At 50.2% G+C, this 60,948-nt stretch overlaps 1 protein-coding gene across 5 annotated transcripts; it reads right to left on the bottom strand.

Moving 5' to 3' along the window:
- Window positions 1-25,785: 25,785 nt before the first annotated feature.
- On the bottom strand, window positions 25,786-39,491 carry ITM2C (integral membrane protein 2C). Of its 5 annotated transcripts, none has more exons than XM_032638079.1 (6): window positions 39,163-39,491; window positions 31,376-31,516; window positions 29,260-29,448; window positions 28,463-28,573; window positions 27,750-27,900; window positions 25,786-27,012 (listed from the first exon to the last, which is right to left on the bottom strand). In XM_032638079.1, exons 1-6 carry the CDS (start codon window positions 39,292-39,294, stop codon window positions 26,921-26,923), a joined length of 816 nt encoding a protein of 271 aa, XP_032493970.1. In that variant the 5' UTR covers window positions 39,295-39,491; the 3' UTR covers window positions 25,786-26,920. The 5 variants fall into 5 exon arrangements, with proteins under 5 accessions (XP_032493970.1, XP_032493969.1, XP_032493968.1 ...); XM_032638078.1 differs by having other exon boundaries at window positions 25,786-26,118; window positions 27,746-27,900; window positions 39,163-39,396; XM_032638077.1 differs by having other exon boundaries at window positions 28,463-28,630; window positions 39,163-39,396.
- Window positions 39,492-60,948: the final 21,457 nt, after the last annotated feature.

The following is a 60,948-nucleotide window of genomic DNA, read 5'->3' on the forward strand; positions in this document are numbered from 1 at the left end:
CAAGAAGAACGCATGTCACAAAAGCCCAGGCAAAAATGGTATTTGGTAACAGAGGGCGGTCCTTCTTTTGCACTAAAGGAGTCACAGCTCGCCCCCCCGAGCTGCTGACTTTTTCTCCCCTGACCTTCCTGTTGCCAAGGGACTGTCTCAGTAGAGCTCTGTTATTTCAGGGGGCAGAGTAAGTAATACTGGGTTTAGGCTTTCACTCTATTCTGTTCTTTGAAAACCAGATTTTTCCAAAGCCAGTACTTCATAACTCTATTAATTAAGCAGCCAACAGTTCCTCTTTCACTCTTCATTCCTGAATACTAGCATATAGCACAAGCAAAATCCTCTTTGCCTTCAAGGGTGAGTGTCACTGCAAGACTGTCTTGTCAGTCTGCTGCAGACAGCCTCAGGGCCCACCATGGCTGCCAGTGAGAGGGAAGGTTTGCTTCCCCTCACCGGTGTGATATCGCTTCTTACGTTTTTGCAGGGTCTCCAGGCTGAAAGATGTCATGTGTGAGAATTTTAAGAAATGCACATCCACCTCTTGCTGGCCAGAAATGGACTCCTTCAAAATTTTTATCCAAACTACCTCTCCCAACTCTGCATCTTAAATAACTTCATGCCCTTGTATGTAAAACAAAACCAAGCAAAACAATACCCCAGAAGCCCCCTTTCCCCTTCTAAATTAGGGACCTCCTGGATTTTGATTTATTACAGTTTGTGGAAGAAGTAGTGGTGATCCTTCTGGCAAACAGGAAGTTGGCAACAAACAGAAACACCTCTTCTCACACCCCACCAGGTCATAGGTGGGTCAGATGAACCTGCCAGCCTGTTGGTATCTCTGTACTAAGAGAAGCTGGTACTTTGGAGGGCTCTGGTTTGGTACAAGGGAGATTGCCTATTGTCAGGAGAAGCCCTGGCCACATGAAATTCAGGCTCACAAAAACTCTCCTGTACTATCTCTGACCCAAATTTTAGCACCAATGTTTTCCATTTCACTTTCTAGGAATGAAACACAGAGGAACCAGTGTCCAGAGGCAAGTGACTGAAACTTGCTGGCATCCTTAATTTCCTCATTCATAAACTTTCCTTAAAGACCCAAATCCCCATTCCTCTTTTTTTGTTTGTTTGTTTGTTTATTTATTTTTGGCTGTGTTGGGTCTTCGTTTCTGTGCGAGGGCTTTCTCCAGTTGTGGCAAGCGGGGGCCGCTCTTCATCGCAGCGCGTGGGCCTCTCACTATCGCGGCCTCTCTTGTTGAGGAGCACAGGCTCCAGACGCGCAGGCTCAGTAGTTGTGGCTCACGGGCCTAGTTGCTCCGCGGCATACGGGATCCTCCCAGACCAGGGCTCGAACCCGTGTCCCCTGCATTAGCAGGCAGATTCTCAACCACTGCGCCACCAGGGAAGCCCCCCATTCCTCTTTTTAAATAGACTCCTGCCCTCAGGCCCGATGGCCAATAGCAGACATCTATTTCCCAGTGGACAAGAGACTCCTTCATCTTCTTGGTCATGGCTGGGGTGAGGTCCATGCGGTCATCCACACACTTGGATGATGCAACTCTCCAGCTGCCGCTTCACCTGAAGCTCTTTACTCCTCGCATCCATTGAGTCTTTGGCCTTGTTGTTGCAATGCATAGTGCACTGGGCCAGGCGGTCCTGGAACTTCTCCAACTCGCTGGTCCCCAGGGCCTGGGCTTGAGCCAGAGGTGCATGGCAGTGCTCAACGCACTGGTGCACTTGCTGCACGGACGCCTGGCTGTCCTCACAGCAGCCAGTGCTGCGCCGGAACCTGCGATCCTGCATCTTCCGGATGTTCTCTCTCTCCAGACTCTTCACCAGGGGTCCACCGCCTCCTGCACCCAGAGCTGCTGCAGCTCCACCACGGTGACCCCCTGCTGCTCCCTGCCGCGCGGGCGCCCACATGGATTCCTGCCAGAAGAGGCTTCTTACCAGCTCTTCCTGGCCCTTGTGGTCCTGATGGGCAAGTGCCCTCTGTGATCTGTGGATGGAACCACTTTCAGCTTCAATTCAGTTCAACTGGCATCATATTTCCTGAGCAGCCACTGTGTGTCCACTCCTGTGTGGGAAAAGAAGGGCAGAACAGTGGGCTCCGAGCCCCTCTGAGAGGCCAGTGAGCCCGGGCTCAGAGAACAGGGCCATTTCCGAACCTAAACCGGCTGTAGGCCTTGGGTGTGGCATGTGTTTTCTAAACTTCACAAAACATCTCAATGGCGCCTTGAACAGCAGGACGCGGTGGTCTGATGTGTAAAACGATAAAAGAGGAGGAACCCTGGTGGGCAGGTCCCCCGAGCGACTCTACAGAAGCACCCCAACACCAGCTGCCCTAACCTGTGGGCACATGTGGGCCATCCTGAGGCCTGTGGTCTGAGTGGTCAAGACCGTGGGGCTCCAGTGGTACCCAAAGGCCCCCCCATCACCTACACCTCCTCCCAACCCCACTCTCTCCTCTCGAAGGCCTGGCTTCCACCCCAGGCTGGAGCCACAGAACGCCTGCCCTGCTGGTTGGGTGTCCTGAAAAGCTGTCTCCGAGTTGGAGCTCAGCGTGTGGGCGGTTTGTTAAGGAGTGTTCTCAGCACCAACGCCTGTGAAGGGAGATGACGGAAGCAGTGGGAGTGATGGAGAAGCTGAGCCGGGATGCAGGCCCAACTGCGCCTCAGCCAATGCCCGTGAGACCCCTGCAGCTGTGAGGTCCGTTCAGAGTCATCCCAAGTTGGAATGGGACTCCAGGCCTGTAGACCCCACGTGACCCAGTCTCAGATGTGGGCCTGGGAATGTGTGACCTTGGATAGGAGGTCCCCTGCGCCGAGAACCTGAGAGCAGCTGGGCAGTAGGTCCTCACCGGAGGGGGGCGCCCGGGCTGCTCACCTCCACCGAGAGGCAGGCGGGCACAACGCTTGGTGGGCAGCTCAAGCCACTTGGCTGGATCTCCCAGCTGCGCTCTGGGAAGGCATAGCCAGCCCCAGGAAGTGAGTGGCTGGGTCTGAGACAGGGTGGGAAACAACAGAGGGCAGAGTCGGTCACCTTGTCTCAGAAAGGAGTGCAAAATGGACAGCTAGACAGAGAAAGTCTCCGGGAGCTGAGGCAGCTGGAGACCCAGGCACACAGGTACGGGGTCTTTAGAGAAACCAGACCCGGGGTCTTTGCCTTGAAGTACCTTTGGGACTCTGTGAGGGCGCGGAGTGTGTTCAGGACAGAGCCCCATCCTGAGTGGGCAGACCGATGGGGTTGGGGCTACAGGGTGGGCTTTCTCAGCGCCCAGCTGATGCCTCCGTGGCTCCTGGTAGCTGGATGGCACAGAGGATCAGCTGAAAAAGCCACGGTATCAATGATGTGAATGAGTGATGTTCAATTCCAAGGACCAAGTTCAAACATGTCACCTACTCAGGGCTCCCTCCTCCCTCGGTTGGGACACTTGGGGTCTGTTATGGACTGAATGTTTGTGCCCCCCCCCCACCAGTTCATATGTTGAAATCCCACCCTCTCCCCCCAATGTGATGGTATTAGGAGGCGGGGCCTTTGGGCTGTGATAAGGTCATGAGGGTGGAGCCCTCATGAATGGGATTAGTGCCTGTATTAGTGCCCCTACTAGTGCCCCAGAGAGCTCCCTTGCTCCTTCTACCATGTGAGGACACAGTGAGAAGTCAGCAGTCCGGGACAAGGAAGACGGCTCTCGCTGGACCCCAACCATCCTGGCGCCCTGATCTCAGACTTCCAGCCTCCAGAACTGTGAGAACTAACTGTCTGTCAGTTGTTTAAGCTGCCCAGCCCATGGTATTATGTTACAGCAGCCTGAACTAAGACAGGACTCAGTTTAGTAATTAGTTAGATTGAGAAAATGTTATTTACCGAAGTTCCCCTTCGGAAAAGAAAGTATTGGGGAAAGTCCTTGGAGGTGAAAATGGGAGGAACTGTCCCAAGAGAGAAAGGGGCCAGGATCTATTGCCTCAGCAAAGAAGGAAGGAAGAAGGGAGACGGGAGAGTGTTAGGAAGCAGGAAAGAACCAGAAGGATGGCAGAGGGCATGTGTGACCTGGCCGATCTCTAGTAAATGGTGAAAATCTTGCAGTGCCTGGCATGAGCAAACGCTGTGGAACCAGGGAAGGAAGTCGTGGTGGCTGATGGCCTGAAGCAGCACGGAAAAGAAAGATGAGGAAGGATGTGAGCCCTGGAGTGCGTGGCTGTCCTGGGGAGGGCCCTGTCCCCCTCAGCCCGTGACACTGGGGTTCTGGTCAGGTTTATCCAGGCCTGCAAGGGGCAGGGAGCCGGGGTGACCCTGGGGGACTGAAGGTTGCCTGGTGCCTATAAGATGAGAGCAGGCCATGGTCACCCCAGGTGGGCTGAACACTGGACCCCCTGAGACCACCTCCCTCCCCTGGCCTGAGCTGGCTATGGCCCGGCCCTCAGCCCTCGAGGGTGAGCTACACTCAGATCGAGCTCCCTGGGACCTTGGAGGCAGCCTGATTGAAAATGGTGAAATCTCAGCGCTGGGTTAAAAGGTCAAGGCTGACTCCTGGCTCCTACCCTGACCGCTGTGTTCTCATGGCCAAGTTACGTCATTCAGTGCACCAGTGCCTCAGCTTTAAATGGAAATAACAGCTCTACCTATGATGCAACAATGCATAGAAAATGTCTGGCATGTGGTAAGGACTCCATAAATATTAGCGCTTAGAACTGTGGTGAGGTTCTTTTTCTTTTTTTTAAACAAAACAGTGGCCAGTTGCTCTCTGGATGGCCATGGATCTTAATGAGTTTTGTGTCATGGATTCCTCCTGCAGTCTGGGGAAGCCTATGGACTTTCCCCAGGATCATAGTTTTGTTTTGTTTTTTTATGGTACCCAGGCCTCTCACTGTTGTGGCCTCTCCCGTCGCGGAGCTCAGGCTCCGGACGCGCAGGTTCAGCGGCCACGGCTCACGGGCCCAGCCGCTCCGCGGCTTGTAGGATCTTCCCAGACCGGGGCACGAACCCGCGTCCCCTGCGTCGGCAGGCGGACTCTCAACCACTGCGCCACCAGGGAAGCCCAGGATCATAGTTTTAAATGCATGAAGTAAAATACATAGGATGGTAAAGGAAACCAAATATACTGATATACAATGAACAGAATTTAAGAATTGTGATAGAGCAATATATGTGCTTTATTGAGGCCTTGGATAAAGGAGGTCTAGTGACAGGTTCAATAACTTATCATGATCTTGAATTAGTGATGCGCTGAGCTGAAATAACATTTTAAAATATCTACAGCAATTGTGGTGCTGTATGAAAATAGTTGTGATTTCTACTGATGACAAAGTCCAGGCACCATACGTACTACTGTGGTGTGATGCCTATAAGCACAAAGGAAGGAAATGCTAGTTTCAATCAGTGATTAGTGAAAACAAATACATAATGCTTTTCCCCAACCAGGTCATGACGCCGCCCCTGGATTTCACTCCTGATTCCCAGGTTAAGAGCTCCTGGTTTAGGCAGAGACATGGCGATACCTGGAACAGACGTTCTTCCTCTGGAGAAGGATCATTTGTGTGCCCTCTTTATTTTCGTTTTAGATTTATTTTTTTATTGAAGTAACATTGTTTTATATCATCATATGTTTCACGTGTACATTATATTTCTACTTCTATATACCTTACAGCATGCTCACCACAAAATATGGAGTTTTCATCCATCACCATACAGCTGATCCCCTTTACACAATTCTCACCCTCTTTCACCTCTGGTAACCACTACCCTGTTCTGTGTACCCCCTTGGTTATGCAAAGGTGAGCCACCAGGGTGCCAGCCTCTTTCTCCTGGGGTGTGAGCTGTGTCGCTTAGCAGAAGCTGGCCCGCCCCTGCTGGTATGGGTGAGACTCCCTGGGGCTCTCTGAAAACAGAAGCACCCACATCCCAGCCCTGATCTCTGAGATGCAAAGTCAGGCACACCTGTTCAGGTGAGCTAGGGTGATCAAGGAGCAGTGGCAGGGAGGAGCAGAGAAGCCCTCCAATTAAATCACCTTGATTGAAGGGGGATTTGGGCTGATGTGCTGCTCTCATTTCACAGGAGGAGGGCTGAGGCCGGTGTGGAAGGTGGCGGATGCTAATTACCCTTCCCACCCAGCCTCCACGCCCCAGGGGCCGTGCTTTGGGCAGTGATGGCTGAGTGCGGGGAAAGTAGACTAAGAAGAGCTGTAATCCTGCACCTAGTCCGTGAAGGGCATCCCACCCTCCAGGGTAGCAGCATCGTCTGTGAGAGCGAGCTTCAATAGCGACACCTTGTGACAGCAAGGAGCAATCGTAGCAGTGGGCTCTTGGGACCCTGATTCTTCTGGTGTGAAGAAACAAAGCCGACCTCCCCTTGGACGCTGAGATTTTTGAATAATATGGGGCAACTCTCTTCGTGCCCCAAAGACACACGGGGACTAAAACAATGAATTGGGGCAATAAAAGAAATGTGAACATATTTGTAATCTAAGTTGGTGAAGCAGGTCATACCTGCTACATTATCATCGTATTATTATATATGATATTTTAATTATTACTGCTCCTCCCATGTGCTGCTGTAGTAAGTTCCATTCTCAGAGGATGACCTTACCTAACCTTACATGAAAGTTCTCGGGGGCACCTTAATGTCACCCCATAAAGCATCTCCAATCACACCAGCAGATACAGCCTCTGGTGAGCTTGAGAATTCAGGTTCCCAACTCCTCCAGCGCCCCCTCCCTGCTACTGCTCTCCCCACCCTACCAGGCCAGCTGCTTCTCATCATCAGTTGTTACTCCTTACGTTTAACTGCTTGGCCACGTGATTTCTTCTTTGTTGGGATATTTACAATGAAACTGGGACAAAGCTATAACTCAAAGAAGAAATCAAGAGAGCAAAGGGGAAACACTTTTAGAAATACTTCCTATGCTTCTGAAATTACACAAACAGCCTGCATGGGTGAGGTACTGCCAAGACTTCCCAAGGCTGTGGAACATCTGGCATCAGCGCACCTGGGGAGGGGGCGGCACAGGCCAATGGGAAATCCTCGGGCAGAGAAAGGGGCTTGGGTACGTTTCAAGTTTCTGTACGTTATAATCCACTAGCCCTGGGCTTCCACAGAGCATCCCGCACTCCAATAGCCTATGTCAGTCGTCCTTTATGGGAGAAGGGAATTGGAGAGGTGTTCCATGTGGGTCAGATATACAGACTTGTAGGACCCAGGACCGTTTCCCCTGGGACTCCTAAGACTATTGTGGGGACGCCAGGGTTCCCACTGAATATGGGATGAAATCACAAGTCTTTCTGTTTGGAGATTAAACTAAGGGGGATCCCTGGACTTCCCTGGCGGTCCAGTGATTAAGACTTTGCCTTCCAATGCAGGGAGTGTGGGTTCGATCCCTGGTCAGGGAGCTAAGATCCCACATGCCTCACAGCCAAAAAACCAAAACATAAAATAGAAGTAATATTGTAACAAATTCAATAAAGAATTAAAAAATGGTCCACATCAAAACAAAAATCTTAAAAAAAAAAAAAAAGTAAGGGTGACCCCATAAAACAGAGGACTTGTCACTAGAAATAGATATGAACAGGACCTTGCCTTGGAAGGGAACTGTTTTACAGATGTGGAAACAGATGTGAATGGAGGTATGAGTGGCGGCAGCTCTCCGATTCCCAGGTGCGGGCTCTTTCCACGACAGCACTCTGGGTCTCTGTGCCTGGCCCTCCCTCCCCTCTCTGAGATCCTCTCGGGGCTCTTCAAACACCCTGAGCTGTCACAGAGTGACCAGTCTGCTCCCGAGGTGGGCGCAGCCCGCCCTCCAGCCTCCCCCAGTCAGCAAATGGTGGAGAGCAGACTTCTTCTCTCCTGGTCTGTTCTGCCTGATTTGGCCCTCCACTACGCAGTGCACTGGGCACGGAGCTCTAAATAGAAACGGTCCTTCTTAATTGTCTCTCCCAGCTGGGGCTCTCATTCCCTCTCTGCCTTGCGGGCCTGGCACAGGCTGGGCGCACGGCGGAGCCGATAAATACCTGCTAGTTGACAGCTGCAGCCATCACCATTGTCCCAGCCCTCACTTCAAACCAGGAGGCCACTGGAGGCTCGGCTCCACCTGAATCCTAGGCCCCATAGCACCTGCTGGAGGTAACAGAGAGCCAGGGTTCCCCCCCAAAGCCCTCATCTCCAACCGGGCACAAAGAGCCTCACCACCCTCGTAGAAGTGATGATAATGCCCGGGTGCCTGGGATGTCCCACATCACCAGTTATGAATGAGGTCACATTTATCTTAAGGTTAAATAAAAACTCTAAGCCTCCAACATTACAGGAAGGGGCACTTATGGCTTGGGATAAAATGGCCAGTGATTGTGTCACACAGGGATTTAAAAAGTGCTGAATCTGAGTAACTGAGCCTCGAGCGGAGGTCATGCGCTTCGGAAGCCCCTGGTGGCTTAACTTGGCGCAAGGGATGGTGAGGACACAGACACCCAAGAGGCTAGTGAAAAGCTGAGATAAGAATGTTCCATAAAATGTGAAAGCGGAAAGGAGCAACATTTTCAAATTAATGTACTAGTTACCTTTTATGAAATTAAAATATGGCTTTAAAAACGCACCCATGAGCTACTCCCTGAGACATTTGAACAATGGCACACACACCCCTAATAGTCTGTATATTCAAATTGGATCTTCTCATTTGAGAAAACTATTTCTTTTGCATACACATCTTCTTAATGGCCAAGTGGGAGATGCTTCATACCCAGGCTTGCCCTAGGTTTGGGCAAATATGGCATGTGCCCCCGGTTCCTGGAGAAGCCCAGGCCTGGGTAGGTGGAGCAAATTCAGACTCTTCTAATGGGACATGGAAGCAAATAGGGGTGGCATATCCCCGGAGGCAACGTCAGGCCTAACGTCCCCCATCCTTGCCACAGTGGAGTGACCCCAGGGCCCAAGGCTGGGGACCCCTGCAGCAAGCTGCCATCAGTCCTCTCTCGGGGGAGGGAGGCCGCGGGAGGCCCAGGGGGATGGAGGCACCTGCGGAGAGGGCCTGAGTTCCCGTCTGCTGGGCGTCTCATGTGCGACTTCCAGCTGCTCCTATTTACTTGGGGAGCTGGATCTGGTGTCTCTCGCAAGCAGCAAAGAAGCCTCCTGGCAGGAAATGATTCCTGCTCCAGGATGAGGAGGGCTGGCTGTGGGGAGAGGGGAGAGCAGGGGCTCTGGCGTGCAGGTGGGACTTGGGGATCCTCTCTAATGGGACTGGGAAGGGAGTCATGTATGGTCAGACACTCCCACCAGTCTCAGAGCCGCAGGGGTATAATCTCACCTAATTCCTTGGGAAACACTGGGTTAGGGTGTTTTGGACGAAAGCTCTCTGGGGCGGTGCAGGCAGCACAGCGCCCGTCGACTGCACCCGGGGACGGTGCAGATTCTTCCCTTCCATGAAGATGAGGAGGTCGAGGCCCCCAGGGGGCACTGGGGAGGCCCCGTCCACTGAAACCAGGGTGGTCTCCACAGCAGAGGTGGGGGAGGCAGGAGAGCTGCTCCGACTTCGCTGGGTGCAGGTTAGCAGAGGCTGATGGAGGGTTCTGTCTACCCCGTGCCTGCGGTAGGGGGCACTTGGTCCAGATGTTGCCACCTGGTCCAGATGTTGCCACCTGAAGGTCAAAGAAGTGGATGACACTCTCCTCCTCCCCCACATCTCTGGGGTACTCGTACCGCCCTCTGGTCCTGGCTTTGGACGCGCATCTCTCTGGGAAGACTTCCCTGACCCCCAAGCCTAGATTAGGCCCTTCCTCTGTGTCCCCACGGTGCTCTGTCTTCACATGGATCTGGGGTGCATGAGGGTTGTTGGTTGTAGGGAACTCGCTCAGATCTCTTCAAGAAAAACAGATTTAGGGCTTCCCTGGTGGTGCAGTGGTTGAGAGTCCACCTGCCGGTGCAGGGGACACGGGTTCGTGCCCTGGTCCGGGAGGATCCCACATGCCGCGGAGCGGCTGGGCCCGTGAGCCACGGCCGCTGAGCCTGCGCATCCGGAGACTGTGCTCTGCAACGGGAGAGGCCACAAAAGTGAGAGGCCCGCGTACCGCAAAAAAAGAAAAAAAAAAAAGAAAAACAGATTTATTATAGAGACTGGATGAGGATGATAGTCACACGCTTTATAATTTTACTACAAATCACTGAGTCGTTAAACAAGAAAGAAAGGAAAGGAGGAGGAAGCCGTTTCACTGTAAGGATGCCCACGGAAATAAAGGCAACAGGACTCAGCTCCACTGCGGGCCCAAAGCAAGCCCCCCCTGGGCTGGGCGCCCTGGGGCCGTGCCTCAGTGCTTGGAGGGCTGGAGGCCCCAGAAGGTCTCCTGACTCTGCTATCCCCTCCAGCCTTTCAGCTCTGTCTCCTGCCACCACTGTTCCAGCCAGCGGCCATGGTCTCGGCTGGCCAGTCCCCCTATGTCAACCACTGGCGGCCTCAGGACGGTCAGGTGTTCACCAACAGGTCCAGCTGACCATGGCGGCGACCGTGGGACCACACAATGCACGACGTGGCGGCCTACGGTGCCGGCTCAAGCCAGCAGCAGGGCCCCGACAGGCGTCCTGAGGCTCTGTGTGTCTGTCTCTACCTCTATGCCTGGGGCTGCCGCCTGCGAAGTCTCACTGGAACACAGTCACGCCCAATTTAACTGTTTGTAGCTATAATGGCAGAGTTGGGTAGATATGACGGAGACTATGGCGTGTGCAAAGCCAAAAATATTTCTGATCTGGCCCTTTGCGGAAAAGATTTCCTGACCTCTGCCCTGAGCTACAAGCTCTTGAGGGCAGGGACCAGGTCTTGTTCACCCCCAGTAAACACACTTAGAAGAATGACTGACACATAATCGGAGCCCAACACATTGTGTTAAATGAATACGTGAATGGTGTCTGGGCTGAATCTGTTCAGGCTTCACCCCTCGCTTTGGAACGAGGCACCCTCCTGCCCGTTGGACAGGGTGACCAACGGTGCCAGTTTGCCCAGCACTGCAGGTTTCCCAGGACATGGGACAGTCAGTGGGAAAGCTGGCAAAATCTTGGGCAAACCTGGACAATTTGCTCACCTTATGTTCAACAGCCTGGCCTCTTTCTGTGCAGAATGCCCACCTGCTGCATTTTGGCCAATGAATCAACACGGGCTGCTGGCAGAACTCCATGCCGAGCAGAGACAGGTACACGAGTAAGTGCCTACATAACAGCAACAGCTTCAAACAACTGGCTAGAAGAGCAAGGCCTGAGGATGGTAGCAAGGGGGCTGGAGAGGCAACTGTGATGGGGATCCCGGGAGTTAATGAGTGAAGCAGCTGAGATCTCTCTGGGCCAGGATGTTGAAGAAAGTCTCCCGGGAGCAGGAGTCCAGCTGGGTCTTGAGTGGATGAGACGGAATCCATCACTGGTGGAGAAGAAGGAAGGCAATGATCTTATGGGTGTATGAGGCCCCCAGTGTCCACGTTAATTCCCAGGGAAAACTCAGGTGGGTCCCATGGCTGTTCCTGAGCCAGTTTCTGTGGCCAGAAGGTGAGGTACTGACCAGCTAGATGGTCACATGCCCGTCTCCGAGGGGACAGTGGGGTTGCTGATTGTGGCACCAGGAGCATCCCGCAGAGTGGAAGAGGTGCTCCAGAAAGGAAATTGAGGCGGCCTGGTTTGGGTTCCTTGGAAAGCACAGCAAGAAGCAAAACCACGGTGCCACTCCTTTGTTAGGGAGGGTGACCTCAGAGAGCAGGAGAGGGAAAGGGAGTGCGTCTGGGACGGAGAGGGAGCCAGTTATGCAGCTGAGTACAGACTGGTAACAAATGTAACTGGTTGCTCAGTGCCCCAGGACCATCTTCTGAGAATCTGTCTAAATAACTGTTTCTCAGCACAGTCCTGCAGAAGAGAAGGGAGAGAATTTGTCCACAGTCTCCCCTTTCTCGTTGGTTCACATGTAGGTTGTGACTTGGTGGGCTTTCCAGTTGCTCATGGGTGGATGCAGCGTCTCACACACTCATGCCCAGGGCAGCCCGAGAGGCAGGAAATGTACAGCGTGCACCCGAGGCCAGAGGCTGCTCGGTTGAGGGGGTCTGAGTCCACACAGAGGTGGTGATCTCAGCAAAGGCTGGGGCTGGTGGCCAGTGACCCACAGATAAGCGAGAGGGTCCAAAGTGGCCTGAGAGGTGTCGGATCCAGAGGGGACTTGAGAGTGTGCAGTGAGATAAGACTCGAGTGACCACTGTCCTCCTCCACACAGTCTGGTCTCCTGCCTCTACTGAAGCTGAGACCAGGGCCAACCGGCATTTGCACAGAGAGACAACCAGGGCTGGAACGGTCACTGGGTCATGGGAAGGTCAGCTGTTTCTCGCAAGAACCAAGGGACAGGCCTTAGCAGCCCCCAGAAGAAAAGGCAGGATGAACTCCTCTCGGGGGAATCCAGAGAAGTCTGGAAAGGTTGCTCAGCAGATATTTAATTATTAAGCTTGAAGGAGTCATCAGCCCCAGGACCCTCGTCATCTCACGTGTAATGGAGAGGTTTGAGCAGAGCATTTGGGTTGGTGATGTGGGAATTCAGAGTTAAGTAGTGAGGTTTGAAATTTTGCCAAAGGACCTGGAGGGGCGGCAAGCCGATGGGAGGCTGAACATCCTGGAAGAACCAGGCTCTGCCCAGCCCTGGCTGCGGGTTGAAGGAGGGGGAAGGATGTGATCTCAAGTCCCCACCGTGCAGGACTCTGCTCATCTCACTGTGTCCCCGTCAGACTCTGGCCCTCCTTTCTCAGTAGGGGCCAGAGGTCATGGAATCCAAGGAGCGGCGTCCCATCCCTCAGCCTTGAATGAGCGTGTGAGGGTGGCCTTTGGTGGCTGTCTGTGGGGTCTGATCACCATCTCCTTGTGCAGGAATGGCTGAGGCTTCTGTCTGATGGGAACTCGGCCAAGGTCAAAAAGGAAAGTGAAACAAGTAATATCACAAAACTGTGAAAACATCTGGTCTTGAGGACAGAGGATAACATTTAAAATGAATCCAACACACAGGTCCCCTGCTTTGCTTTTTTGGGCCACACCCCCATCCCTCATGATACCCTGCACTTCCCCATCATAACAGCACAATGCCCAATAACTTCCGGTTTGTTCTCTCCTACCAGACCTTGGGCTCTAAGAGGGCAGGGCCTGTTTCTTGTTCACAATCCCATGCCCAGCCCCTGCCACACTGTAGGCTCTCAACCATGCTCCGAAAGCCCGTGTTTCGTATCTTGGTCTAGAGAGCAGGTCTACCCAGGTCGAGAGGCTGGCTATGAGGTCTGTGAGCTCCCAGAGGGCAAGGCTGTGTCCTGCTTATCTCTGTTCCCATTCCCTGGACAGGACCCAGCACACAGGATGGCTCAGAGCCGTTTACTGAGTGAATGACTGACATCATCTCCTCACTCAGCGCCTTTTTGGTTCCATCCCAGCCTGCAGCCCGGGTGAGCCGAAGGACGTGCAGAAGGCCTTCTCTTAACGGCTTGGAAAACTGGGACGACACCCTCTCTGTGCAGAGGCAGGATTGGATGCGGTGAGGGTTTCCTCTCGACCCCCCACGGGCAGTGGTGTGGGGTGTTCTCACTTGCTGGATGCCCACTTGCCCCGAGGAGGGGCGGCCACGTGGCTGCCTCACAAAACTCGTGGAAGATGGCCCTCCTGAGCCAGGGCATAGAAGGCCCCAGGCTCAGGACTGCCCGAGGGGGCCCTTGGAGCCCGAGACTTGGTGCAAGTCACTGAAATACTGTTTTTTCCACCCAGAGCTTGTCCCAGTTCTGGTCAATGCGAGTTGCATTACCAGCAATGACAGACAAGAGCACAAAGCCAGCTGGAGGAGAGCCAACTGGAAACGTTCCTGGTCTCAGAGGCACAATCTCTGCTCAGCAAAGCCTGGCCCTGGAGCCTTGGTGACAGAGGTCTCCTGGGTAACGGTGGCCAGAATGAGGAGCTCAGGCCCTACGGGGGTCTCTGGAGCCAACCGGGCAGGCTGTGTGGGGCAGCTCTGTGGTGACAGTTTCCCCGAGGGGAGAAACCACGTGGGTGGGTGCTGGGGCTCCATCTGCACTGCAGGCCAAGGAGATGGGTGCAGCCTGGGTGGTTAGGGGCTGAGATGTCCTCCGTGACACCTGGGGGATGGGGCCTCTCCTGAAACAGAATGCATCTCACCCCTCCAACCCCACGTTGTAAGGTCTCCAGTCACCACAGCCCAGGCCTGCCCTGCCTCCCAGGAACAGGGCATTTCTGAACACCTAGAGAATCAGGTTTTCCCATTTCTTTTGAAATGGGACAAAAGGAATTTTGCTTCCCAGACTGATTAGAGCTGTCCCATTTCTCAAACCATTTGGTGTCCCATCAGATTGCTGCCAACTGCTTCTAACCGCCTGGATCCAGAGAGGCCTGATGATGACCCAGGATGGGTCAGCTGTGCCCCCTCCTTCCTACAGAAATGACACCGCCTCGGCCCTGCAGAACAGAGCCTCGCTGCACTGATGAAGTGCCAGGGCTGCCCAGGCAGAGGCTGGGGTAGGGGGTGGTCTGTCCTCTTCCAAGCCTGGACTCACCACTTCTTTCTCTTCTCTGGCTTCATTCTCTCCCTACCCAGCTAACTCTACCACGAAGAGAAGACCCGCGGAGGCCCCCAGGAGGTCGGTTATAGTTTTACAACAATAAATCCCTCTCAATTAGTGGGAGCCCATGGGGAGGGGTTTTGGGCTGGGAGGGGTGGGCAATGTTAGCATCGTTCCACAGGAGGTGTCCCAACCTAGGGAAACTGAGGGCCCAAACGCGCCCCCCCACCACCAAGTGGCGCCAGGAAAAGACCTTCCAGGAGTGAAGCCCAGACCCCCAGGCACTTTGCTGCATGTCCAGGAGAAGGGGAGGAAGGCTTGGGGGCATCTCCGGTGAGGACCCTAGAGGCCAGAGAGCAGAGGCAGATGCCAAAAGGACTAATGGTGGGGAAAGTTTTCCACCGTCTTCTGGCGTAACGTGTGCACACGATTGTCTAATATTAACACTGAATTCTTTGGGGCCATGGGCTACTTATACATTCTTCCAACTACTGTGAGCTCAAATGAGAGCTTATTTAATCCTATCAGTAACCAAACGAGATAGATAATATTATCTCCAGTTTACAGAGGGGGAAAATGAGACTTGGGGAGATTAAATAACTTGCTCAAGTTATTTGCTCAAGTGGTAGCTTGTATCCAAAGATGGCCCCAAACAACTTCACCCCTTCATGTACACGGGTGCTACTTCTCCCCTTTAGAGACGGAGCTTATATCTCCTCTTGAATCTGGGTCAGGCTCAGAACTGCTTGACTAACAGAATGAAAGGAGATGATGTGCTGGGACCTCGAAGCCCAGGCATTAAGAAGGCTTAGGAGCTTTGGCTTCCTCCCTTTTGGAACCCAGCCTCCATGATGTGGGGAAGCCCAAGCAGTCAGGTGGAGAGGCCCATTTGGAAGAGAGTCAAGGCTCTTGGCTGACTGCCCCAGCTGGGCTCTGAACTGATGTGAAACTATCTTAGAAGAGGATCTTCTTTCCCCCATTAAGACAACCCAACTCATGACACATAGGGCAAAATCAAGCCATCTCCACTGAGCCCTGCACCCATTGTAAAATCCTGAGTAAATACCTGTTATCCTGAGCCACAGGTTTTGCAGTGTTTATTACTCAGCAATAGATAACCAAAACAACCACACAGCCAGTAAGTGGCAGAAATGGGATTCAAACCCAGCTCTGGTAGTCCAGAGTTCACTCTCTAACCACTGTCTTCCATGGCTGACCTGCCACCACTGACGTGCAGGGCATCATCTGACCCACCTCCCCGAGATGAGGCTGGCAAACTTCCTTTCACATCCAAGATGCAGGCTGGGCACCCTCAGTTTCCAGGAGCCCTGGAATGTCAGAACCTTCTCCCTCGCACAGCTTCTGGAACTCCCAGCCCAGCCTGGGCTGGGTGCAAAGAGATGGCCTCAGGTCAGACTCACTGCTCCAGCCCCTTCGCAGTCACAGAACCAGCTGCCCGGGATGCCCACGGGGGCCCTTCCCCCTTCTCCCCGCATCCCCCCTCTGAGTGTAGATGAAGAGCCCACAAGCTGAGAGAAAAAGAAGTCAGAGGCAAGTGAGGTTGCCCTGGTCCCCCTGACCCTCATCACCTGAGGTCAGCGCCAAGGACGAGACTTGTTACACCCCTTTGGGATCTGAGAAAAGAGGGGGATAGTGCCCCCTAGACAGACATTCCAAAATAAAGGGCTTTGAAAGGAGGTGGCCCCAAACCAATCCTGCAACCCCGGGATGCTACCTGGACAGAGCGTCTCTAAGGAGAGAATGATCAGCCCCCTACGTACCTTGGCCTTTTGCCAAGTGAGAGGGGCTTCCCTGAGCGTGCCGGAGAACTTGCTATGTGTCCTCTGTGGCTGGGATAGGGGACCCTGAGGACCTGGTGTGTGACAAGCACGTGTAGAGGCTAGCGGTGACGGGCTGTGTCTAGAGCAGCCCTAGTGGAGCACAGAGCAAGGGGAGCTGGCTATGCCCGGAAGGCCCATGCTGCAGAAGCATGGCATCAAAGGGTCCATGAATGTCTCAGGAGCTGGCCTGGGATGGTTAGACCCAGCCCTAGAAGTCTGGAGCTGGCAGAGAGATCACCTGCGCTGAGATGTAGCAGGAGGTGAGGATTGGGGGGATCAAAAGCTCCCACAGGTGCCGAAGTCTCCCATCGGTGGCCTCTCTGACCCCTTGTCTCCTCCCTCCGTCACCCAGCAGCCCGGGGCGGGGAGGAGTGGAAGCACGAGGCAGGGGGGCGGGAAGCTGCTGGCAGGGCTCTCCCTGCCTGAACCGGTGGGGCTTCCCTGTGGTGCGGGTCTCCACGGTGGAGGGGGCAGCTCCAGCTTCCATGAACTTTGGAGTCCCCACTGTTTTGCATAACTCCACGCTGTAATTACTGAAATCGGATTTTTGTGGCTAAAAGTGACCCAGGGCATTTTTATTATCTTGGATTGACCTGAAAAACCAAGAAACTGACCTTAGATTTCATCCAGGGTTGAGGGAGAACTGACCCCACAGAGCAGGTTTGAAAAGGAAAAGGGAGAATGAAGTGGTTTTCTGATTTTACCCACAGGGCTCTTCTGCTCAGTAAAACTGTTACACAAACAAGGAAGAATTCTGGCTAATTTAGCCAGAAAGGGATTCAATGATAGGATACTGGGTAGCTCAGAGAATCACTATGGGCTCAAGAAGCAGCTCCAGCAACTACATGGTGACAAAGGGAACTCCAGGGAGGACGCCACCACCTCCCTCTGCCCACAGGGCATTGGGTGACGCAGTCTTCACGTGTTCCTAGAAATTACAATAGGAGGCAGCCACCACCTCCCATCAAAGTCCTGTTGGTGGGGAAAATGCCAAATATAAGCCCGTGACTCAGATGCTGGGCCTTGGAGCGGGGGAGCAGGCAAAAATCTATGAAAAGGGTGAACCTTTAATTGATCGCCCTTAAAATGGAAGTAACAGCTGCATTCACCCCCAAATTATCAAGATGACATTTTCTGCCACCAGGCTAAATGAGGATTTGAGAACTAGATTGTTCTACAAGATAGATTATTATAGAAAAATAAAGATACTTTCTTGCACGACTGAGTTTGCAGCTATGAGATTCATATTTACCCCAGAGAGGAGGCAAGAAATGAACAAATGAATCAATGAAAGTCCCTGGCATGTGCTTGTACACAATGGGTCCTGGCTCAGTAAGTGTTGGACAAGGATGCTGGTCAAAGTCATGGTCTACGCATCCTCCCCATCCTCCCTGCCCTATTATCTCACTGCTGCCCAGTTAGGGGCAGGGCCTTCACTCCTGCGGGGCCAGACAGGACATCTGAGCACTTGTTCTCACAGGTGGTAGGCTCGCTCTGTGCTCCGGGAGAATACGCAGCACACAGCAAGGGCCAGGAGACCCAGTGGTAGGTGGCAGGCTCGGGGCCTCACCAATGCTCTGGACCCACCCTCCTGGAATGGCACCACCCATCCCTGGTGCCCCCAAGCCCTGGACTCCAAGCCCCCCTTCCAGTCCCTCAGCCTCCCTCAGAGGACTCAGCCCCGGGAGGGCCGTAGGTGCCATGTCCTCTGGCCCATGGAGGGCGTACCTCTTGTCCCTGGTGCATTTTGCCCTCCCCCCCAACCCCCGCACCATTCTTCCTCACCATCCTTCAAAGCTCAGAGGAGTTCCCGGGAAGCCTGCCCTGGTCACTGTTTGGTCTCTCTCCTCTGAGCCCCATGCTGCCAGGCCACATGCAAACCAGTGTTCTTAAAGCTGGAAAAGACTTAGTCTTTTCAGAACGACTTAGTCCAAACTCTCCACTTTAAACAGGGGCAGGTTGAAACCCAGAGACAGTGTTAACTCACTGTAGCTGTACAGCCACACCGGTGGTCAGTGGCAGAGTCCAGACCCCTGGACCTCCAAACTCCAGTGCCCCTTCTCCCTCCTGGGATGCTGCATGCACTGCCTCGTGTGTCTGCTTCATATGTGGGTGCTGTGCCTCCCCACAAGGGCACGTCCCATGGGGACGGTCTCTTTCTCCTTCTCAGGTGGACGGCAGGTGGTGCCCAGAGCCCACCAGGCATCCCCAGGGTGGGCAGAAGCCAATCCAGCATTCCCTCCCTAAGCATTTATTGATGCTCTGAGGTCCCAATAAGTAAGACTAGCACCAGTGGGTGGTAACTCCTTCAGGGGGGAAGGCTGAGAATGGTTTCCGTGGAGACCGCCCAGGCTCTGGTTTCCATAGCAACACCTGCAAGAGGTTACAGCGCTTCCTACTTATGTCAACTTAACATTTCCAACTGTTCTAGTCTTCAGGCCAAACCTGGGACTAATGCAGAGCTTCCTTTCTAGGATGGGTGACAGACCTCAAGGGCCAGAGGGGAAACAGGTGAAACACTGTGCAGTTAGCTGACAGTGAGGCCACCTCCTCACCTAACAGGCCCTCCTCCATCCCAGCAGCAGGGTATATATATGCGGAGTCATACACACACTTAAGTGATAAAAAGAGCACATCTTCATGACGTGGAAGGATATAAAGTCTTACAGCTCCTATGCACCTCCACAGAGCTAGCTTCTAGAAAGTTCACAAATGGTATATGTGTGTGTATATATATATATATATTTTTTTTTTTTTTCTTGCTCAGCCACCTGCTTTACGCTAATTATAGATCTTGGAGAACTTTACACATCAGCACAAATAGATCTACTTCATTCTTTGTAATGGCAACAAAATATTGCATTTCTCTTTTTAAAACTAATTCTTCATCTGAAGGTCTTTGGTTTCCAGTTTCTTGCTATTACAGCAATAAACATCCTCGTACATATATTTCTGTATACTTGTTTGAGTATACCCATAGGGTAATTTCCCCGGGGTGAAATGGCTGCGTCACACACACTGCATTTTACAATCTGAAATTTTACAATGTAATTCTTGTCAAACCAATTTACTGCCACTATTTTTTTTTTTTTTTTTTTTTTTTGCGGTATGCGGGCCTCTCACTGTTATGGCCTCGCCCGCTGTGGAGCACAGGCTCCGGACACGCAGGCTCAGCGGCCAAGGCTCACGGGCCCAGCCGCTCCGCGGCATGTGGGATCTTCCCGGACCGGGGCACGAACCCGTGTCCCCTGCATCGGCAGGCGGACTCTCAACCACTGCGCCACCAGGGAAGCCCCTACTGCCACTATTGATACAAGAAGACTTATACACACTTGGGAAGACTGGGCATTATTAAACTTAAACAAAACAAAACCACAAAACCAATCTCTCCTAATCATACTATGAGACCAGCAAAACTTTAACACAAAAGCCTGAAAAGGACAGTATGAAAAAGGAAAATTACAGGTCAGTCTTACTAATAAACATATATCTAAAACTCCTAAACAAAATATTAGCAAACAGAATACTATAGCATAGAAACAATGTAATACATCATGATCAGATCAGTTATTAATGCTACTCACCTCATTAGCAAATTAACGAGGGGAAAACATGCAGTCATTATCAATAAACGCAGAAAAAACATTTGATAAAAGAATTCAACATACATCCTTGACGGACGCGGGTTCGATCCCTGGTCGGGGAACTAAGATCCCACATGCCGCGGGGCAGCTAAACCTGTGCGCCACAACTACTGAGCTCGCGTGCCTCAATTGGAGGCCACGTGCCACTAACTACAGAGCCCACGTGACCTGGAGGCTGCGCGCCACAACTAGAGAGAGAAAACCTGCATACCGCAACTAGAGAGAAGCCTGCACGCCGCAACGAAGAGCCCGCATGCCTCAACTAAGACCCAACACAGCCAAAAATTTAAAATAAATAAAAAATAAATCTTAAAAAAACCCACATACCTTCTTTATTAAAAATAAAAACTAGAAATAGAAGACAACTTCTTTAATTAACCTCAGAAGGAATATTCTCCCCAAAGGGAACCCTTCTGCACTGTTGGTGGGAATGTAAATTGATACAGCCTCTATGGAGAACAGTATGGAGGTTCCTTAAAAACTAAAAATAGAACTACCATATGACCCAGTAATCCCTCTACTGGGCATATACCCTGAGAAAAACCATAATTCAAAAAGAGTCATGTAACCCAATGCTCATTGCAGCACTATTTACAATAGCCAGGACATGGAAGAAACCTAAGTGTCCACTGACAGATAAATGGATAAAGAAGATGTGGCACATATATACAATGGAATATTAGTCAGCCATAAAAAGGAATGAAACTGAGTTATTTGTAATGAGGTAGATGGATCTAGAGACTGTCACACAGAGTGAAGTAACTCAGAAAAACAAATACCATACGCTAACGCACATGTATGGAACCTACAACAACGATACTGATGAACCTAGTGGCAGGGCAGGAATAAAGATTCAGACGTAGAGAACGGACTTGAGGACATGGGGGGGAAAGGGAAGCTGGGATGAAGTGAGAGAGTGGCATTGACATATATACGTTACCAAATGTACAAGGGATGGCTCGTAGGAAGGTACCGCATAGCACAGGGAAATCAGCTCGATGCTTTGTGACGACCTAGAGGGGTGGGATAGGGAGGGTGGGAGGGAGGCTCAAGAGGGAGGGGATATGGGGATATATGGATACATATAGCTGATTCACTTTGTTGTACAGCAGAAACTAATACAACACTGTAAAGCAATTACACTCCAATAAAGATTAAAAAAAAAAAAGAGTATTCTCCCAATATCTATACTAGAGCTACACTCAAGGTGAATTCCCTTTAAAGTCAAGAATAAAATAAGATTTGTAACTATTTCCATGGTACCAGAGCTCCTAGTCAGGGAGGTAAGATAAGAAAAAGAAATAAAAGTTTTAATTATTTGAATGGAAGAAACAAAATCTATTTATAGTCAATACAATTGCTTATATCAAAAACACAAAAGAATCGTTGGGTAACCTCTCAGAATAAGAAAGATGGCTTGGCAAATTTGCTGGATCAATAGTCAAAAATAAATTACATTCCTACACACTAGCAACAAAGAGTTATAATTGTTAATTATAGTATCAACAGTATAAGAGATTTAGGAATCAATGTAATGAAAACTGTGTAAGACCTCTACTGAAAAATGTATGAAACTGTATTGGAAGATACTAAAAATCCAAACAAATTTAAAAATACCATGTCATGCATCAGACACTCAGTATTATAACAATTTCAATTCTCCCCAAGTGGATCTATAGATTTAATATGAGTTCAATAAAAACCTCAGCAGAACGCTTTGTAAAAGTCGATAAATTGTTTCTGAAATGCATATGAAAGCAAAAGCGTAAGAACAGTCATGGCACTGCTGAAGCAAATTAAGGTGGGAGACGTGCACAGTCAGATGTGCACGTCTTATTTTAACTGTGGTTATGGCTCAAATAATAAACCCAATAGGACAGACTAGAGAGCCCAGAAATAGACCTTATGCATATGGAAACTAGATCATTGCAGGCACACACTGCAGCTCAGTGAGGAAAGGAAAATAATCCACGACGAAGAGAACGAATGATTATTCCTACCTCACACCATACCAGGGAATAAATTCCAGGGGATTTAAAAATGTAATATATAAAACTTTAAAAGGAATAGAAGAAAATATAGGCTAATCTCTTTTCATTCTTGGGATAGGATGGATTTCTGAAACAAGGTGCACAAAACCCTAACCCAAAATAAGAAGATGGATACATTTGACTACATTAAAATCAATAATTTCTGCTTGGGAATTCCCCAGTGGTCCAGTGGTTAGGACTCCGCGCTTTCACTGCCGAGGGCCCAGATTTAATCCCTGGTTGGGGAACTAAGATCCTGCAAGCCATGTGGCATGGCCAAGCAAAAGACAGCAACAAAAAAATCAATAATTTCTGCTCATCAAAGAGGTCACAACGAAAAGTGATAAGACAAGTCACAAATTTGGGTAAGGTATTTGCCACACGTCAATGATAAAACATATAAAGAACTTCTACAAGTTAATAAGAAGAAAATGAAGCATCCAATAGGAAAATAGGCCAGAGAACACAAACAGGCATTTTATATAAAAGGTCCAATACACATATGAAACTTGACTCACTTTCCTAGTAATCAGGGAAGTGATAATTAAAACCATAATGAAACACCATTTTACTCTCAATCCATTGACAAAAAATCCCAAGTGTTGTTAATATTAAGTGTTGGCAAGAACTTGGAACAAGGAGGATGCCTATGCAGTACAGGTGGGAATGTGAATTGGTTCAACTCATAAGAAACAATCTGGTAGAGTGTTTTTTTTTAAAATATTTATTTGGTTGCGCTGGGTCTTAACTGCGGCAGGCAGGCTCCTTTAGTTGCGACTCAAGGGCTCCTTAGGTGCAGCACGTGGGCTCCTAAGTTGTGGCATGCATGTGGGATCCAATTCCCTGGCCAGAGATTGAACCTGGGCCCCCTGCTTTGGGAGCACGGAGCCTTAACCACTGTACCACCGATGAAGTCCCCAATCTGGTAGAATTTTTGTGAGTTGGCCATTTGCATACTATGTGGCCCAAAGATTCCTTTTCTAGGGAATACAGGTGTATATTAATAGAGAAACCCTTGCAGAGGTGAGCAGAAGCCTTGTAGAAGAAATGTTCATTAACGCATTGTTGTAATAATAGTAAAAAGTCAGAAAGAACCCAAATATTCATTGTTAGAATAGGCAATTAAATTATATATTCACATAGTGGATTGATACACAGCAGTACAAATGAATTAAATACTATTACAGGTGTCAACATGGCTGAACCTTAGAAATATAAGGTTGAGGGGAGGAAAACAAATCAGAGAATAATCCATGTATTTTATTACTTCTTTTATATTATTCAAATCCAAGCAAAACTACATTAAGAGCTTCATAGATATGTGGTTCTAAAGACTTTTAAAGCAAAGCAGAGAAACTCAGGATAGGAGTTACCTGGATTCATGAATTAATATACAAAGATTGGCTTAATAGATGGAAAATTGGTATATTTTCATGATTGTCTTTGGATCTAAAAATAGATGCATCTTTAATGTCCCTCATAGGATACAGAAGTGGGGTGGTGGGGTGGGAAGTAGAGGCTGGGATGATGTGGGAGCCTCTGAACATGGGAGCCAACAGTTCGTTTCACTCCCGAGCATGAATGCTTCTCCCCATATTGGGAGGTGGTCTACTTCTCCTCCACTTAAATCAGGGCTACTTTGGTGACTTGCTTTGACCAATAATGCACTAAAGTAATATTCTGGATCTTCAGATTGCAGGCTTTAAAAGGACTGGCAGCTTACCCTTCCCCTCACTTGGAGCTCAGTTGCCATCTGTAAGGAAGGCCAGGGTATTGATGGGCACCCATTTGTAGCCATACCCTGGACGGCAGGGGCCATTTTGGATGGCCCAGCCCAGCGAAGCCTCCAGCTGAGTGCAAAGCACGAGGCAGCCCCTAGCCCACGAGGGCTAACGTCAGTCAGTGTGGAACTCAGCCATCCTGCAGAATTAAGTTCTGGGGTGGTTTGTTCTGCAGAAGCAAGGGGAGAGGGACATGCAAAGAATTCAGTGATATTGGCAGTCTTGTTTCGTGGGTTGGCTGTGGGGTCACCGTACTTCATAACTTACATGCTGGTGATTTAGATAGAGTATTCTGTACGTATTAAGTGCTTCACAATATAAAATATGAAAAAAACCCCAACTTATCAGATTGTATCTCCCTAGTTTTGATTTGTATTTTCTATGCAACTGTGATTAAACATCTGTTCGCGTTTAAGCAACGATCCATTTGTGTTTCCCTGTGAACTCCCTGCTCCTATTCGTTGCCCCTTTATCTATTGGGTTGTTCATTTTTTCATATCGATTTATAAGAACTTAGCATATTAAGGAAAATAGCCCTTTTATGTCCTGTGTTTCTAAAGTATCTCCCCGTTTGCCACTTATAAAACTTTTGACTTTGTGGTATGTTCTGTTGCACAAAAATTTTAATTTTTTATTAGTCCCAGTTATTATTACTGGTAGGTATCATGCTTAAAAAGACTACCCTCCTTCAAGATGATCTTTTAAATCATCTCAAGTACTTTTAAGATTTCATTTCATACTTAAAACCTTTGAATTAATTTTGTTACAGGGAAGCAGGACCCAGGTTAATTTTTTTGTCAAAATGACTAGCCAGTTGTTCCAATAAAAAGAATCCACACGTACCCCACTAACCTGAATTTCCTTGTACTTAAGTTAACTTCTGGGCACTCCACTGTGTCTCATTGATCTTTGCTACACCAAAGTCTTTAATTCTACTAGGTTTTATATTTGGAGACTGTTCTCCGCCCCCCCCCACCCCCTTTTCAGGATTTACCTGGCTATCCCCCATGTTTACTTTCCTGAAATAACTGAATGTGTCAGTTAAAGAATAAGCCCTGTTGGCATTTTAATTGTGACTGCTTTACATTTACATTGGGAAATGTAACAGAACCCAACATCTCTGCAAGATTGCATTTGCATCTGAGAACAAGGCGTGTCTGCACTAATTTGAATCTTTTACGTCCTTCGCAGGATTACCTAGTCTGTGAGCCAAGGGTGTAGACACCCATCCTTGCCCCCAGGGCAGGACCCAGGTCGCACCTCTGGGGTCCACTCAGCCAAGGCTCCAGGCAGCTCCCACACCCTTCTTCTCTGCAGCATGTGACCCTGTGACTCATGTCAAACCCTACCTCAGATCCACCGAGATGGTTACTAATCGCCCAGAAAGTGTGGCGACACCGTCCTTGTGCTTAAGGACAAGCAATAATGATGTCATCTTCCGTGTAGAACTAAACCGGTGGTTTAGAAGCACTTAAAAGCAGCCAGACCTTGGGCAAGTTGCATGACCTGTGGTCCCGTTCCTCCTCCCTTGCCTGTAAAATGGGAAATCTACCTGGCGGGGAGTGACAGAACGAAGGGGACACCTACATTCCTTGGCTGAACCTCGGAGCAGGCCCACCTCTTCAGGTGCCAGATGCCAAGCCCTGTGAGTGAGCTTCTCCTTCCTGCCGCTCCCACCACGCCCACCTGCCCCCCCCGCCCCCCGCCCCCAGGGACACCTGCCCAGCCTACGGGTTGGAGGGCACCCGTCACCAAGCCGACACCCCGCCCCGCGCCCCCCACCCGCCTTTCCCAAGCCAAGCCGACACCCCGCCCCGCGCCCCCCACCCGCCTTTCCCAAGCCAAGCCGACACCCTGCCCCGCGCCCCCACCCGCCTTTCCCAAGCCAAGCCGACACCCCGCCCCGCGCCCCCCATCCGCCTTTCCCAAGCCGGAATCACAAGTCAAAGATGTGTATTGTTCGACAGACACTTCTGAAAAGAGATCTAATTGAGAAAATATACAAGGCATTTAAGAGTCTCATCTCCAGCGAGCACCGAAGTCTGACTGGAGGCGTCGGAGCCCTCCTCTTCAGGGCTCAGGGCTGAGGTTAGCACATCGAATCATCAGTAAAAACATGCAAAAGTGAGAAGGAAACGGAAAATAACGCTGTGTTCCCCCAAAGCAGAGGGGGACGGAATTTCAGAACAAGGAGACAGGGTGTACAAGTACCAGGTGGCTCTCCCTCCCCTCCCCCGGTTTTCCTCTCAAACGCCCCCGAGCAGGAGAAGGCAGGGAGCCCCGCCCACTCGGCAGGACCCACAGTGCATCCCTGCTCCGTGCTCAGCCCGCGGGGCTGCCCGTGGACAGGAAGACATCTCCCCACTTCTGCCCTATTCCTTCTCTGGCTGTGGCTGCGGGGGACCCCGCTTGTGCTCCTGGGGGGCCAGGGCCTGCAGCCCTGGCTCCTTCCTTCTTTGGTTCCACCCGGAGATTGTGCTTGACGGATTCATCCCACCCCCCAAACTCCAGGCTCCCACTGGTGGGCTGAAGGCACTGACAGGAGTCCTGGGAAGATCCCCAGGACAGCCACCTTCCCCTGTGCTCTGGGCGGGTCCACCCCTGGGTACATTCCCCCCAGCCTCAGCTCAGGCCCGGGACAGGGGTGGAAGTGTGCTGTGCACGGAAAAAAGCCTCTCAGACCTTTCTCAGCTGTGCAGACGTTCCTGAACCCCACTCCACACCCCCGCTCCCAGCCCGCCCCTCGCCAGAGCCCCAGCATGCTTGGCCGTGCCCTCCAGTCCTCCCCCTTGGGCTGCCAGTGCAGCTGTGGGCCAGGCCCCCGGGGACCTGACCTCAAGATGGTGGTCACAGAAACCATCTTGGGGCGCCCCCTCCATCCCCCAGACTCAGGAGGTCAGCAGAGGGTGAGGCCTTGAGAGGTCACAGCTCTGGTACAGGGAGGCGGGCAGGGCTGGAGAGAAACGGGAAGACACGTCACATCTATGGAAAGGCGTCCAAAGTACAAGCTAAGCAAGGGGAAGTGCCAGAGTGGCCAGAAGAGAAAATGGAAGAGGGAAGGGGCGGGGCCTGGAGGGAGGGGCGGGGCTTCACGCCACCCCGCAGATGAGCGTCTCTACCACGAAGGTGTTCTCGAAGTGGCGGATGGCGTTGCAGTTCTTGGCCCCTCGCTTGTTGATCCCTGAGAGAGAACAGAGAAATCCCAGTGAGGCCTGTGTCCTGGCCTAGAACTGTCTGGGCCACAAAGGCCACCAGCCTCAGAGCCTGAGCAGGGCCTCAGGACCCGGGCCGGGGAGGAGGAGGCCCAGGAAATGAAACCCAGATTCACCCGGAGACAGCGTGGTACAGCGGCATGAGCTCAAAAGCTGGAGTCAGACCTCCCAGCTCTGCCACCTTCTTGCTGTGAGACCTCAGAGGTGCTTCTTAACCTCTCTGTGCCTCCATTTCCTCATCTTTAAAAGGGGCAGCAAGAATAATGATGACAAGGATGAGGATGATGGTAACTTACACTCTCTTAGGAGGACATAAAGAGTGTAAAGTAGAGGGCTTCCCTGGTGGCGCAGTGGTTGAGAGTCCGCCTGACGATGCTAGGGGACGCGGGTTCGTGCCCCGGTCCGGGAAGATTCCATATGCCGCGGAGCGGCTAGGTCCGTGAGCCATGGCCGCTGAGCCTGCGCGTCCGGAGCCTGTGCTCCGCAACGGGAGAGGCCACAACAGTGAGAGGCCCGCGTACCGCAAAAAAAAAAAAGAGTGTGAAGCAGTGCCTGGCACATAGTACGTGCTCATTAGCTGTTATTACTGCTGCTACAATCTGAGATCTGACAGCTGGTCTCCAGCTACGCGGCCAGGCACTGCCAGAGGGTGGCCATGGTTTGGAGCTCAGGGCAGGGGCCAAAGTGGGTGGAGTCTGCCACTCACGCCTCCGGGTGGCCCTGCGCCGCAGCCGGTAGGTGTCCTTCCCGCTGCACAGGTGGTAGATGAAGGAGCCCAGGGCCTCCTTGTCACTGACATGCTCCGTGACCACCATCTCCTCCTGGATGATGTACGTCTGTGGGAGGTAGGTACCCCTCTGCAAAGGGAGTGGCCACAGCACTGGGTCAGTACCAGGGCTCGCCGCTCTCGGTCCCCGACTGCCCATTGCGCTCGCCTCCCTCCTTCTGCTAGCTTGAGCCGAGCCCCCCCAGCGCCTGCAGTGCCCATCCAACACGCCCACCCCCTCATCCACAGGCTGCATGGCTCGCCTTTCTGACGTGCCCAGGCACTTCCTGCACCCGCACTGCCATGAGTCACGTGTGTGCGAGTCTGGTCTCCCACCCTAGGGGGAGCACTCCTCGGGGGCAGGGCCCCCATCACCTCCCTGCACTGCTGACACGGGGTGACGTGGCGCATGGCCATGAACACTAAGGAAGCTGGTCTTGGGGTTCTTCCCAAGTGAGGGAGGCAGAAGTGGGAGGCTGGTGGGGGGCAGAAAGGAGAGGTGTTGACTCTGAATGTGGTAGAAGGGAGCTGGAGGTGGGGGGACCAACCTGGGGTGCTGGGTCCAGCTGACAGCAACGCCCAGGCCCCCCATCCTTCCCTTGTCTCATGGAGGGAGGACAAGGGAGAGAAGACGCTGCCAGGGCCCTGCTCACCTTCACATTCATAAGGAGCTCCCAGAAGTTGCGAGGGGGCAGCACGATGGTGGTGTTGAGTTCAATGACGTAGCACTTGTCCAGGGAGATGTCGTGATAGGCAGTGAGACCCTGAACAGGAAGAGGCGGCCACGTCATCTCCGCAGGTGAGGGACTGGCCCCGGCGGGCTGTATGAGGCACGAACCCCACCGCACCCATGATGCACCCAGATTCCTCAGCACCGGGGCGGGGACCCCTTCTCCCGCTCCTCTCCCAGCCTATGCTGGTAGAAGGTTCCACTCACTAGATGAAAACACTATTAAATGCTTCGGTTGTGACAAGGATTCTTCTTGGGGGTATACAGCCGAGGTTCGAATTTCAGGGCAACGTCCCCCCGTGCATCTCACCAAAGCTAGGAGGTCCCGCCACCCCTATGGACAGCCTGGACCCTCAGCGAGAGATGCCCCTCCCAACCCCATGTGCTGCATCTCGATAAGATGTCAACACGGAAACAGCTCAGTAAAAAGGAACACTGGCCTCGCCTGTTCCAGCCAGCGTCCGCAGCTGGCAGGTGGCCAAGGAGAAAATCAACCGTGACTAGTTCACATTCAGTGATAACCGCATGACGTATATGATAAAAGCGGTCTCTTTAAATCCCTGATTGACCTAAACCGTAGATATCTACTCCATGGTTTATATTACACGGTATGTACTCCAAGTCTGTACAAGGGGCGTGGGCGTCCTCCTTTCACACCTGTTCCTCCTCGTGGCGCCCCCATCGCCGCCCCCCCCACCCCGGGTCCCTGGCCGGCCTCACCCGCTGGAAGTCGTGGATGATGTCTGCAGGGTCACCACCCCCAAACTGGGGCACCGGCACGTTGATGCGCTCGTAGTTCTCCTCGAGGTAGATCTTTACGTCCTCCTCCAGCTCCATGCGGGTGCGGACCTGCGAGGTCAGGGAGTCCTCGTAGAGGACGCCGCAGTGGAAGAAGTTGTCTCGGGCCAGCTGAGCAAGGAGGGGGGCGGGGGGAGAGAGGGAGGGAGAGAGTCTGGTCACACAGCGCCCGCCGTGAGACCACTGCTGCCTGCCCAACCACTCCCGGCTCCGAAGGCCTGGGGAGGCAGGGAGGATGGGTCTGTGACACCCATTTCACAGATGGAGAAACTAAGAAACATGGGGAGCCAGGGAGGGTGAGCCGGGTCTGCCAGTTCCTAGGAGGATGACCTCTTTGGGCCTCAGTTTCCCCATCTGTAAAACAAGGTGACCCCTCAGGCCCCTCTGGCCTCCGAGTCCATGAGTCTATGGCTGTGAAATGGGGCAGACCAGCGGGGGGACAGACACCTGAGAAAGAGCCTGGGGTCGGAGGGGTGTCCTCAGGGGCAAACAGGGGGACTCTGGGTTGGACAGGCTGGGCCCTGCAGGGTGCCACCCTCCGCCACCACCAGGGGGTGCTCGCCCGCCCTTCTTGCCCCCTTTGCGAGGCCCTGCAGACCTTGGAGGGAGGAGGTAGGAGCTGAGAGGCAGCCCTGTTATCAGATTCTGGTGGCACCGTGTCCAACCTCAAGCAAGGACCCACCACCTTCCCTGGATCCTGTGCTTCCTGAGAAACCTACACAAACATGGTGTCCCCTATATGAGGGACACGCCTAATCACTCCATCAGTAAGGGAAGGGAGGCAGCCTGGCGTGACCGAGGCTACGTGACTGACTGGTGGACCGCGGGCCCCTCCTACTTATCCAGGGCCTCCTCCAGGTCCGGCCCACGATGGGCAGACACCCCTTTGTCTGTTTTAGTGTAAGCTGTCCCGGGAGGATGAATCATCACACAGGAATCATACTGTCCCAGGTTGTAGACCCAGAGGCTGCTCTGAGGTTCCCCTACTCCCTGGGAATTGGGGTGGGGTGAGGAACCCCAAGAGGGCATGAGGGGGGGCTGGGATCAGAGGGGAGGTCCAGGGCAGGGCCACAGCCGCAACAGGAAAAGGCCCCAGAAAGTGACAACCAGGAACAGGTGGGGAAGCAGGCCGTGGACGGAGGGGAGCTGAGGTGTCAAGGGTAAGGTCACATGGACTGCAAACTCTTTGGTCATTTCCACCGTAGAAAAACTGGATGACAACAAAGTCAAAGTCCAATGCTTGAGGGTGGGAAGAGGTCACTTGGGTCATAAATGACTGGCAATTCCCAACCTTTCTGTCACCGAGATTCCCCATTCATTATGCTTATCGTTATCCTATTAAGCAACCTTTCATTTAACTACCTTCAGTTCTGAGAGCTTCGTGGCCCTGCCTCCCTCCCCAGGCCTGGGCTGATCGCAAGGTTGCTGTGACCACGACCAGTTCTTTGGCCCAGCTTCGTACCCAGATTGGTTGTGTGAGCAGATAACCAGGGTGTGATCATAGGTGGAGGTGACCCTCCACCCTTCACGGTTTATAGCCCAAATGTCCACGCGTGGAATGTAAGCCCTTAGAGCAAGATCCATGGGCACAGGGGCTGGGCTCTGAAGGGATCGCAGAGTTCCAATGTCTGCTGCACCTGAGTTTCTGGTGCTAATGCCCTGGGGTGACGCTGTGGGAAGGGGCTGCGGGCCTCACAGCCCAGATTCCAATCCCGGCTCCCCCATCACCGACTGTGCTCCTGGGAGAGCTCCCTGTCAGCCTCAGATGCAACCAAAGAGATAGGTAAGGACACTCCTCCGGAGCCCATGGCAGTCAGAGGACGGGGACCCGGTCCTGTCTCCCGGACCAAGACCAGAGAGGAGAAGGAGGCAGGTCTTCTGGGCTTGCCCGGGCACCCCTCCCACCTAGGGGGCGTGTCCAGGGCTTCCTGCTGTCTCCGCCTCTCCGCCCCCGTTCACAGGGCCTGATCCTGCCGGCCCACACCCACGGCAAACCCTCGCCCTGCCCTGCCCTCCGCCTCCCTCCGCCCCACCTCACCTGAGCGAGGAAGAAGTATCTGTAGATGTAGACAGAGGCGAACACCAGGCCCATGAACAGCACGACCACGCCCATTGACAGGTAGCACAAGCCGCCCACAGAGCTCCCCTTCTTGTGGCGGTGGTAGGCGGGCCGCTCTTCCTGTGGACAGCAGTGCAGGGTCAGCCCCGTGGTGGCCCCGCACCCCTGGGAATCCCTGCCACCCCTTTCCGGAAGTGAGACCTCACTCTGCTGGCTGGGAAGGAGCCTTGGAGCAAAGGGAGGGGAGGACGACGCTCAGGACACACAGAGCATCGTCTCTGGAAGGAAGGGAAAGCGTTACCAGGACCCCCCAGCTGTTCCCATCTAAAGAGAAACGGAGCCCCACCTTGGACCCACGGGGACTAAGCAAGCGTGTTTTGAATCACCCACGCCATTAGTCCCCTTCATTATACCAGTTGTGACCACAGTAGATTCTTTCAAATGTAGAGAGGGGGGAAGCACAGATATGGCCTTGGTGACTGAGCCAGGCCTAGGCACCTGTAGGAACTGGAGTGACTGGAAGGGCCGGGAGCCGCTGCCCTGGGCAGTGGGGACCAAGGAAGGCTTCGAAGGTAGGAAGCGACAAGATCCACCTGAAAGCTGGAGTGCCCAGAGGGACCGGGATGGGGACAGTGGGGGTGGGGAGCCTGCTGGGCTCTTCCAAGGAAGCTGCGGCAGGAAACAGTCACTGACCAGTGGGGACAGGGCTCTGGGAGGCCCGCAGGGTCTGGGCGTGGGAGCTCGCGCCCTCCGGCCACCCCGGGCAGAGGCCAGCCTGCCGGGGCGGCGATGGCATCACACGGGCGCTGGTGTTGAGCAGGCTGTCAGAAACAGGCCCACAGGGTGCAGTCTGGAGGCTTCCGCAAGCCTGGGCTGGGAGGGGAACGTGGTTACCGGCAGGCAGGCCAGGGCAGGAGGTTCCTGGAAAAACCCTCTCTAGGGAGCCAGGCTCAGGTGTGGGACAGTAGCTGCAGGACTGCCAAGAAGCAGCAAGCCAAGCAGACCCAACTCCAGTCCACACACTTCTGGGCCAGTGGCCGGAGGTGTGTGTAAAGCTCAGCAGCCCTGCGTTCCCTGGAGCGCTGGACTGAGAGTCTCGTGACTCGGGCTCTTCCCAGCTGTGTGAGCTCGGCCATCGCTCGTCTTTGTGCCCTTCCTCGCTGGCACCCCTGCCCTAACCCGGGCCTCCTTCATCCTGGAGATGTTGCAAAAGCCCCAGGCCTGGCTCTGCCTCTGGGATCCATCGTTCAATCTCTCCTCCACGGTGTCCAGATGCAGCCGGGTGAGGGTAGAGGCCAGTGCCCCTGCCAACCTCAAGGAGCTGTGGCAGAGGTGGGGGGGCAGGAGGGGAGCCTGGGCCTTCTCACTGCGGCCCCGCCGCTAACCGTCTGCTTAGCGCTCTGTGCCCGCTTCCACTCCCCTCGTCCTGCTTAGCGGGAGGTCGGCAGTGGGGACGTGATGCAGGTCCAAGTTACCCAAGACAGGCCTTTATTCTCAGGGCACACAGGAGGCCCAGACTGGTAGGGGTGGGGGACCTGGGCCTCAGGGAGCAGAGGGGCATCCCATCAGAGTGGGTGATGCCTCCCTGCTTGGAGCTCTCCCCTCTCCCCACACCCTTTCCTCAGGAAAAGGGTAGAAAATGCCTGAAAGACACACCCCCCCCATCACGAGGCACATGTATCACCAGGCCAGTGGCCCCCAGCCTCCAGCACCATGGGATGGAGACACAGGATGGAGAGGTGACCCGGTCCATCCCATACCCCCTCACAGGCTGGGCCATCTGCAGGCCTGGGGCCTCTCCCCACCCTGGCCCTGCTGCAGAGGTGCTGCGATCAAAACCAGAGAAGCACCTGGTGAGACCACCCCCCTGACTGGCATCTCCTCGGCATGCTGGGGCTCCCTGGGGGCAATAACCAAGGTCACTAGCACACTTGGGTGGCCACTGCTCACAGGGCCTCCAGGGACAGCTGCCAGTGGGAGGGGGTGGGGGACTGCAAGCGTTTTGACTTTCCAACGGGCTCCCAGGATCAGCCCAGGATGGGGCGACCCGATGACCAAGCTCTGCCAGTGTCTCGCAGGAACAAGCCGCCCAGGGGCTCCAGCCATCCTCAGTGGGTCCTAAGGAAAGGTGGGTGACGCAGAAGAAAGGCCAGGCGCCACACCCACTGGGAATCCCGCCCTGGAGGCACAACATTTGTATTTAGCGAGACCAGTGGGGACGCAGGGACCCAGAGGCCCCCAGCAGGGGCTGCGATCCATGCGTGGGGAACATCCCAGCCTCCTGACCCTCCAACCCTCTGCAGGTCCTCCGGTGAAATGTGAACAGACTCTTCCTGACAGGGTTTTGTTGGGATTAAAGGAGACAGAGACCCTGAAAGCCCTTTGTAAAGGATAAAGTGGTAGATAAAAATAGCAGATCTTTATCAGCTAAAGCTCTCCTTCTTTTTTTTTAGGGCCACCACAAGCCAGCTGTCGAGGCTGCACAGTGGCCATGCTTTGCTCCTGCAAACCAGAGGAGCAAAAGCAAGCTTATGAGAACCGCTTTTAAAAAAAACCAGAAAACAAAAAGAAGTCAATGGGCTACAAAGCAAGAGCCCGAGGGCCGGCTCCCGGCTGGGTCAGGTGTTTCTATGTGCCTGGGGGAGGGGCCAGGCAGGGGGGCCAGGCTGCCCCAGGTGGGGAGGAGGTCAGGGAGGACGGAGAGTGGGGAGCGGCTCCAGAGGAAAATGAGGCAAGTGGCTGAGGACAGTCTCCAGCCAGGACCCCTGGATCTCACCCTGTGTCCTCACACGGCTCTGTGGGTGTCCCTGTGAAGGCTGGGGGTCCTCCCCTTTCCCAGAGCTGTGGACAATGGCTTCCTATCCTGCTCCTACAGACCCCTCTAGGGCACACCCTTGGCTCACGCCCTGCACCCCTCCCTACCTGACTGACACACCTCGGTGGTCTGGCATGCATGCGGAGGCCAAACCCCCAGAAGCATCATGGCTGAGCAGGAGGGATGGAAGGGAAAGCAGGCCCTGAGGCTGCTGGTGTCCCGGCTTCGAGACAGAGGCACTGGGACTGGGACATAAAGCCCCAGGTGGGTGGGAAGCCCCTGAATCCTGCCCTCGCTGGCAGGGCTTGAAAGGTCAGCCCCGAGCTGCAGCCCTCAGAGGCCTCTGGGGAGCCTGTAAACAGCCTGGGCTGGAACCTGGGGCCTCACCCCTTAGGATCTGGGCTGCGCAGCTCACCCAGAATGACAGGAATGACGGCCGAGGGGCCTGCTTCCCGAAGCCCCCAGCTGCTTCACCTGTCATGCTGGAGCCCCGGGAGAAGGCTCCCCCGCCACATGGAGCAGTTACCCACAGCCAGGCATCTGGGGGCTTCCAGAAAGTAGAAAAATACTGCTTCCATGGCAACTGGGCTTCCTGAGCCACAGGCCCGCCGTGCACTCGTGTAGGCCACGTGGGCCACATGTCCGGGGACCCGAAAGGGGCCCAGGCCTAGGCCTGCCTGTTTCACGGAGCCTGCAGTGGAGCTTCTTAAATGATTAGGCAAAGCCAGGGCCAGAAGAGCCAGGGGGAACCCAGACAACTTAAGCATTAACTCAGAAGACCCGCAGGGCTCATGGACAGAGCTCCCCAGCTACCTTCCCTCGGTAAGGATGTCGAAATGAACCGCAAGCAGAGTAACTACAGTTGCAGGCTGCTCGGAGGCGGCTAGCAGGGAGCCAGAAATGCAGCCACAGCAGGCCCGGGCAGACGGCTGGGGGCGGGTCTCGCCTCACCTCTCCAGCACCAGTCCCCCCTCCTCAGCATCATTCTTTCCCAGGCTGCAGACCACAAAGGCAAGGGCACCAGTGAGAGAGAAAGAGAGAGACGGACAGACAGAAGCCTAGCCGGGGTCGGGGGACTGGGCCTCTGCCCACGGAGCACGCAGAGCTGTGCTCAGACATACAGACGTCAGCTGGGTAAATGCTGGTAAGGCATCGTGAACTCGCCATCAGGGAAACCCATTCCTGCCCTGTGACCCACCGGTGCCCACGGTGCAAGCCGTGTGAGGAGGAAGGGCATGGACCTGGAGGACACTCTCGACAGCCCTCTGCACTGCTCTGCTTGGCTGGGCCAGGCAGATTCCCTCTTCTGTTCTGTACCTGACAGTCAAGGTGAGACCCCAGAGAACAAAGGCTGGGGGGGACGAGAAGCAGAGCTGCGGCTGGAAGGGCTCTCCTGGGGGAGACACATTTCAGAGACACTGCAGGGGCTGCGCTTCCCTGCTCTTACCATAAACATTTTTTTTTATGGTAAGAGAAACTCATCCTCTGTGGCAATCTGCTGACAGCCTTGAAACATGCAAGGATGGGCCGCGGGGAGAACAGAGTAGAGAAGGAAATGAGAGAGAAAGAAGAAAAGCCACTGTGGCACAAGTCCAAACGCCACAGCCCCTCAGGGAAGGCCCAGGGCAGGCGGGCAAAGGGCAGGACTGCCCATTCACCAAGGTCCTCTTGGCCCAGGCCGCAGGGCTGGCGGGGATGGGGCACGGGGGCAGGAGGACGCCAAGCTCTGCGATCCACCCTCCTGGCCGGCAGGGGACCCTCCCCCAACCGCTCCAGGAGACTCAGCTCCCTCCTGCCCAGGACCTGAGGCCAGGACGGGGAAAGTGAAATCTGATCCCCAGGTATGTGGGCCGGGGGAGGGGTTGACACAGGGGCCATTAATCAAAAGCAAAAGCCAAGGAGAAAATTCCAGCGCTGAGATGACTGTACTGAACACGGTTCTCTCCCCTTGCAGGCCTCCAGCCCGGACGGTTCGAGTCTCTACATGCCCACACCTGGCTGTGTGTGTGTGTGTGTGTGTGTGTGTCTGCGCTCGCGTGCGCACACATGGGGGAGCAAAGACACAGGCAGATCGTAGGGAGAGGGGAACTGGGCTGAGAGGCCCAGGGCAGGCCAGTGGGCCTCCAAAGGGGAAGAATCCAGCCAGAGCGTACTAAGAGGGGGTGCTCCCCGTCCAGCCCACCTTCCAGGCTGGCTTGCTGCCAGCTGCCCACCAGCGCAGGCCCCTCATCATCTGGGAGGCAAGCACCACATGGGGGGGGGTGGGCAGCTGGAGGCGCAGCTGGACCCTCACACCCATCCCTTCCTGGCCCACCGAGGCACTTCCTTCCAGCGGCACATGTGAGGACAAAATCCTCCTTGTTTCAGTTTTTACTCAGAAGCAGGGGGAGGCCCAACGTGAGAGTGTTCCTGCCGCCCTACCCTGGCCACTGGGGCCTGCACACAGGTTGAAATTTTATTAGGACAGCTAGAGGGTGGCTCACTGGTGAAAGGCACTCGTGAACTCATCTGTTCATCGAGTGGTCCTTCCAGGGCTTTAAATCTTATTTTCGAGTCCAGTTCAGTAACCAAAGAGGGTTCCAGGGTCACCCCGAGCCGAAACAGACCTTCCGATAAGCTTTCCTCCGGCAGGCCCGTCAGCGCGGGACAAACCCAAATGTCCTGTGTTGATGAAGCAGCTCCTGGGGCCTCCCAGTCCGCTTGCCCCAGGCTGATGCGGTCCTGGGCTACTGAGCTTACTGGGCGAGGTAGGAGGCAAGAATGGGGGGGCTTGCTCTACGTTGGGCACTGGATGTGGGGGAAACGTACCCACTGGCCAGGCGAGGCCACAAGAGGCTCACAGAAGTGCACTCTTCCCAAGGCTCCGATTCCATGAGACAACTGGTAGAGCCAACATGCGACACCCCAAAGCCTCCCCTGATCCCCTGAGGGCCCCTCAGATCCCCTGAAGCAGACCTGTCCTAGAGGGGCTGGGATTTTCATCTTCCTCCAGGGGCCCCATCGCTCCCCCTTGCCAATTAAGACAGCCAGGAGACCCTACCCAACTAAGGAGGTCTGGGGGCGAGGCACACCCAGCAGGCTCGAAGCCACTGAAAACAGCACAGGGAAAACGTTGATATTTCCATTTCACGCTGGATGAGGGGGAAGAGAGGACGCTTGACTCCGGAGCCAGAAGCTGGATGTCAGTTACCGCCAAGGTGATGCTGGCATCTGCCATCCCGCCTGACACCCATCAGCAGGCTGCTGCCGGGGGACGTGCCACTCCCGTGAAATTTGGCAGACCTTCTGATGGGTTTGAAATCCATCCTTCCACTGTCTGGCTGGTCCTCCCTCCTGCCCAAATCCTTTTGGAGGCAGGGTCCAGTTTTCCAGGCCTCAGCTGGGTGCCCGGCCCTGGGAGTAGCAGCTGGGAGAAGACAGGAGTGGGCGTGCTGCCTTGGGCCCCCAGCCCTGCACCCTCCAGGGGCTAAGCGGAAGGGAGGAAGGAGGTTTAAAGGGTCCCCTGCAAACTGTTAAAGGTGCAGGCCATGCCTTCAAATATGAAGTGTCCCCCCCGCCCCATCTAAGCATTAGAAGAAGATGGAGCTGCTCTGGTGGCGGCTGCAGAGCACCCCACCCCCTGGAAACCCAGCCCCGGGGGTCACTGATGCTGCAGCGACCACACCAGGGCAGGGGAGCGTGCCAAGGCTCTTCCTGGAATTCCGCACTCAGGTATCTTTGCTCTGGCTATAACACCCACCTCTGAGGACCCTCTCCTGTGTCCTCTCTTCCAGGGCACAGGTCATCCTGAAGCACCCACCCTCCCATACCCAACCCCCCAAGCAAGGTTTAGTTTGAGCCATCAACTTGGGGAGGGCCTTGGCGCTGAAGAAGACTTCCCATGGTGGGGGGGGACGGGAGCTTGGTGCGCCCCAAGAACGCCAGGAGCGACGGCCGCGTGGAAGCAGCGTAGACACCTCTGCCGAGACACTATAGAGCCAGGCTGGACCAGCTCTCTCTCCCTCCCCTCCTTGCCCGCCACGCGTCCTGCCCCCTCTGGGCCCTCCGCCGGTCGGACTCCACGCAGCTCAGTTCTCCACGGCGGAAATGCCTCCTCTCCCCCAGGCCGGAGGGAAGGCCGCTGGAGGGGGCGGGGTGCACCGAGGCCCGCCTCCACAAAGCGCAGCCTGGGTGCTAGAGGGCACCAGGGCACCGCGGAGTGGAGGGGGTAGCCCAGTGCGCGAGGGAGCCGGGAGAGGAAGGAAGAGGGCAGGAAGGCCCAGGCGGCAGGGGGGGCGGTGGGATCAGGGCACCCAGCCTCGTAACCCCGAATCTCGAACCCCGGACGTGCGGCCAGGCGGATTCTGGTTTATCTCCATTTCATGTATTATCACTTTCTGGTCCACCAATTCAGGTGCAGACCAACAGCACATCCCTTGCCCCCAGCAGTCCCCCGTTTGGGACGCAATCAATAGTCCCGCCCCCTTCGTTGGCACCAGACCCCTCTCCCCATTCCCCACCAATCACAACCCACCGCCCTACTTTGGGGAAACAATGTCCAACCCTCCTCCCATCCCCCACCTGGGGACTCGACCCGCGGCCCCTCCTCCATGATTGGAACCAGACCTACATACCCCCACCGACATTCCTCGAACCTCTCCGGACCAGCTCCCTCCCCTATTCTGGGGCCAGGCGCCTAGGGCTCGGTCCACTTTTGGAAGAGACCTTGAGCCCTTCCTCACCTGGAACCATCGACTCGGAGCCCCTCCCATTCTTCAGACTTAGCTTTCGGCTGCCGCAGAGGGCCAGGACCCAAGGCCCCTCCCCACTCTGGGACGGATGACCCATTCCGGAATCCCACCCCTGCTCCGCTCGAGACTCCGGGGTCCCGATGCGCCTCGGGTAGTCGCCGGGGCCGGCAAGGCGCGCTTCGACCCCCCGTCCCCTGCCTGAGACCCCCGGTCCCTCTCACCCGAGCCGGCGTCAGCAGGATCTCAGCGGCTGGGGCGGGCGCCGGGGCCGAGGCCGAGGCCGAGGCCGAAGCCTTGTCGGCCTTGTCGCCCTTGATACCGGCCACCGCGGGCTGGAAGCTGATCTTCACCATGGCTGCGCCGGGCCGCGCGTCCTCCCTGCAGCCTCCGGCCGTGCAGCCTCTATCTGTACCACAGCCGCTCGGTTCTCCGCAGGCACCGGAAGTTTGAATCGCGTTGGGTCCTTTTCTCTAACCCCACCCCCAGCCCGCCCCGCCCCCGCCCCCCCAAAGGAGGGCCTTGGCGCCCTGCGCGCCTGCGCCCCCTTCCCGCCAGCTGGGCTCGCAGTGACCGCTGCCGGGCGCGCTGCTCCGACCTGGGGAAGTCTAAGGTTCCCTTAACCACTCACTCACTCACTCCAATCGCATCCATCCATCCATCCATCCAATCAGGCATGGTCTCAGTCCCCATCGCTGCTTTATCCCTTCCAGCTGCCTCTCCAAGACCAGCATCTCCAGAACATACAGTCTTTGTTAAAACCGTGTTTGCCAGGCAAATGCATCTTCTAGACAAGCTCCCCGTGCCCTCTATCCCACTTCATACCCTCCTCTTTGGAAATGCTGGAGCCCCCACTGAACCTGCCCACACCGCTCCCTCCTCCCACTTCCTTTTCCGACGTGTCCTGGGCCCTGGCAGGAGGCTTCAGGGCCAGGTGCCCAATTGCTTGCCTTTATCCTGCATCCTGCATCCATCTACACCTCCTTCATTCTCCATCATCCTTTTTCCTTCACCCTTAATTCCTGCAGAACCTTCCTGGGGGTGCATGCGGAGGACACTGGAAGCAGAGAAGTGAGGGCAGCCCCTGCTCTTTCACTCTCTTGTGTAACCTGTGGCCTCAGTTGCTGAGTGAAGGGTCCTGTTGGCCATTTCTCACCCACCCAGGAGGATACGGCAAGTGTGATGGGAAGATCCGCAGGGCAGGGTGTCTGGAGGCTCAGTCCTCATCTCACCTGGGATGCCTTTGGGCTGCTCCGCCGCACCCTCACCTGTGACGCGTGCCTCTCCCCATCAACCCAGTTGAGGAGCCAGGATTGGCCCCAGTAGGAAGGTCTCCTGGAATCAACCCCTGCAACAGTTCATTTTAAAACTAAAACCCCAGATGTGAACTCTTACATGTGTTTTACCTCTTTCCCCAAATTGAGTAGTTGAGTGCCGTTCTTAAAAAAACATCTGGTTTATTACAATTTAAAGCACTGGTTATTTAAGGCTTAACGATGGTAATTAAGCCCTAGAAGGTCAGTGGAGAGGCTTACTGGAAATGCAGTGGTCTCAGACAAGTGTATACCCACGACCCTCTGAGTTCTATCCACTCCCCAGAACTTATTCATCTTATAGATGAAAGTTTGTACCCTTTGACCAGCCTCTCCTTATTTCCTCCACCCCCCAGCCTGTGGTAACCACCATGCTGTCTCTGGTTCTATGAGTCAGACTGTTTAAGGTTCTACATACAAATGAGTTCACGTGTGGTATTTGTCTTTCTCTGTCTGGTTTATTTCACTTGGCATAACATGCTCCAGGTTCATCCATGTTGTCACAAATGGCAGGATTTTCTTCAGTTTTACAGCTATATAGTATTTATTTTACATATACACACACATCTTCTTTATCCAGTCATCCATCAATGGACACTTAGGTTGTCTCCATGTCTTGGCCATTGTGAATAATGCTGCAATGAACATGGGAGTGCGGATATCTTTTCAAGATACTGATTTCATTTCCTTTGGCTATATCCCCAGTAGCAGAATTGCCAGATCATATGGTAGTTCTATTTTTAATTTTTTGAGGCACCTTCATACTGTTTTCCATAATGGCTATACCTGCTAAGTATATCAAAGAGAGCGTTCTGCTGAAAACTATCAGTAGAAAGAGACAAATCTCTGGAAAATCTAATAAATAAGAGAGAAAATATTAATACATTTCTATATCCTATAGAAAGAAGATGTAACTATAGACAAGGTGGATATTACAAATTATAATGTATTTTATATACAATCATATCTAATATAGATATTCTGAAGTGATGATTTTATGGAGAAGTATAAGTGGCCAAACGGACTCAAGAAGTAGAAGGGGACTTCCCCGGTGGCACAGTGGTCAAGAATCCACCTGCCAATGCAGGAGACACGGGTTTGAGCCCTGGTTCGGGAAGATCCCACATGCCGTGGAGCAACTAAGCCTGCATACCACAACTACTGAGCCCGCATGCTGCAACTACTGAGCCTGTGCTCTAGGGCTCGCAAGCCACAACTACTGAGCCCTCGTGCCACAACTACTGAGCCCGCACCCCTAGAGTGGGTGCTCCACAACAAGAGAAGCCACTGCAATGAGAAGCCCGAGCACCACAACGAAGAGTAGCCCCTGCTCACCGCAACTAGAGAAAGCCCACGCACAGCAACAAAGATCCAACACAGCCAGAAAAAAAAAAAAAAAAAAAGTAGAAGATCACAATGCCCTATAATAAAGGAAACTACTGGAAAAAGTTCTCAAGCAATTATCTCAAAAAATGGTTCTGAGCAGCCAGACCACTTAACTGGATAATTCTTTCCAACTAAAGCAATAGTTAATTCTACTGATGCTTTGATTAGTTTTAGGTATAGTTTATGTCTTCTGATACAAAAATCTGACAAATAAAAGAGAAAAACATAATCTTAGTTATGAATAGAGATACAAAAATTCAGCAGTACCTCACAAGAACAGTGAAATGTCATATAGGACTTCTCCTAAGAATAAAGACACAGATTTCGTGTTTGGAAATCTATTTGGGGAGAAATTGCTTAGTAAAATAATGCTTAAAAGTAATAGTTATTCAAACTTGAAAAGCAGAGAAAAGCATGAAGAAACAAAACAACTATTATGACAAAACCCACAATAACCACTGTTAGTGTTCTGTTATTTTTTCTCCAATATTTCTTACTCTCTGTGTGTAAGTATGTTTGTGCTGTGTTTTTTTTTACTGGAACCACATTTTGTGTGTATGCCTGTGTGTGTGTGTGTGTGTGTGTGTGTGTGTGTGTGTGTTCTCAACTGAGGGCAATTTTGACCCTCAGGGAACACTTAGCAGTGTTTGGTGACATTTTCAGTTGTCACAGTGGGGGAGGAGGAGGGGGCAGGGTAGGTGCTACCAGCCTCTAGTGGGCAGAGAAACAAGAGATACAGCTGAACATCCTTTAATGCACAAGACAAAAAATTATCCAGTGTAAAATGTCAATAGTGCCAAGGTCGAGAAACCCTGATTTTTTCTTTTAAAAATAATTTCAGCGTTTTCTCATGTTGTAGGCAGAATACCCACCCACCCCCGCTCCCCATATCCTAATTTCTGGACCCCATGAATTTGTTACCTTGCATGGTGAAAGGAACTTTGCAGATGTAATTAAGGTTATGAACCTTAAAATAGGGAGATTATCGTGGATTATCTGTGCAAGCCCAGTCTAATCACACAAGCCCTTAAAAGCAGAGAACTTTCTCCAGTTAGAGTGAGAAAGATGTGGCAGAAGGAGGATGGAGAGAGACTTGAACTATGAGAAGGGCTGGATGTGGCATTGCTGGTTTGAAGATGATGTGGGCTGGGGGGAGGCGTTGTCAGGGAAACAGGTGCCCTTAAAGCCAGGAGAGAGGCTCCCAGCTGAGAGCAAGAAAACGGAGACCTCCGTCCTACACCCACACAGAACTGAGTTCTGCCAACAACCTGAGTGAGCCTGGGAGAACATCCCCCTCCAGAGCCTCCAGATAAGGAGCCCAAGCTGACTGGAACCTTGCTTTTGACCTTGTGAGGCTAGGCACAGAGAAAACAGCAGAGCCCACCTGTGCTGTTGACCTACAGAACTCTGAGATGAGGAAGCTGTGTTGCATTAAATTTATGATAATATGTTACAGCAGCAATATAAAACAAATACATCTGGCATGATTAAAAATTGTCTCATATTCATGAACCTCTTTATGTGTAAATCTTTGTCTCATCTCATAGACTGTTTTCAAACATTGCCGTGGTCCTCTCCAGAATTTCTGTTTTCAATTTATCATCAGCCATATTTGTGAGAAGTGGCTATACTACCTTTGGTGAAGTCATTTAAAATGCGTCCTTTAATTTGATAAATAAAAACATATACCTCAACATTATAATTTTTTAAATTGAAGTATAGTTGATTTACAATATTGTGTTAGTTTCAGGTGTACAGCATAGTGATTCAGTTATTTTTTCTGATTATATTCCATTATAGGTTATTACAAGACATTGAATATATTTTCCTGTGCTATACAGTAAATCCTTGTTGCTTATCTATTTTATGTAGAGTAGTTTTTTTTTTTTTTTTTTTTTTGCGTTACGCGGGCCTCTCAATGTTGTGGCCTCTTCCGTTGCGGAGCACAGGCTCCGGACGCGCAGGCTCAGCGGCCATGGCTCACGGGCCTAGCCGCTCCGCGGCATGTGGGATCCTCCCGGACCGGGGCACGAACCCGTGTCCCCTGCATCGGCAGGCGGACTCTCAACCACTGCGCCACCAGGGAAGCCCTGTAGAGTAGTTTTTAATCTGTTAATCCCATACTCCTAATTTGCCCCCTGCCACCACGTCGGTAACCATAAGTTTGTTTTCTACATCTGTGAGTCTGTTTCCGTTTTGCATATAGATTCATTTGTATTATTTTTTAGATTCCACATATAAGTGATATATAGCATTTGTCTTTCTCTGTCTGACTTCCACTAATCATGATATTCTCTAGGTCCATCCACGTTGCTGCAAATGGCAATATTTCATTCTTTTATATGGCTGAGTAATATTCCATTGTATATATACCACATCTTCTTAAGCCAGTCATCTGTTGATGGGCTCTTGGGTTGTTTCCATGTCTTGGCTATTGTAAATGGTACTGCTATGAACACTGGGGTGCATGTATCTTTCCAAATTAGAGTTTTCATTTTTTTCTGGAGGTATACTCAAGAGCGGGGTTGCTGGATCATATGGTAGCTCTATTTAATAATATAACATTTTGTCAATTTTTTATTCAAAAAATTTAAAGTGCCAGATATTTGCTAATTATGTATTTTTTAAAAGAACGTCTTAGAGTTATCAATTCTGTTTTTCTGTTTTCTAGTTACTTTATTTCCGCCTTTTAAAAAAGTGAATATTCTTTTTCAGATTTGTTCTGTTCTTCTTCTTTAACATTTTTTTTATTACTAGTGAAGATAAAACATTCGTTCTCATGTTCATTATGTCTCTGCCTACCAATTGGGGGAAATATTACCTATTTCATAGGTAATAATGATTAAGTGATAATATTAGGCTTAAATGAGATAATAAACAGCACAGAACTGGAGGTATCATAACTCAAATAACTTTCTGCTGCCGGTTATTTTGGGATTACTTTCAGTTTTTCACTATTATAAACAATGCTGCAGTGAACATCCTCACTACTCTTCACAAAGGGCATACAGTTCAAACCCCACCAGCTCTGCCACTACTACTGCTTCCTCTCTGTAGCCTCCCCAGTTGGTGCGGGGTGGGTGGGAGGTAGGTTCCATTTAAATCATTTGAAAAAGAGTAGTACTATTTTATTGGAATTTTTCAGAACACTGCTCATAAAAAATAAAAATATCATCAACAGGTATACGAATTTGAAATATATTTTGAATCATTTTTTTACCCCATCACGTTATATGAGACTTAATTTCTAGTAAAGTTTTTAAAAATTTAAATGGAAATACTTTGTTTTTCTGAGGATGCAGTAAATGTTTGCATATTGGAGAAATTTCAGACAATATAGGAAGCCAGCTGTATTAGTTAACGAGGGCAGCCATAGCAAAGTATCACAAATTGAGTGGCTCAAACAATGGAAATTTTTTGTTTCATAGTTCATAGTCTCCTAGTGCCGTGGTTGGTTTCTTCTCAGGTCTGGAAGGAGAATCTTCTCCACGCCTCTCCCCAGGTTCTGCTGATTAACTGGCAATCTTTGGCGTTCCTTGGTGTGTAAAAGCATCACCCAGTCTCTTCCTTCATCTTCACATGGAGTTTTCCATATGTATGTCCGTGTCCAAATTTCCCCTTTAATAAGGGCACCTATCATATTGGATTAAGGCCCATCTTCATCAGCTCATCTTAACTAATTACATCTGCAACAACTCTATTTCCAAATAAGGTCATATTCTGAGGTACTGAGGGTTAAGGACTTCAACATATGAATTTGGGGGGCACAATTCAACCCATAGCAGCAGCCTTGTCCAAAATTACGCTTTGCTAGGATAACTTCTGTTATCAGTATCGATACACAATTGGTGTATATTCTTCTAGGTCTTCTCTACATGCATATATATACTCACAAAGTTTATCCTGTAAAAAATGGAATTACGCAGTTCTCTAATCGGTTTTTTTCAGTTAACAAAATGTTCTGAACAGCTTTCCATGTCATCAAATACAGATTGTAGTTTAATGAGTGTATAGAATTGTATCCTTTGATGTGCCATGTTATTGATTGAAGAATATTCCAAAATTTTGCTCTTCCAAGCAAAGCAGCCATGAAGATACTTGTATGCTGTGTGCTTCCTTGCTTCCTAGCTTGCTATTTTCCGAAGATACATTGCTACAAGTGGGTCTGCTGGTTTAAATGGCCTACCTCTTGCGAAATATTTTGATACATATTGACAACCTGCCCTTTAGAAAAGCTGTGACTGTTTATACTCCCTTCATCAAAGCACTTCCTCTTTCATACCTGCTCCTCCCCAGTCTTCCACACTTGAGCGAGGACGACTCTGTTCTAGCAGCTAACGCCAGATCTTGATCATCCTGGTGCCTCTTATTTGTCTCCCACCCCGCACTGAATCTACCAGCAACTTCCCTGGTCCAAAGTCTATCCATATCCGACCGCTTCTCCCACCTTGGTCCACGCCATCACCTCACCTGGTCTTTCTCCTGACCCTTTGCAGGGTCCTCCCCACCTTTCCCGGCTCCCGCAAAAATCTGTTCTCGCTTCAGCCGCCAGAGGGCGCACTTTTAAAAGTAAATCAACCAAGCCCTGCTTCTCCCCAAGCCTGCCTCTGACTTCTCAGTTCATTCAGGATAAACCCCACAACCCTGGCCAGGCGGCTCCTGACCCTACTCTTTAGGGCTCTGCCTGTGTCCTTTCCCAGTTTTTCTACTCGTGTGTTTCTCGTCATAAAAAACAGAGATCTCTTTGTATATTAGGAATATTAGCTCTGTCCATCAGAAATCACTGGTGTTTTTCCACTTCGACGCCTGCCTTTTGATTGCATTCATGGACTATTTTGATATAGAAATTCCTCAGATTTTCCATTACGATTTCTTCCTTGCCTGCGCACTTAGAAAGGCTCTCTTGACGATTGTAACGTACTGGCTTTTCAAGACACATTTTAGAATGAATTTTCGACTTGTCTGCAAAAACCTATTGGGATTTTTATTGGATTTGCTTTAATTTGGGGGAGAGTCTACATTCCTATCCAGGAATATGGTTTGTCTCGCCATTTAAGCTTTATGGTCCCTAGGAAAGTTTTGTGCTTTTTTACACAGTTCATAAAGCTGATTCCTAGGAATTCTGTTTTGTAGTTGCTTTTGTCGGGGAAATATATTTGCAGCCAGCCTTCTTCCTGGGAACCCCATCGCAGGCCGGGCCCCTCTTCCTTCCGTCGGGGTACCTGGAGGGAAGGAGGGGCACGTTTGGGAACGAAGAACTTGGAAGTGGCGGTGGCCACGCCCAGGGTCCGCCGGCCCGGGCTGAGGTTGGCACCTCCCCAGCCTGCTCAGGGCGATTAGGTGGCGCCTCCTGGTGGCCACCTCCAGGGCGGCGCTTCTGCTAATTTTCAATTTCACCTTCGCATCACCCCCCTCGATTTTACTTCCCTGCTAGAATTTCGAGACACCTGTCATCGAAGAAGGCAAACATTTTCAACGTTTTTGATTCAGAGAAGTACAATTTGGTAGATGAACTTGTAAAAGTCACTCTAAAGCCAAATCGACTCATAAATGTAGCAGCTATTTTTTCATGCACTCAACACCCGCTGATGGAGGGTGTCTTATGGGCCGGGCTGTAAGGATTTAGGAGTGAATCAAGACAGGCAAGGACCCTACCTTTCCCTTGCATCTTCTATTCTAATGAAAAGAGACCAGAAATAATCAAGTAAATAAATGTGATTATTCCCGAGTGTTACATGCTTTGAAGAAAATAAAACAGTGATGTTTAAGAATGGATAAGGAGTCAGGGTGGGCTTCCAGGAGGAGGTGTCACTGAAGTGGAGAGCTGGATGGTGACGAGTCATTGCGGGAGGACAGCTGGACTAGAGATTAACCCTCTTATCAAATACGGAGACTATTTTTTTCAGAAGTGGAAATTCAATCAGGAGACAGTGGAATTATATGAGTCTTCGTTGCCTTGTCCATTCTTTCATATTCATATTTTACGATGCAGCTATGTTTCACCCACAAGGTAAGAGTGAATTTCCTGTTTGTCTGCAGACCCCGCCATTTGTACTTGTTCAGGGAATGTGGATGTTGTCAGCTTTGGCCTGGGTGTGGGACGCATCTTGCTTTAGACCGTGAGCACAGTCTTTCAGGCTGTGCTTAAGGATTTCCTTTTTTTTCTGTAATTATTGCTGTCAATACTAAAAAGAAAGTCTAGGAATTAACGACTCATGGTGTTATGAGCTAAATTGTCACCTCCCCAATTCCTATGCTGACGTTCTAACCCCCAGTTCCTCAGAATATGACTGTAGGTGGAGAGAGGGCCTTTAAAGTGGTGATTAAGTTAAAGTGAGGCCATTAGGGTGGGCCCTAATCCCATATAACTGATATCTTTAAAAAAGAGGCGATTAGGACACAGACATGCACAGAAGGAAGACCACGTGAAGACACAGGGAGAAGACGGCCATCTACAAGCCAAGGAGAGAGGCCTCAGAAGAAACCAGCCCTCCTGACTTGAGCTTGGACTTCTACCTCCAGGATTATGAGAAAATAAATTTAGGTGGTTTAGGCCAGCCGGTCTCTGTTACTTGTTATGACAGCCTTAGCAAACTCATACACTTAGATGAATGTTATCTTTAGAATGAAATTTAAAAGAATCAAAGTATAATGGTTGTAATAAGTGACTTACTGTAAGAAATACTTGTAAATTTGGGCTTAGAAGGTTGAGCAGCATCCTACTAGGGTTGGGCCCTGAGATTATAATGTGTTGAAACCCAAGAAAGCTGAGAGTTAACTAACCATGCTGCACCCGGGCGGGGTGAGGAAAGACTATTAACAGGAAAGAGGCAGAACACGGAGCTCAACGGGCAGGGACCAGACGGCTTTCAGAAACTCATCCTTTCAGCCAACTCAAGTAAGTGTCACCTACTTGCTAGAGGATGGAAGTGAATCAAGTTCAAGGGAGGGATGCATGAAGTCAGGAGCAAACTAGACAACAGGGTGAAGCCGTCAGGTTTCCCCACACTCTGCTGAAAAAGACCATCAAACCATCCTAAGCAAACTTCTGGTTTCTAATTTAGCTTTCCAAGTCCCCTGACCTGGGAAAGAGGGGTTCATCCTCCACCCCAAGTTTTGTTTATTGAACATCTACTTTGTCCCAGGCCCCGAGACATACAGTGAGGGATATGGAGAGAAGTGGGTAGATTCCAGATCTGTTCGGAGGTAGAATAAGAAGAACTTGGAGAGAGATAGAAGTGTGGGGAGGTGGGAAGGAGAGAGATGACTCGTAGGTTTGGGGCCAAGGGACCGGATGGATGGTGGTGAAATGAGAAGCTGTAGGGAGGACAATTAAGAGCTCTCCTAGCCATATTGGGTTTGAGATGCCCTTCAAGCATCTAGGAGACATCAAGTAATTTGATATGTGAGTTCTGGGCGGAGGCTGGGCTGGAGATATAAATTTGGGATTCAGCAGCTTAGATATGGAATTTAAAGTCGTGGGACTGGATGAGGTCCCAATCACATCATCAATCATAGATGGAGAAGCCAAAGGCCAGGATAAATTTTGTTGTGTTAGGTTTTAATTTCCACTTATATCAAAATATTTTCTTATTTTCCTTGTGATTTCTTCTTTGACACATGGAATACTGTGAAGATTGCTCTTTAATTTCTAACTATTTGGAGATTTGAGAGAGATCTTATGTAATTGACTGCTAATTTCTTTCTACTGTGTTCAAAGAACATCCTCTAACATACACTATATAATTTCAATCCTTTTCCTTTCAAGTTTGTTGAGAATCACTTTATGGTCCAGTGTATAGTAGACATTGACAAACATTCCATGTGCACTTGAAAAAAATGTGTATTTTGCAGTTTGGGTTTTAAAGTTCTATTAATGTCCATTATGACAGGTTGTTTGATAATATTGTTCAAATCTCTTGTATTCTCACAGACTTTTTTAAAAATTAGCTTTTTTTAGAACAGTTTTAGGTTTACAGAAAAATTGTAAATATAGTAGGGAGAGTTCCCATATGCCTCACACCCCATTTCCCCTCTGTATGGAACTTTTACATTTGTACGGTACTTTTATTACAATTAATGACTCAATATTGATACATTATTATTAACTAAAGGTCATATTTTATTCAAATTTCCTTAGTTTTTACTTAATGTGCTTTTTCTCTTCCAGGACCTCACTCAGGATCCAACAGGACATTTAGTTATCACATGTCCTTAGGCTCATCTTGGCTGTGACAGTTTCTCAGATTTTCCTTGTTTTTCATGACTGTTTGACAGTTCTGAGGTATTTTGTAGAACGTCCCTCTAAGAGGGGATTTGTCTGATGGTTTTCACATGATTAGATAGGGGTTTATGGGTTTGGGGGAGGAAGATCACAGAGGTAAAGTGCCATTTTCATCACATCACATCAAAGATAATATATTACAGCATCATTTATGGCCGATGATATTGACCTGGCTGGGGTAATATTTGTTAGTTTAACCAGGCGTCCTGTACTTCACCTGGTACCCCCCTCTAGTGGTCCTCTGGGACCCTGCCGTATGTCCATTTGGAACATCAGGGACATAAGGTGGTCTTCAAAAGATTAAAGTTCTTCCTCAGTATTTTTTGTCTGATGTATGAAATGCTTTTCTTACATTATCAAGGTTTCTTTCAGCCAACAGAGCGCTTAGCCACATTATCATGAGCTTTTTCTCTCCTGGGAAATAAGCTGGCTTCAGTTATAGCCCATGAGTCTCTTGAATTCTTCTTCTGATGGAATTTTGGCTTGTACGCTGTAGGTATCCAGCCCAGCTGACCTTGCCGTCTGCTTTGGAAAGATTCTCCTATAACGTTAAACAGCAAATTCTCTCTAGATTGGATTACTTGGCAAACATTCGTTTATTTTTCTTGCTGTAATTCAGGAAGGACTTGAAATTTCTGCTGGTATTATTGCCTCTCCCTTTTTGTGTTTTTCTAACTTCAGTGAAGCTTTCTTAGTTTGCAGACTTTAAATATGAGGGCACTGGCTATTTCATCTTCTTCGACGAATTTAGTGTACATTCTATTTCTTTTAAAGTGTTTTAAAATAACCCTTTCGTTGAGTGGCATCAAAAGTCCTTTTGATTCATCTTCTAAGAAGTCTCCTGTTTTCTGGTGCATTCGTTATAACTGACTCCAAGCTGCCACCATCCACCTTGTCTTCTAAGAACGCCAGCCAGTTGCTTCTCTGTAGCAGTGGCCACTTGAGGCTTGATAGATTTTCTTCAGAATTCGCTAACATTTCATTGTGTTTAATATGTTCACTCACTCTCCCTTTTCCTTCTTTGGCTTCTTGTGAAAGCAGCTTCATGCATCCCTACAGATCATCATTTTCATCCAAAGCACCTTTCAGCATTGTCTAAAGCTCTTCTTTTTTTCTTCGGATGCATTTTGAAGCCTGTTGCAGTTGCAGGTACTTGATATTGGATGTGTTTTGATGAATCTTCTAAAGACTGAAGGTTTCGTGTAATGCCAGCCATCACCTCAACTTGTTCTGTATGTTTAGATTGCTCTTTGACACATCCTTTTCTAAAAGCCCCTATTTTAAGCCCAAGTAAAGAGTTGTCAGTTTCCAGCTCTTCATTAATGTCCTCCAGTTTCTTTTTTTAAGAATTAATTTTCTAGAGGAGACTAGATTCAAGGCAAAATTGAATGAAATGTATCCAGATTTCCAATATGACCCCCTGATCCCACACATGCATAGCCTTTTCCCTTATCAACATCCCCCCCCATCAGATGGTACATTTGTTACAGTTGATAAACCTACATTGACACATTGTTATCACCCAAATTCCATAGTTTACATTAGGGTTCACTCTTGGTATTGTACATTCTGTGGGTCTGGACAAATGTATAATAATCTGTATCCATCATTATAGTATCATATAAAGTATTTTCACTGCCCTAAAAATCCTGACCATTCTAATAGGTGTGTAGTGGTATCACGTTGTTTTAATTTGCATTTCTCTGATGACATATGATGTGGAGCATCTTTTCATGTTTATTTTGCATTTGACTATTTTCTTTGATGAAGTGTCTGTTAAGGTCTTTGACCCATTTTTTTAATCATGGTGTTTGCTTTCTTATTGTTGAGTTTTAAGACTTCTTTGTATATTTTAGATAATAGTACTTTGTCAGATATATCATTTGCAATTATTTTCTCCCAGTCTGTGGCTTATCTTTTTGTTCTCTCTGTTTTTATTTTATTTATTTATTTTTGGCTGCGTTGGGTCTTTGTAGCAGCACGCGGGATCTTTCATTGTAGTGCAAGTGCTTCTCTCCATGTGGCGTGGGGGCTCCAGAGCGTGTGGGCTCTGTAGTTTGAGGCACACGGGCTTTCTAGTTGAGGTGCGCGGGCTCAGTAGTTGCGACGGGCGGGCTTAGTTGCCCCACAGCATGGGGGATCGTAGTTCCCCGACCAGGGATCGAACCTGCATTCCCTGCATTGGAAGGTGGATTCTTAGCCACTGGACCACCAGGGAAGTCCCTTCTCTCATTCTTTTGATACTGTCTTTTACAGAGCAGAAGTTTTTAATTTTAATAAAGTCTAGCTTATCAGTAATTTCTTTCATGGGTTTTGCTTTTGATGTTGTATCTAAAAGGTCATCACTATACCCAAAGTCATCTAGGTTTTCCTCTATATTATCTTGTAGGAGCTTTATAATTTTACATTTCACATTTAAGTCTATGATCCATTTGGAGTTAATTTTTTTTTAACATCTTTATTGGGGTATAATTGTGGAGTTAATTTTTGTGAAGGGTGAAAGGTCTGTGTTTAGATCTTTCTTTCTTTCCCTCTCAGTCCCTCCCTCCGTCTCTCCAACCCTCCCTCCCTTCCTTCCTTTCTTTTGCATGTAACTGTCTAGCTGTTTCAGCACCATTTGTTGAAAAAAACATCTCTGCTCCAGTGTATTGCCAGGGGCACCCAGGCCTTGTCCAGCTTGATGAGTAGCTTGATGTTGATAATGAATCTGCAGGTTGGCTGGAACTGACTAACTTGGGCTGAACTTGGTTGACAGTTCTGCTGACCTCAGTTGGGCTCACTCCTGCATGTCGGGGTCAGCTGGAGGTTGGCTGCTCTCTGCAGGCCTCAGCCTGGGTCTCTCATGAATCTCAGGGTCAGCTGGAGGTTGACTGATGCTGAGATGGGCTGGGTGGCCCTGCTGATCTTGGCTGGGTTTGCTCGTGTGTCTCAGGGTTGCCTGGGTGTCTGCTAAGGTGGGCACGGCTTAGCTGGGTGCTCGGCTATTCAAGGCTGCCATGGCCCAGGGACCCGCCTCCAATTGCTGAAGGGAGCTCAGGTGGCCCAGAGCTCCTGCCACCGAGCTCTACCCAGCACCTAGTAATAGTCCCTCAGGGCTTCTTCCTCATCAAACATCTCACTCCTGCAGGAAAAGCTAAAAATCAGGCCTTCCTTGCTCAGGTTGGCCCGTATGTTCCTGAAGAGCCATGTGTCTCTCATCTGCCTCCGAGATGTCAACTACTCTTTTTTTTTTTTGGTAGTTAACAACTCCCTAATTTTAGCCTTGAGTTTCTTTTTTTTAAATTAATTAATTAATTTATGGCTGTGTTGGGTCTTCGTTTCTGTGCGAGGGCTTTCTCTAGTTGTGGCAAGTGGGGGCCGCTCTTCATCGCGGTGCGTGGGCCTCTCACTATCGCGGCCTCTCTTGTTGTGGAGCACAGGCTCCAGAGTGCAGGCTCAGTAGTTGTGGCTCACGGGCCCAGTTGCTCTGCGGCATGTGGGATCCTCCCAGACCAGGGCTCGAACCCGTGTCCCCTGCATTGGCAGGCAGATTCTCAACCACTGTGACACCAGAGAAGCCCTCAACTACTCTTTTAACGGCCTTTTCTTTTCTCTTCCTGAAGTCATCATCCCCAGGAAGATGGTAGATTTCCGAAACCAGGATATAGAGTAGGAGCAGAGCAGATGTAGTCACCCATTTCTTCTTCTCCTTTCCTTATTTCTCCTCCTCCTCTTCCTCCTTCACAGCTTTATTGAAGTATATTTGCTATACAACAAGCTATAGATATTTAATGTATACAATATGATGAGTTTGGACCCATTTCTACTTTTGTTTCTGTGGCTCGCATCACCTCACCACCCACTAAACAATAGAAAACACATGAAAAAAATCCCTAGCCTAGCGGGGCTCCAGCGAGTGTGGACACTTCCTCCTTGGCAGGATTGGGACCATTTTTTTCTGATAGAGCTAGTTTTGACCATCATAGAGTTTTCACGAAGGAGTAAGTCAGCATCCGCGTCAAAGCTGCGTCTGCTGCTGTGCCATCATCCCCCCTACACCTTGTCCAAATGTTACACGCCTTTCATTGTTGCCCTGGAAGAACAGTTGCAGTAAGAGCTCCAGAATCTCAGCCAACTGGACATCTCGCTCCTCACCTTCTCTTGTTTCCACCTCTCAGAGTCACTGGCCCTCCCTGGGGACTTCCCACGACCCCTCCTTTGGGCTGGGCAGCTGCAGCAAAGTGTGTGGGTGGGGGTGTGGGCATACAGAGGATGCCGTCCCCGTGCGGTAAAGCTGCTGTCTTCACTGGCTTTTGTCTGCTGGTTCCACCAACTACTATGAAAGGTGTGTTTCAATGATGGATTGCTGCATAACAAACCACCCCACAACTTCATGGCTTAAAACAACTCATCGTTCCCCATGATTCTGTGGGTCCACTGGGCATTTCTTCTTGTTGAAGTGTTAGCTGGTGTCACCTGTACAGTTGCAACCATCTGGAAGACTCACTCACACGTCTGAGGCCTTGGTACTTGTTGTTGCCTAGGTCGCAACAGCTGTCCTCCAAGGGGCTTCCCTGGCTTTCATATTCAATAGTCTAGTCCAAGAGAGTGAAAGAGAATCTTCCATGCCTCTTAAGGACTTGGGCTGGAATTGATATAGTGTCACTTCTGCTAAATTCAGTTGGTCAAAGCAAGTCACAAGGACAGTCTGGGTTGAAGGAGCGGGAAAACAGCTCCATCTCATGTTGGAAGGCATGGCACATGGTTGGAGGCTGGAGGAATTGGTATTGGCTGTCTTTGGAGGCAATCTTACCACAAGGGAGTTGCCTACCCAACGATGATTGTGAATTTAACTATTTCCCACTTAGTTCTGTCAGTTTTCATTTCACGTATTTTGAAACTCTGTTAATAGGCACAGACATATTTAGGATTGTTACGTCATCTTGATGAATGGACCTATTAATTATTGAGAAATATCCCTCTTTATCTCTGGTAATACTTCTTGCCTCAAAGTCTACTTTATTGATATTAATACGGTTACATCAGCTTTCTTGTAATTAGTGTTTGCATTGTAATTTTTTCATCCTTTTACTTATCTGTATCTTTATATTTATAGGGCACCTATTATAAACAGCACGCAGTTAGGTCTTGCTTTTCTATGCAGTCCGACAATTAATTTTTAATTTTATGCAGTCTGACTATTAATACATTTAATGTTAAGTATTTATGTGGTTGAGTTTCAGTCCATTATCTTGCTGTTTGTTTTCTATTTATCCTATCTGACCTTTGTTCCTGGTTTCTCTTTTTCCGTCTTCTTTTGAATGAATCAGGTATGTTGTAGTATTCTATTATTGATTTTGCAGCTGTACTTTCTTAATTTTCATTTATTTGAATTTTTTTAGTGGTTGCTTCAGAGATTAAATAAAGCATGTATTCTTACAGTGTATGTTTAGTTAGTATTAAGGAGCTTCTGCATAACACAAGAAACTTGCAACGATATAATTACTCCTCTCTTGTCTTTCCCCTGGTTATACCGTGTTTCTATATATGTTATAAACTCCACAATATGGCATTATTTTTGCTTTAAAAAGTCAACTGCCTTTTAAAGAAATTAGGAAAGAGAGAAAATAGTCTTCTATGTTTGCCCGTGTATTTGCATTTCTGGCACTCTTTATTCCTTTCTATTAGATCTGCATTTCCATCTGGTATCATTTCTCTTCAGCCTAATGAGCTCCCTTTAGCGTCTCTGGTACAGCGAGTCTGCAGGCTATGAATTCTCTCAGCTGTAATATTTCTGGAAATGTCTTTATTTCACCTTCATTAAAATTTTTTTTGGTAAAATAGAAATTCTTCTTCTTTATGTCCATATTACAATGATATTTAACCATGACTTTGTACTAGAAAAAGTGCATTATCAATTACTACTTTATTTCCCAATGGATTATATTTAGGCAATAAAAAAATATATAATTTTTTTTTTTTTTTTTTGCGGTACGCGGGCCTCTCACTGCTGTGGCCTCTCCCGTTGTGGAGCACAGGCTCCGGACGCGCAGGCTCAGCAGCCGTGGCTCACGGGCCCAGCCGCTCCGCAGCATGTGGGATCTTCCCGGACCGGGGCACGAACCCATGTCCCCTGCATCGGCAGGCGGACTCTCAACCACTGCGCCACCAGGGAAGCCCTACAAACAATTTTTATTTGTATTTTAAAGTGTTTCCAAACATTAAGGCAGATGGACAGAAGCAAAATATTCTGTCATATATCTTTTTTTTTTTTTTGGTTGTTAAATGTATACTTTTTTCAATTCAATAATTTTTAGTAAATCTGTAGCTGAGCAACCATCTTCACAATCCAGTGTTAGAACATTTCAACCACCTTAAAATGTTCCTTCATGCCCATTTGCAATTCATCCTTTCTCCCATCCTCACCCCTAAACAACTGCTGATCTGTTTCTCTCTCTCATAAATTTGGGACATTTCATATAAATGAAATCAGATAGTATGTAATCTTTTGTCTGGATTCTTTCCATTCGCATAATTTTTTTCAGGTTCATCCATGTTGTAGCTTATGTCTGTATTTCTTAACTGCCGAATAGTATTTCATTGTATGAGTCCATCACGTTTTGTTTATACGTTTGTTTTTGGACATTTGGATTGTTTCAAGATTTTCATTATTATGAATAATGTCGTCTGTGAACATTCAGGTCCATGGTTTTGTGTGGGCATATGCTTTCACTGTTCTTGGGAAGATTCTTTGGAGTGGAATTGCTGGGTGACATGGTAAGTTTATGTTAACTGCATGGTTTATCTTTCTCCATCCTTTTACTTCCAACCTATTCGTGTGTTTGAATCTAAGGTGTGTCTTCTGTAGGTAGACTCTAGCTGGATATTGCTTTTTCACCCAGTCAGACAACATCTGCCTTTTGATTGGGATGTTCAGACCATTCACATTTAATGTAATTATTAATATGTTTGGATTTATATTTGCCATTTGGCTATTTGTTTTCTGTATGCCTTTTCCCCCTCTGTTCCTCATTACTGCCTTCTCTTGTGTTACATATTTTTAGTATATCCTTTTAATTCTTTTGTTGATTTTTAAATGACATTTTAAGTGTCTTCCCCCCGCAGTGATTGCTTTAGGCATTACAATATGCATTTAACCACAGATTGACACTAACTCAATTCTGGTAAAACACAGAACATTTGCTCCAGTCTAGTTCAATTCCACCCCCCTCTCCTCTGTGCTATTATTGTCATAGGCAACAAATCATTCTATCTATTTACCTATCTATCTATCCATATGTATATATGTTATAAACACAACACTGCAGTGTCATACTTATTGCTTTATGCAAACATGTCTTTTGGAAGTTAAGGGAAGAAATAAGAGAAAAACATGTTTATCTGTTACATAAACCTACATATTTACCATTTCTATTTCTCTTTACTTCTTCCCATGGATTTAAGTTAAGATCTGGATTCATTTCCTTTCCCCCAGAGGACTTTATATTTCTTGTAAGGCAGGTCTGCTAGCAATAAAGTCTCTCAGTCTTCATTTATCTAAAAATGTCTCTATTTTACTTCATTTTTGAGGAATCGTTTCACTGGATACACAATTCCTGATTGACAATTTTTTCTTTGGCATTCTGAATGTGTCATTCCACTGCCCCAGGATTCCATCCTTTTAGACGAGAGAAATCAGCTATTATTGTATTGTTGTTTGCCTTTACCGACGAGTTGTTTTTCTCTTGCTGTTATTAAGATTTTCTCTTTGTGGTTTCAACATAATTGAGGTCCTACTATATGGATCTCTTTGAATTTATCTTACTTGGTATTCATTGAGTTTCTTGAATGTGTAGAATAATATTATTGTATACACACTCATGTTGACTATAAGCACTTTCTTCCATCTGGTGCAGGGGTGATCCTTCAGATTCCTCCTAGAACAGGATGAGATTTGCCTCTCACTGTTGTGGCCTCTCCTGTTGTGGAGCACAGGCTCTGGACACGCAGGCTCAGCGGCCATGGCCCACGGGCCCAGCCGCTCCGCAGCATGTGGGATCCTCCCGGACCAGGGCATGAACCCGTGTCCCCTGCATCGGCAGGCGGACTCCCAACCACTGCGCCATCAGGGAAGCCCTGGGCTGCAGTTTTAATTCAACCATGTTCTCTGTGGTTAGCCCAGTCCCCAGTCTCCTGGGCCACTGACTTTTTTATTTTGTCATTTGAACTGGTAGGCATTTGGCTTCAATTTCAGATATTTTTGGTGCATCTTTGGATTCAGCTCTGGCAGAGCCCCAGAATCCAATCACCATAAGAATGTTTGGGATTATGCTGTTTCCTTCTACTTACCATCCTCTACCCTATTGCTGTTTTCTTGGCAAAACTCAGAGGAGGAAATTTCTGGGCCAAGTGTCCTTGTGTTTGGTGCTCTTCCAGACTCCAATCTGTACTACAAACCCACTCTGTTTTCCAAGATCTGGCTGATTTCCCCTTATCTTTGCGAAGTCTCTCCATCTATGGCAGCATTGCTCTTACCCAGACCAGGTTATGGAAGCTGCCTCAGTTTCCTGTTCACCTATGAAAGTCTCAGTCCTCTTGGGAATTTAGTTCACCAAGGCTTCCTTGTGTTCACTTTTTGCTAGCTTCATAGAAACATATAATTTCAATTTTGTTTGTTTGTTTTCCTTCTTCTTATCACAGGAATAAAGTCTTTTGAGACCTCTAAACCTTGGCTGGAAGCAGAGGTCAAATCTGGAGTTTCTACTGGGTGTACTGAACTGTAGAATGAATGCTCTCAACCGCTCTGTTTTACTGTTATTTGAGTCCTGCCCTCCTAAGGCTCTGGTGAGGATTAAATGAGCTGATGCACGTACACCCTCAGCCCCATGACTGGCAGGCAGGCAGCGCTCAACAACCAATAGCTATAGTGATGATTACGAAGCACGGTGGCCTTGGGCAGGGCAGATGCTGGGATGTTCCTGAGACTTGCTTTTAACCATCAGCCAGTGTGATGAATCAGGGTAAGGCAGTATTATTCTGAAGGACACTGCTAAAAATGTGACACCTGATGGTTTTTCCAAGCAAGTACTTATTGAGGGCCTACTATGTGCTGGGCATGCTCCCAAGTCCTCATAAACACGGGCTTGTTTCATCCTCACAGAAAGTCTAAGAGGAGGGTTTTACTCTCCCCACTACACAGAGATGAGGAGACAAAGGAGAGAGGAAATGCATATACGGAAATTTTACTTAAAGTCCTGTATGAACTTGACTTTTTGTCTTATACATTTTCAAAATACAGTAATATTTAAACTGACACATTCTTTCACTGAGACAGTTATTAAACCTCTGACCTTCACAAGTGCAGGTCTGGTGTTATGGATTGTATGCTTGTGTCCCCCAAAATTCATATGTCAAAGTCTAACCCCCAATGTGATGGTATTAGAAGGTGTGTGTGTGGGTCTTTGGGAGGTGATTAGGTCACGAGGGTGGAGTGTTCACCAATGGGATTAATGCCCTTATACAAGAGGCCCCAGAGAGCTCCCTCACCCTCTTTCTGCCATGTGAGGACACAGGGAGAGGGTGGCCATCTGTAACCCATAAGAGGGCCCTCATCAGAACTGACCATGCTGGCACCCTGATCTCGGCTTCCAGCCTCCAGAACTGTGAGAAATAAATGTCTGTTGTTTGTAAGCCACCCAGTCTACAGCATTTTGTTACAGCAGACTGAAAGGATTAAGACATCTGGGTCAAAGTCCAACATCCTGCAAGAGGAATAAAGGATTTCCCGTCACACTGGCCTCTGTGACATTCCCTCGATGTCAGGGAGCAGCCACTTGGTGGGTGTCCCTGGGAACAGCTATCCATCCCTCCCACTGCCCACACCTGCAGTGGAGTGTTGAACCCCTCCTACAGGGGCCTCGGGGACCTTTTCCTTAGGGTGGTGTTTGGATGGATGTGACAGGAAGCCCACAGCGGCGTGGCTGGACCAAACAAGGGTGTGTTCTTGTCACTTACACACAGTTGGAGTGGGATGTCCAGGCCCGGCCGAGTCAGAAAGGCACCACGGCTCCAAGACATTTACCTCCTGCTCACTATCCTTAGCCGGCTGATGCGCTCCTGGGCGGAGGGGGTTACATGCGTGGGGTGGATGCAACAGGGCGAGCCTCAGCGAAGGAAACCCCGCCCCCGCAAGCTGCTTCCAGCTGAGTCGCTGCGAGCTGCACACTGAGCTGGGGAGGAACAGCTGGAGCTGCCAGAGGTCCCAGCCCTCCCGGGACACCCTCGGGGGAAGAGAGCGCCTCCCGTGCTTCCCTGGGCACAGCCCTGGGCGTCCGCTCTGTGCTGCACCCACACCAGCTGGTGCGGAATGAGGAAGGACCGCCAAGTCCGGAGGAACCTTGCTCCCTCTCAAGCCTCATCTTCCTGCATCTTGAGCAGGACAGAGATTTGCTGCCCCAGTGTCAGCCGGTGAAGCTGCTACCAGCCAGACTCAAAACCCCGGCCAGTGGCAGCTCGGGAATGTCCTCCACGTGCTGGAGGCACGTGGCCCTCCCGGAAGGCCTGATGTTAGGGTGGATGTCCACCTGTCCCCACCGCCAGAGGCTGGACCGTCCTGGGGCCGTAGCACCCTGGGAGCTTGTTAGAAAAGCAGGATCTCATCCCAGACAGACTGGATGCGAATCAGCTTTTAATCAAGGCCACACACACCGCCCCCCCGCCCGCCAGTGGCATGTTCATATCAGGTTGAGAAGCTGCTCCTAGCCTTGCCTCATGGTTCCAGGAACCTGTGAGGAGGGTGCCAGACAAACGACCTCTCCTCCTGGGCATTTAATGTAAACAGTTGGTCAGAGTGGGTGAGATTCTGAGACCCACTTTGCCACTGCTCATTGGGCCTCAATTATCTGCTCTTGCTAATTTTGGAGGAAGGCAGGCACTTGGAAGAGAATGTAGAGTGTAAGACGGAGAAAGAAGAAAAGAGACGCTGCTTGCTGAGTCCACTTCTGGCTCTGCCACCTACAGCTGTGTGGCCTTAGCTGAGTCGCTTAACC

The sequence above is a fragment of the Phocoena sinus genome, chromosome 7, assembly GCF_008692025.1.
Source record: "Phocoena sinus isolate mPhoSin1 chromosome 7, mPhoSin1.pri, whole genome shotgun sequence".
NCBI lineage: Eukaryota > Metazoa > Chordata > Mammalia > Artiodactyla > Phocoenidae > Phocoena > Phocoena sinus.

Coding starts and splice junctions, on each gene's coding strand:
- ITM2C (XM_032638077.1), bottom strand. CDS start 39,294: ATGGTGAAGATCAGCTTCCAGCCCGCGGTGGCCGGTATCAAGGGCGAC. Junction 27,901..28,462: donor AGCTCCTTATGAATGTGAAG/GTGAGCAGGGCC, acceptor CTCCCTTTGCAG/AGGGGTACCTACCTCCCACA. Junction 27,013..27,749: donor GCGCAGGGCCACCCGGAGGC/GTGAGTGGCAGA, acceptor GTTCTCTCTCAG/GGATCAACAAGCGAGGGGCC.